The sequence below is a fragment of the Artemia sp. Qi Xiang Cuo genome, chromosome 16, assembly GCF_049724085.1.
Source record: "Artemia sp. Qi Xiang Cuo chromosome 16, ASM4972408v1, whole genome shotgun sequence".
Classification (NCBI taxonomy): domain Eukaryota; kingdom Metazoa; phylum Arthropoda; class Branchiopoda; order Anostraca; family Artemiidae; genus Artemia; species Artemia sp. Qi Xiang Cuo.
The window spans coordinates 13,876,405-13,948,493 of NC_142809.1; the positions used below are offsets into that span (position 1 = coordinate 13,876,405).

The window sequence follows — 72,089 nt, forward strand, 5'->3', positions numbered from 1 at the left end:
AGTTTCCTCCTCAAATACATAATTCCTATCTGGAAATCCACTAAGCTGAACAAAATAACTATCTCAAAATTTCGAATTGATGTCTTTGGGGAAATGGTGAGCGTGGAAGGGGTGTTAGTTGCCTTCCAAGCGCTTTCGACTATTAAAAAGGGCATTAGCCTTTTCTATTTTCAATCGAATGAGCCCTTTTAGAAGTTCCTAAGACAATTCTTTCGATACGAAGTGCCCTGGTCTAAACAAACAAACAAACAAAAAATTATACATTGTACCCATATCAATCTTTACTATAAAAATATCAAGCCTTCCAATCACTTTCGACTATTAAAAAGGGCACTAGCCCTTTTAATTTCCAGCCGAATGAGCCCTTTTTGAGTTTCTACCATAAGGCTTTCTATAAACACCTTATATGCCCCCAGGGCATAAATTAAAACCCTTGCCCCGCGGGCTGTGAGGGGGGTTGTCATCATAAAATACCTAATTTCCAAAAATTTCAACTACGTTAAAAAAATGGCTATCTCAAAATTTTGATTGGATGTGTTTGGGGAAACAGTGGGTGTGGGGGGAGTGTCATCCCCTTAAATATAATTTTTGTATTGAATAAAATGGCTATCTCAAAATTTTTATTGGATGTTTTTGGATAAATGACGGGCGCAGAAGGGGTGTTGTCTTTCAATCGCTTTCGCCTATTAAAAAGGGCACAAGCCATTTCAATGTCTAATCAAATGAGCCCTTTTTGAGGTTTCTACGACAACGCTTTCTACAAAAAACCTTATATGCCTCCAGGGTATAACTTACAACCTTTACCTTGAGGGTTGTGGGGGGGGGGTTGTCATTCTCAAAGACCTAATTTCCACAACTTTCGACTAGGTTGAACAAAATGGCTATCTCAAAATTTTGATTGTATGTGTTTGGAGAAAAGATGGGTGTGGCACGGGAGTTAGTTGCCCTCCAATCATTTTTGACTATTAAAAAGGGCACTAGCCCTTTGAATTTCCAATCGAACGAGCTTTCTTGAAGTTTCTACGACAACGCTTTCTATAATAAACTTATATGCCCCCAGGGCATAACTTACAACCCTTGCCCTGAGGGCTGTGGGGGAGTGTCCTCCTCAAAAACATAATTTCTATCTGTAAATCAACTAAGCTGAACAAAATGACTATCTCAAAATTTTGATTGGATGTGTTTCGGGAAATGGCGGGCGTGGAAGGGGTGTTAGTTTCCTTCCAATCACTTTCGACTATTAAAAAGTTTATTAGCCCTTTCTATTTTCAATCGAATGAGCCCTTTTCGAAGTTCCTAAGACAACTCCTTTGATACGAAGTGCCCCTGTCTAAACAAAAAAAAATAAAAAAATAATAATACATTTTACCCACATCAATCTTTACTATAAAAATGGCAAGCCTTCCACTAACTTTCGACTATTAAAAAGGGCACTAGCCCTTTCAATTTAAACTCGAATGGGCCCTTTTTAAGTTTCTACGATAACGCTTTCTATAAACACCTTATATGCCCCCAGGGCATAAATTACAACCCTTGCCCGAAGGGCTGTGAGGGGGTTGTCATCCTCACAGACATAATTTCCAGAACTTTCAACTATGTTAAAAAAAAATGGCTATCTCAAAATTTTGATTGGATGTGTTTGGGGAAACGGTGGGATTGAGAGGGGCGTTAGTTGCTCTCCAATCACTCTCAACCATTAAAAAGGCACTAGCCTTTTCAATTTCCAACCGAATGAGCCCTTTTGAAGTTCCTACGAAAACGCTTTCAAAAAAAGCCTTATATACCCTCAGGGCATAACTTAAAACCCTTGCCCTCAACGCTGGGGGGGGGGGGTGTAATCCTCAAAGACCTAATTTCCAGAACTCTCAATTATGTTGAAGAAAATTGCTATCTCAAAATTTTGATTGGATGTGTTTAGGGAAATGGTGGGTGTGAGAGGGGGGTTAGTTGCCCTCCAATCACTTCCGACTATTTATAATAGAATAAGCCCTTTTTGAAGTTTCTACGACAATGTTTTCTATAAAACCTTATATCCCTCAGGGCATAAATACATTCTTTGACCACACTGGCTATACATGACAAATGAAACTCAGAGAGGAAAGAAACTAACAAAACAAAATATAAAATCAAAAAGGATGAAAAAACGAGGATTTTATCAGCCAGTGGCGAACCATGAAGAAGACAAAATATAAGCAAATATTTCGACAAGGACCTCCCCAAGTCGTCCTCAGTGCTAAAACAAAAAAAAAAGGAAGACAAAGAAAAAAAACCGAAAATCTAACCTTTTGAAGTTTACCCTACAAAGATAGAGCAGACACTGAATAAAAACCAGGCACGAATCAATGAAAAAGAATTTACCAAGATGATTGGGCAAGAATCTTTTGCTTTGCAATAGTTTTAGCTAGTCTACATTTTTGTTTTTCACTAGATATGCAAATAGGTTCTTTTAAGTTATATCGGGTGAAAATATTGACTGAGTCCTTCAAAATTAAACTGTCGTAAATTGGGCTAATGAAATATCTCCAGTATCTCTATTTATTGCTAAATAATGGTCCATATATTTTTTTTTTCTCAATTACCTCTTTAAAAGTTTGTGGTACGCCATTTACAGTTGATATTAAGGTTGCCTCGTCAAAAAGAACTAGATGGGTCAGCTTGACGAAAATGTGTTAAGCCAATGTCAAATCAAAGTTGTCATTGTTATTTTTTAATCTCAGGGACTTATCTATTGAAGTTTTGTGCTCATGCAAACGTTCACCTAATTATTGATGGGTCCTACCAATTTAGAATTTCCCACAAGAACATGGGATTCTGTAGACACCACTACCCAGGACAGGGTAAGTTTTATACTTTCCTGAGTTGAAAAAGTGTTCAACTTTTTGTTCGGTTTTGAAAGAAACAGAGAGATTATATTTTTTTTAAATTTTTCCAAGTTTATCGCCAAGTTTCAGGATGTATGGTAAAGCGATGAAAGTTTTTTTCGCAATTGCCGAGGTAACTGAATCAAGGAGGACAAGCTCCCTATTTTGTTCTTTTATCTTTTTTAATCTTCTATGTATAATATTTTCAATAAGTTTGATTGGGTAGCCATTGCATAAAAGAATATCCTTGACATAATTTAATTCAGAATTTATATGATTACGGGAACAAATTTTTAAAACTCTGTCGACTAAAGAGATTATTACCCTGTTTTCACAGAAGGAGGGTGATGGGAAGAGAAATGTAGATATCGATCATTATGAGTCAGCTTTCTATATATAGAAAATTCAAGGCTAGGAGTAGTTTTTATTTTCAAAACATACAATAAAGGCAGCTTACCTGAATCTTAGAGTTACATTGTGAACTGGAGATTAGAATAAAAAGAGTTCAAATGTCCCAACAAATCTGTTAGAGATTCCTTTCCATGTTCCCAAACAGATAGGATACCATAAACGAAGCGAAACAAGAGAGAGTGTTTCAAGTGAAAACTATTCAAAGCAGACTGTTCTATGAAATCCATGTAAAAATTTGCCAAATAAGGAGACAAGACAGTGCTCATGGATAAGCCCATTATTTGAAGGAAATATTTGTTTTGATCAATGTTCTGTTTTTTTAGAATTTTGGTTACTATTTAGCCGTGTCGCTCCTTACTTACAGTTCGTTACCGCGAACTGTTTGAAAACCTCATATGCCCCCAGGGAATAACCTACAACCCTTGCCCCGAGGGCTCTGAGAAGGTTATCATCCTCAAAGACCTAATTTCTAAAACTTTTAGCTACGTTGAACAAAATGGCTATCTAAAAATTTTTACTGGATATGTTTGGGGAAAAGGTGGGCGTGAGAGGGGGGTTAGTTACCCTCAAATCACTTTCGACTGTTAAAAAGGGCACTAGCCCTTTGAATTTCCAATCGAACGAGCTTTTTTGAAGTTTCTACGACAACGCTTTCTATAAAAATTTAAAATGCCCCCAGGGCATAACTTATAAACCTAGCCCTGAGGGCTGTGGGGGAAGGGTCATCTTCTTAGATATAATTTCCGTACGTTTGAACTACTTTGAATAAAATGGCTATCTTGAAATTTTGATTGGATGTTTTTGGATAAATGGAGGGCGCAGAAGGGGTGTTAGGTGCCTTCCAATCACTTTCGACTATTAAAAAGGGCACGAGCCATTTCGATGTCTAATCAATGAGCTCTTTTTGAAGTTTCTACGACAACACTTTCTACAAAAAACCTTATATGCCTCCAGGGCATAACTTACAACCCTTGCCTTGAGGGCTGTTGTCATCTTCAAAGACCTTATATCCAGAACTTTCAACTAGGTTGAACAAAATGGCTATCTCAAAATTTTTAGCCCTTTGAATTTCCAATCGAAAGAGCTTTTTTGAAGTTTTTACGACAAAATTTTCTATAAGAACCTTATATGCCCCAGGACATAACTTACAACCCTTGCCCTGAGGGCTGTGGGGGAGTGTCCTCCTCATAAGCAAAATTTTTATCTAGAAATCCACTAAGTTGAACAAAATGGCTATCTCAAAAATTTGATTGGATGTGTTTGGGGAAAAGGAGGGCGTGGAAGGGGTGTTAGTTGCCTTCCAATCACTTTTGACTATTAAAGAGGGCACAAGCCACTCCAATTTCCAATCGAATGAGCACTTTTCGAAGTTTCTACGACAGATCCTTTGATACGAAATGCCTTGGTCTAAGACCAAGAAAAAAAAATTGTGCCCACATCGTTCCTTACTATAAAAATATCAAGCCTTGCAATCAGTTTCGACTCTTTACATTGTTTTTTACTTAGGTAGCGCTATTGGGCTGCCTGTGATAATGTCTTAGCTCAGGGTGCCCAACGCGTCCTTTTGGTGTGAAGACTATCATTATTGACAACCGATTTTTGGTGTTTTTGATGATTTTGGGGAAACATCGGTGAATTCTGGTGATTTACTTGGTGAAAACTGGTATTTTAGGTGACTTTCTTGGTGAAAACTGGTGATTTTTATTTCGCTGTGGAGGCAAGCCTGACAGTGAGCAAGAATTTTGAAAAAAGGAATCGTTTCTTGCTACGCTAAAGAATGGGTAGCTTGCCTTTAATCATTTGAGATTCATTTGAAATGTTAAAAAACTTTTTTTTGTGTGAATGCTAGGAGATTTATATTGGTAAAGGTGCAGGTTGAATGATAAGTGATACATAGCAACAAGGTGATCATACTAGGCCACTCAATTCCTTTTTGTAGGCTATTCTCTATTCTAATAGCTTATAATAATCAATTTGATCACGAATGCACCCACCTAATGGTCTTACAGATAGCACTAATAATGTATTTCTTTATTACATTTATCATGTTGTAGCCAACCTTTTAGCTCATATAGGTCCATAGCCTATTAAACTGGCTATCTCCTCACTCTAATTTTTATGTGTGTAAGTGTATGATTTAGTAAGATATGTAAAGTAATGGAAAAAATATGTTAGCCTAATCTGATTAGTAGAAACATCCTGGATGTTATAAAGTATGACTTTCAGTGAGTTTTTCTTTTAGTCTAGCCTACTTTTTAAATCTTCTTTGGGTTCTATAGAAACTAGGGGAGGGCATTTTTAAGTGAACCAATTATCAAATTTGGACAGAGCATAGGCTATAAAAAGGAAGAAAGTGGCATGTTCACCTATTACCTAGGCATATGTCAGTCATGAAACCTTGTAGATATAGGCTTGGGTAAAAGACCTCTTTTGGAAAAGACCACTTTTCTTTTGCATTCTGGAAAAATAGAGGTGGGTTTTCATACCACCCCTATTTTACTACAACATGATGCAATGTGAGGGTAGGCTAGTAACAAGAGCCCCACCTTCTTGGTGAAATTTTCACACATAATTTGTCAGCATAAGCTAAATGTGGTCTCTGTTTTGACAAGAAAAAAAAAATATAGTTAATATTTGTGATTTATAGAAGAAATATCAAGCAACAAAAGTTACATTTTTAGAACCAGAAGAAAATCAGCTTTCTTTTAATATATGAATAAAGCAGAAACACTGAAATGATACATAAATCAAAATAGAATATATAGTATTTCCAAAAAGAAGTCTTTTGGTAAATTTTTACCAAATCACAGTATTGACTTACAAATAAAGGGAATTTATCACTTGATGCCTTTTTGGTATTATGCTCTTTACAATTATAATAATCATTTTTGTTAGAAATGAATTTTACACCCACCCCAATATATACCAATTCAGGGTATATATTTGTACATTAGGGGGGGGAGTAGGAAGTTCAATCTTACCTCTCATTTACATCAGAAATAAAATTTACCCCCAACCCCTGAATGTGCAAATATATACCCTGAATTGGTATAAATAGGGGTGGGGGTAAAATTCATTTCCAACCAAAATGATTATTATATTTGTAAAGAGCATAAAAAAAGGCATCAAGTGGTGTATTCCCTTTATTTGTAAGTCACTAATATGATTTGGTAAAAATTTACCAGTCTTTGTAGGTAAGTCAATAAATTAATAATTTCAAGTGTTTGATCTTAAATAATGTTAATAATTAACCATATTGATGCATAGCTTAGATTTTTAGTCATTATTTATATATACTATTCTTCTCCATTCCTTTTTGGTAACAGGGTGTGAGAGTTTCAGTTTTACATATTTTGCTCAATTGGATACTGGTTTTTTACCCTATGCCTAGGCTGTACTGACCATTAAATCTGTTGCTGACCAGACAATTTAGCTAGGATGAAAGTGAATACACCACTTAAAGCCCTTTTTATGCTCTTTTATAATTTAATAATCACTTTTTGGGGAAAATTACATTCTGATTCCTTGAAGGACTCAAAATAGCCCATATTAACAAAAACTTTAAAAATGTGTTTCCAAAAAATAAATGTCACTTATTGCTGATTCTTTAATGGTAATAATTAGTCTAAACAGTAAAATGTTATTAGGCTACTGTATGCAAACAGATTTGTATTGGTTTTGAAAAAGAGCCAGAAACCCTCTAAAAAATGACATCAGTTTTACTATGATGTTGTTTTCAATGGGTTCAGGCTCTTATTTAAAACTCAAGTTAATGTATATTCAAAATAGCATTTGACTATTAAGAGCACAGTTTATATAATTATCCAGTATGATCATTCCCTATCTCACCCATTATAAAAACCCAGACCAGGGTGCAAGTGCTCCAGAGAACGTTTTTGCAGATAGAAACATAAGCAGCATCAGATCTTTTCACGGGTGGACAAGTCAGATGCAAAACAATCTGAAACAAGTGGAAACCTGCTATTATGAATAATGCACTTTGTAACCATTTCTGATTGATAGACACAAACACACTGATCCATAAGTGAAGAAAGAAGTGGGAGGAGCTTTTTGTTCACACCAAGAATGAAGACCAGAAATGATCTGCAATAAGCTTACTGGATAATTATATAAACTGTGATTAAGAGTAAGAGAAATAAAAAATTACCATTCCTATGTTGACTATAAATAGCAATTTTTTCTCACATGACAGTTTTTCTTTAGAATCTTGTTTTTCAACTTAGGGTTATATTTTAGTTATATTTTTCCTCAGAAACAATTATTGAATTATGAAAGGGAATATTAAAAGGCATCAAATGACGTATTCACTTTTATCCTAGCTAAATTATGTTGTCAGCTATGTAATCTGGAGGAAAACCAGAACGGTTTGTTATTACAAAAGAGCTGTTGAATCTTGCATGTTCCACACGGTCTTGGTATCAACAATATCTGGATAAAAATAAAAAAGAAGAGCTATCTAAGAAGGAGAAAGCAGCTTTCGAAGAGGACAGCAAGCGGAAGTTGCAGGAGGTCCACGACAAAAAGAAAGAAATAGAAGACCTGGGAAGCAAAAGGAAAAAACTTAGAGCACCAGAGCAAGAAAAGAGAACAGTAGCAGATTCTCTACTTCAGGAAGCGACCGACAGAATGAAGAAGACTGCCGAGTCCAAGAGTTCCATAGACATTGCCATAACTGTTTCTTTGCTCGAAGGAGCTGTGAAGTCCAGAACAAGTGAAAGAGAGCAGATGGTGGAATCTGTGAGAATGGAGCAGTCTCTTGCTAAAGAAAACTGACCTGTTTTTTACTATTTGTACAGTTTGTATTTGAAATAAAAAAAAATAACATAAATAAATACATAATTGCAAAAACTCGGGAAATGACGAATTTATGTGACCAGGCATCCCACGCCACCTACCACAGATCTGATCCCGAGGACTTCCGAATCCTATATTTTTCCTATATTTGGGCCCGGGAAATCCTATAAAAATAGGACAGAGCCTATAATTTGAAACGAACCAACCTGTCCAAACCCTGTCTATGTGTTGGTCTCTGCAAGTGATGCTCAGAGGTGAGTCTGTGGTAGCCATGCATTTTGTTTTCTCATCATTTATTTCCAGGCCAACCTGGCCACCTCTCTCCCTCACTTTGTCAAGGAGTTCTTGGAGTCTTTGCTTGCATGATTCCAGGATGGCAATGTTGTCAGCAAAGTCTACATTGCTGAGGTGTATTTCTGGATTCAGCTGGATTCCGTCTGTGCTTGTACTTTGCAGTATGTAATTGATGACAATTACAAAAAGTAGCAGTGACAAGATGTAACCTTGCTTGACTCCTGACAGAACGTGGAAGAAACAAGTTTGGCCATCTGGTGTCTTAACACAGCACTTGCTATCTTCATAGAGCACAACAATCAGTGAAACAATCTTTTCAGGGATTCCATAATGCAGTAGGATCTTCCACAGACTTTGGTGGTTTACTGAGTCAAATGCCTTCTCAAAATTGATGATACAGATTTTGGAGCTCTACTCCCTGCTTTCTTATGTCAGTAGCTGTAGAGTAAATATCAGGTCTGCACATGAACAGTTTAGTCTGAATACATGTTGCTTGTTGCAAAGGTGTCTGTCAAGCTGCAAGCTGATTCTCTGCAGTAAAATGTGCATCACTAATTTCCTGGGTATGGAAAGCATGGAGATCCCTTGCCATTTGCCGTGGAGGGATGCATTGCCTTTCTTAAAGATCCTCACAAGGGTGCTGCAGTTATGATATGAACATATTTTGGCAGTTGTCCAGATTACTGCAAAAATCACTGTCCAGAACTTGAGGCAGGTCAGAACAGTTCCTTTTATTATTTCTGTGGATATCCTGTCTTTGCCAGACGACTTCCCATTTTTCAGCTTCTTTGCTGCTGCTATAATTTTGGTGGATGACAGCAGATCGATGCTGATGTTTAAGGAAAACAGTGTTGTTGCTGGGATCATCTGATGGAGGTCTGTTTAACAGCTTCTCAAAGGGGCTGCTCCAGACTTTGTTTAGGTCAGACTGCTTGGTTATCAGGATGCCCAAGGGGTCTTTTACTGATCCATGTTGAATAGAGGATTCCTTTCCAATAATCTCATTGAGGATTTTATAGATGGCTCTTGAGTCACCTCTCTTCACTGCCTCTTCTGCATGTGCTGCTTTCCGCTCCTGCATGTTTCTCTGGTCTTTTCTTGCACTCTTCTTTGCCAATTTATCTGCAGCTCTGTATTCATTGTTTCTGAGGATCTGTTGGTCAGGGATTTGTCTTTGGATAAGTGATGCTTTTACTTTTTTCCTTGTCTGTTTGGTCAGATAGCCACTTGTCCTTTGGGCTCTTGCTGTACCCAATGGTGGCTTTTGCACCATTGTGAAAGTAAAACTTTATGCTTTTCCAGCATTGATTGCTATCAGCATCATCTAGTAAACACAAGGCTTCAAATCTATTCCACATCTCTAGTTTAAAGGCTTGCTTGTATTCTCAGATATAGCCTTAATATACTAAATTTTGCAATATTTGGGGAAGATTAGGTCGAAGGCAGGTCCCTATTTTTGTCTGACTTATGGGGACAAAAATGATGATGTAATTTATGTTTATGTAAGGGGTTAAAAAGTTGAGAGGAAATTTTTCCAGGGTTGTTCAAAAGGGAGGAAAGGGTGGGTAATATATTAAGAGATTGAAATTTTTTGGGGATAAAGAATTTGGGAAGTTTTATTGGAATGGGCCTGGAGCATAGAGATCATTTTCTTTAAGTTTATTTTTTGTTTCTGTTTATAATAAGGGTGTTTTCATTTATTATTTTTGAAGTGTATTGTGTATTAACCATGGCCCATTAGTGCGTTTAGTGCTAATAAATCAAATCATATCATAGGCCTAGGGACAAGAAGAACTTGCCACCTGATTTCTTTTTGTATGCTCTATTCAAATGTAATTCTCTATTTACTTGAAAATGAACTCCCCCTCCCCCTATGGGCCTTATACAGCTAAAGGGGTAAATTTGTTGCTGACAACATGATTCAGCTAGGATAAAAGTGAATACATCACTTGATGCCTTTTAATATTCCCTTTCATAATTCAATAATTGTTTATGAGGGAAAATATATCTTATTATGTTACCCTACTCTTAATTACTCAGTTTCTCTTTGACCAGCCAGCAGGAATAATTTAGGGGCAAGTGATGACCTACTTAAGGACAATTGAATAGTTGGAAGGATTGTGTTCAGCTTCCTGCTGCTTTCAAGTTTTTTATCTCTAAAGATTTAGGAATCCTTTTATAAAGCTACACAAGCTCTTTTGAAGCTTTTTAAAATAACTAAGGGTAACAGCCTTACTTGTGAGAGAAAGAAAAGAAATCAGATTAATTTTTTTATCAAACAGTTTGTGGTAATAAACTGTAAGTAAGGAGCAACCCAGCTCAATAATAACCCAAACTTTAAAAAACTGAAATTTGATACCACTAGATACATCAAAAGAATTAGATTTTAATGCTGATTTCAAATATATAAGTTTCATCAAGTTTAGTCCTACCTGTCAAAAGTTACGCGCCTGAGAATATTTGCCTGATTTTCGAAAAATGGAAAACACCCCCTAAAATTTATAGAACCTTAGTGAAAATCACACCATCAGATTCAGTGTATCAGAGAACTTTACTGTAGAGGTTTCAAGCTCCTGTCGTCAAAAATGTGGAATTTTGCATTTTTTGCCAGAAGAAAGATCACAAATGTGTGTTTATGTATTTTTTTTGTTCTTTTTTTTCCATGTTGTCAGCATGGGCGCCCATATGGGGGGGGGGCTACCGCCCCCCCTGGGTGAAGGATGCTGTAGTATTTTTATATTTTTTTTCTGAGGTTTATATTATATAGCCTTAAAAGTGCCAATTAGACCAGGTTTGCCCCCCCCCCCCTGGAATTCAGCTTATGGGCAACCATGGTTGTCAGCTACAAATTTACCCCTTTGGCTGTATAAGGACCATAGGGGGAAATGCATTTTCAAATAAATAGAGTATTAAATTTGAAAAGAGTATACAAAAAAGAATCAGGTGGCCTATGGTCTGTCAGCTATGTAATCTTGTAGGCTAAGCCTAGGCTGTATTGACCAGGATTTAGAACAGGAGGCCATTTGAAAGAAACCCTGAAAAAAAAATCTGAAAAATACTTTCAAACAAATCATAACCATGCTATTTCTGCTTTAACTTTTGTTTCAATAGGTCAACTTCAGGAGCTATAAAATTGAAAACCATTGTTTTTGTCAGGATTAAAAATTGTTGAAAAGTTTCTCCAACATATAAATAGCAACCCAAATTATGAATTCTTATGGAAAAATAAAATGAAAAGATATAAAATATTATTCTTTTCCATGAAAAAACAAATATAAATTAATTAAAAAAAAAATTTCCAGAAAAGATTTTTTTCAAAGAAAAGTAAAGAGCTCCATTAAGCCAAAAATGAGCAAAAATAAAGTAAAATAATCTTCTAATCGTAAAACTACAACAGATCTCTATCAATAAATAAATGAACTCAAAACGAACAGAAATTACAATTATTAGCCAAGTCAAACTAGAAACAAGCAAACATTTCTCAAGACCCGAACATAATTTGCACTTTAATGAAAACAAAATATGTTTTAAATGTTTTCACTTTTTTACTTTCATAAATAAAAAAATTTCAAAATTTTAAGGAATAAATATCAATATGTCAATTAAACTGACAATCCAAGATTGTTAGTTGTTTTTTTTTTTTTTTCAGTAAAGTGCAAATTATTTTCTGGTCTTGAGAAGGCATGGGGGTTATCAGCCCTACTCACATTAATTTTTGCTTGTTTTGAGTTTGACTTGGCTATTTATTGCAATTTCTGTGTGTTTTTGGGTTTCATTTATTTATTGATAGTGACTTGTGGAAGTGTTGTGCTTGGAAGATTATTTGCTTTATTTTGCTCATTTTTGGCCTAACAGAGCTCTTTACATTTCTTTGAAAAACTTCTTTTGTGGAAAAAGTTTTTTAAATTAACCTTCATCAATGATGTTTCTTCTACTATCAGCAGTAAGCTAACACTCAATACAAACAAATCAACAGTTCTTGATCCAGCCTTGTCATGTGAAAAACTCACCTGTTTATAGAATAATCTTGAACTACTTGGTCACTTGGCTGAGGCTTAGCTTCAAGAATTTAATGTTGCCAAGTGCCCAATCAACAAATTTGGCCAAAGAAAATCCTTGTTGCTCTCATTTTCTTTCTGGCCATCTAATCTCTTCAGCAAATGATGAGCATGGTCTTGGTATCATTACTGACAATGAATCAAAATTTAGTACCCATGCTGACAAAGTCTGCTGTTGGTGCTAATTCAACTCTGGGGCTGATCAAGCACCCTTTCCACTTGTTCCTCCAAAGTTGTTAATCTCTGTATTAAGGACTAATCTGAACCAAGCTCAAAATTAAAATTCTCTAGCCTCCCTGCATTAAAAAATGTATTTAAGTTCAGGAAGTTGTGCCATTAAAATGGTATCCAGCATGCAGGAAGTTTTTTATCCGGCAAGACTAGCTAAGCTTAAACTCTCAACACTAGTATATAGGAGAAGAAGAGGTGATACCATTCTAACCTACAAGCTAATGAAGGCCAACCTTCTCTCAGCATTATTTCCTGTTGTTGGTCCTGATTCAAGAACTAGAGGTCATTGGCTGAAACTTATAAAGCCATCTATCCTAACCAGGGTCTGCACTCAATTCTTTTCATTGTGGTTGTCACCAACTAGAAAAAACTCTATTAAGATACTGTTACTGCTGACCCTATTGATATTTTAAAAGGAAGGTTTGATGCTGACTGGTTCTCTAGGGAGTGAAAACTTGATTGGGAAGCTGCTGATCATTCAACTGCATCTGATCCTTGAGCAACACTGTAAAGAACTTATCAATCATCAACTTGGGAGCTTCACAAGAAAAATTGTTAGATTGCTCCAAGCTGCAAATTGAGGTAATATCAACATTCAATTCTGTTTTGAATTTCGATCCTAAATATGAGGTTTGGTACTTATAAGTTGTATCCACCCTCCCAAACCGGGGCCAGATTACCTTAGACCTTAGATCTGCCTGTGCCTCCAGGGCATCAAGAAGTAGCCGCCAATCTTCCTGTAGGTTTTTTGCTGCCAGTGTGTCTCCCACTGAGGTTAGATTGATGTGTGCAGGTTATGGAGATCTGTCTGGTACTTTTGATGCAGGGTGTTTCTGGGTCTGCCATTGCAGCATGGACCTGATGGCTGCCAATGGAGCACTGAATTTGGTAGTTGGAGATTGTCCACACACAGTATGTGGCCAAGGTATATCCAATGGTGAACTCTTATTATATATGTCACAAGAGGCTAGCTGTCTTGTTGTGGATGGATTGGTTTGTTATTCTCTGCTGCCAATGGATGTTGAGAATTCTCCTAAAACATGTGTTTTTGAAAGTAAGTATTCTTCTCTCTTGTTCCTGGTTCAGGTCCCAGGTTTTGACTGCATAAAGCAGCACTGGAATAACATTGCTATTGAAGAGTCTTAGCTTTAGCTGTATTCTTGTGAGCACTTCTTTTGTGGTCAATTTGGTGCTTTCTATTATGCTTCCAATGTATTTAAAATGGACAACTTGCTCTATGCAGGGTTCGGACTCGCATATAAATTCCAATAAATTCCTATATTTTAATGCACTCCTATAAAATGCCTATATTTCGGCTAAAATCCTATTATTCCGATATTTTTGGCTGAAGAGCACCAAGAACATTGCTCATGATTTGCAATTTTCACTGCTCGTTAAGTAAGCCAAGATGTGCTTTCCTTTGCTTTTGACTCTGCTTGTAGACTGTGCTGTCTTTTGGTGTAGATCAATAACTAATTACAACTGTTGAGTAGTTTGAACTTAACTAATGCTTTGTGTTGTGATTAGTAAGCTGCTTCTGCCTGGGCTATGCTGTTGTGTTGACTTAGTAACATATGTTTTGGTTCTCGTCATGTTGGGCCTGTCCAAAATGAGCGAAGATCAGTATATAGGCTAGCAGTCTCTGCTTAATGAGACTGTGAGTTCTTGCAACTTATGCGTTTCCTGGCTGAACGCTATGAAAGGCTGATGTGAATACAGCCCAGTTTTGGACATATCCACTTTTTTTCTTTTTATGGCCTTATAATCACAGGATGCTATTTTGCAGGTGATGCTTGGTAATTAAGTATTGGGCCTACCAAGTTCAATAGTTCATGGCTTGCTAAGACGGATTGCAGAGGTAGAAAGATTGGCAAATGGTGTAAGACTGGGAACGACCATTACTTGTTCTTTTGCAAAATCTGCTTGAAAAATCTTGGTTGCACAGCTGGGGTTGCTCAGCTAAACCAACATGTGCGATCTGCAGAACAAAAAGCCACAGTTACTGCTCAACCACATCCACTACAACTTCACCTGACCGGACAATCTTGAGTTGATGAAACAACCAAGGATAAACCATTAATTGGTACAAACATGTTTTGTGAGCGTGATGCCTCTTATAAAGCTGAGTTAATATGGGCACTTCAGACGGTACAGAGTTCCATGTCTGCTAAGTCTTCAGACCATATTGTTGCAACCTTCCATATGATGTTTCCCGGTAAGATCCCCGACGGAATGTCTCTATGTGCAAAGAAACTCACATATCTGATCACCAATGCGCTGCATCCTTACTGTAAGCAAGTGCTTGTGAAGGACATTCAGTCATATTTTGTATTAAAATATGACAAGACAACCAACAACGCTGGTATGAAAGAGTTACAGATACGTGTTCGATATTGGTCCTCATACGGAAACGAAATCCAGAGCAGATATTTATGCACAAGTTTTATGGGCCACGCGACAAGTGATGACCTGTATAGGAAGATTATATCAGCCATTGAGTAGAATCAGCTGCCACTTTGAAAAACTGATCATGCTTGGAAGTGATGGACCAAATGTCAACAAAAGTGTTTGGAACAAGTTCAATGCCAAAAAAAAGAAAGTGACAGGAAAGGGAATGTTGAACATTGGTACTTGCAACATCCATATAATTCATAACGCTTTCTTGACAGGTCTTCAGGTGTTGGGAGAAGAAAGTTCCGACTTTGTTATTCATGTGCATTCATTTTTTTACAACTGGCCTGCACGTTGTGAAGACTATCAAAAGTGCCAAAAGAAAGTGGGAGTGCCAGAGAATGCTTTCATGAAGCATGTCCCAAGCCGCTGTCTGACGATCGGACGTGCCCTCGCTAGAATCATGCAGCAGTGGCTGGCAATCTTAGAGTACATCCTGAACTTCGTGCAGAGAGAGAAAAAACTGAAAAATCTTCTGTCCACTCCCAAATTTCTGAAGATTTTAGCTTATATCAAAAGTGCGATGATGAAGGCCCAACTCGAGTTTGTTCTAGCCTCATCAGAACTGTTCATGAGTTTCAACCAACTGTTCCAGAAAGAAGAGCCTCTCATTCATGTTCTGCACTCAGAGAGCAAAAGACTAGTTGTGACGCTTTGCAGAGGGGTCTTTACTTTAGATTTCATGACCGAGACTGAAAATTTCTCACCAGAAATGTTGAACCTTGCTTAAAAACTTGCAGAAAAGCCCATAGTTTCAGAAAATGTGGAACAAGATTTCGGTGAGAAAGCATCACTGAAAGACAAGGCCATTTTCTATGTCAATGTGCGAAAACATTTTATTGCGGGTATTCGCCATATTTTGAACAAATGTTCTCTGGAAAAGGATGGTTTTCTAGAGGCTTACTCTGTTTGAGTCCAATCAACATGAAGGATTCAAGAAGCATTGCAGACATAGCAGCTGTGGCATGCGAGATTGCGATTGGAGTAAGCTCAGACATCGCCCAGGCTGAGTGACTGCTTTTGCGAAAGGAAACTGGACCCTGTGAGGACATTACTCGGATCAATCATTTTTGGAGCCATTATTTTGGACTGTTGAATGAGTGCGGGGACAGCAAGTACCCGGAACTTACCAAGCTTATCAAAGCGGTGCTGATGTTGTCGCATGGTAGCGCAGATGTTGAGCGTGGGTTCTCGCGTTCTGATAGGATTCTCGGTGAAGACGAGGCCTTGATGTCCGAACGCGTTTTGGATGCGAGACTCTTGGTATATGACATGTTGAGGCTTTATGGAGGAAAACCAGAACGGTTTGTTATTACAAAAGAGCTGTTGAATCTTGCACGTTCCGCACGGTCTTGGTATCAACAATATCTGGATAAAAATAAAAAAGAAGAGCTATCTAAGAAGGAGAAAGCAGCTTTCGAAGAGGACAGCAAGCGGAAGTTGCAGGAGGTCCACGACAAAAAGAAAGAAATAGAAGACCTGGGAAGCAAAAGGAAAAAAACTTAGAGCACCAGAGCAAGAAAAGAGAACAGTAGCAGATACTCTACTTCAGGAAGCGACCAACAGAATGAAGAAGACTGCCGAGTCCAAGAGTTCCATAAACATTGCCATAACTGTTTCTTTGCTCAAAGGAGCTGTGAAGTCCAGAACAAGTGAAAGAGAGCAGATGGTGGAATCTGTGAGAATGGAGCAGTCTCTTGCTAAAGAAAACTGACCTGTTTTTTACTATTTGTACAGTTTGTATTTGAAATAAAAAAATAACATAAATAAATACATAATTGCAAAAACTCGGGAAATGACGAATTTATGTGACCAGGCATCCCACGCCACCTACCACAGATCTGATCCCGAGGACTTCCGAATCCTATATTTTTCCTATATTTGGGCCCGGGAAATCCTATAAAAATAGGACAGAGCCTATAATTTGAAACGAACCGACCTGTCCGAACCCTGTCTATGTGTTGGTCTCTGCAAGTGATGCTCAGAGGTGAGTCTGTGGTAGCCATGCATTTTGTTTTCTCATCATTTATTTCCAGGCCAACCTGGCCACCTCTCTCCCTCACTTTGTCAAGGAGTTCTTGGAGTCTTTGCTTGCATGATTCCAGGATGGCAATGTTGTCAGCAAAGTCTACATTGCTGAGGTGTATTTCTGGATTCAGCTGGATTCCGTCTGTGCTTGTACTTTGCAGTATGTAATTGATGACAATTACAAAAAGTAGCAGTGACAAGATGTAACCTTGCTTGACTCCTGACAGAACGTGGAAGAAACAAGTTTGGCCATCTGGTGTCTTAACACAGCACTTGCTATCTTCATAGAGCACAACAATCAGTGAAACAATCTTTTCAGGGATTCCATAATGCAGTAGGATCTTCCACAGACTTTGGTGGTTTACTGAGTCAAATGCCTTCTCAAAATTGATGATACAGATTTTGGAGCTCTACTCCCTGCTTTCTTATGTCAGTAGCTGTAGAGTAAATATCAGGTCTGCACATGAACAGTTTAGTCTGAATACATGTTGCTTGTTGCAAAGGTGTCTGGCAAGCTGCAAGCTGATTCTCTGCAGTAAAATGTGCATCACTAATTTCCTGGGTATGGAAAGCATGGAGATCCCTTGCCATTTGCCGTGGAGGGATGCATTGCCTTTCTTAAAGATCCTCACAAGGGTGCTGCAGTTATGATATGAACATATTTTGGCAGTTGTCCAGATTACTGCAAAAATCACTGTCCAGAACTTGAGGCAGGTCAGAACAGTTCCTTTTATTATTTCTGTGGATATCCTGTCTTTGCCAGACGACTTCCCATTTTTCAGCTTCTTTGCTGCTGCTATAATTTTGGTGGATGACAGCAGATCGATGCTGATGTTTAAGGAAAACAGTGTTGTTGCTGGGATCATCTGATGGAGGTCTGTTTAACAGCTTCTCAAAGGGGCTGCTCCAGACTTTGTTTAGGTCAGACTGCTTGGTTATCAGGATGCCCAAGGGGTCTTTTACTGATCCATGTTGAATAGAGGATTCCTTTCCAATAATCTCATTGAGGATTTTATAGATGGCTCTTGAGTCACCTCTCTTCACTGCCTCTTCTGCATGTGCTGCTTTCCGCTCCTGCATGTTTCTCTGGTCTTTTCTTGCACTCTTCTTTGCCAATTTATCTGCAGCTCTGTATTCATTGTTTCTGAGGATCTGTTGGTCAGGGATTTGTCTTTGGATAAGTGATGCTTTTACTTTTTTCCTTGTCTGTTTGGTCAGATAGCCACTTGTCCTTTGGGCTCTTGCTGTACCCAATGGTGGCTTTTGCACCATTGTGAAAGTAAAACTTTATGCTTTTCCAGCATTGATTGCTATCAGCATCATCTAGTAAACACAAGGCTTCAAATCTATTCCACATCTCTAGTTTAAAGGCTTGCTTGTATTCTCAGATATAGCCTTAATATACTAAATTTTGCAATATTTGGGGAAGATTAGGTCGAAGGCAGGTCCCTATTTTTGTCTGACTTATGGGGACAAAAATGATGATGTAATTTATGTTTATGTAAGGGGTTAAAAAGTTGAGAGGAAATTTTTCCAGGGTTGTTCAAAAGGGAGGAAAGGGTGGGTAATATATTAAGAGATTGAAATTTTTTGGGGATAAAGAATTTGGGAAGTTTTATTGGAATGGGCCTGGAGCATAGAGATCATTTTCTTTAAGTTTATTTTTTGTTTCTGTTTATAATAAGGGTGTTTTCATTTATTATTTTTGAAGTGTATTGTGTATTAACCATGGCCCATTAGTGCGTTTAGTGATAATAAATCAAATCATATCATAGGCCTAGGGACAAGAAGAACTTGCCACCTGATTTCTTTTTGTATGCTCTATTCAAATGTAATTCTCTATTTACTTGAAAATGAATTCCCCCTCCCCTATGGGCCTTATACAGCTAAAGGGGTAAATTTGTTGCTGACAACATGATTCAGCTAGGATAAAAGTGAATACATCACTTGATGCCTTTTAATATTCCCTTTCATAATTCAATAATTGTTTATGAGGGAAAATATATCTTATTATGTTACCCTACTCTTAATTACTCAGTTTCTCTTTGACCAGCCAGCAGGAATAATTTAGGGGCAAGTGATGACCTACTTAAGGACAATTGAATAGTTGGAAGGATTGTGTTCAGCTTCCTGCTGCTTTCAAGTTTTTTATCTCTAAAGATTTAGGAATCCTTTTATAAAGCTACACAAGCTCTTTTGAAGCTTTTTAAAATAACTAAGGGTAACAGCCTTACTTGTGAGAGAAAGAAAAGAAATCAGATTTATTTTTTTATCAAACAGTTTGTGGTAATAAACTGTAAGTAAGGAGCAACCCAGCTCAATAATAACCCAAACTTTAAAAAACTGAAATTTGATACCACTAGATACATCAAAAGAATTAGATTTTAATGCTGATTTCAAATATATAAGTTTCATCAAGTTTAGTCCTACCTGTCAAAAGTTACGCGCCTGAGAATATTTGCCTGATTTTCGAAAAATGGAAAACACCCCCTAAAATTTATAGAACCTTAGTGAAAATCACACCATCAGATTCAGTGTATCAGAGAACTTTACTGTAGAGGTTTCAAGCTCCTGTCGTCAAAAATGTGGAATTTTGCATTTTTTGCCAGAAGAAAGATCACAAATGTGTGTTTATGTATTTTTTTGTTCTTTTTTTTTCCATGTTGTCAGCATGGGCGCCCATATGGGGGGGGGCTACCGCCCCCCTGGCTGAATGATGCTGCCTTATTTTTATATTTTTGTTCCGAGATTTATATTATATAGCATTAAAAGTGCCAATTAGACGAGGTTTGCCCCCCCCCTGGAATTCAGCTTATGGGCAACCATGGTTGTCAGCTACAAATTTACCCCTTTGGCTGTATAAGGACCATAGGGGGAAATGCATTTTCAAATAAATAGAGTATTAAATTTGAAAAGAGTATACAAAAAAGAATCAGGTGGCCTATGGTCTGTCAGCTATGTAATCTTGTAGGCTAAGCCTAGGCTGTATTGACCAGGATTTAGAACAGGAGGCCATTTGAAAGAAACCCTGAAAAAAAAATCTGAAAAATACTTTCAAACAAATCATAACCATGCTATTTCTGCTTTAACTTTTGTTTCAATAGGTCAACTTCAGGAGCTATAAAATTGAAAACCATTGTTTTTGTCAGGATTAAAAATTGTTGAAAAGTTTCTCCAACATATAAATAGCAACCCAAATTATGAATTATTATGGAAAAATAAAATGAAAAGATATAAAATATTATTCTTTTCCATGAAAAAGGCTATGTCAATAAAAAACAAATATAAATTAATTAAAAAAAAAATTTCCAGAAAAGATTTTTTTCAAAGAAAAGTAAAGAGCTCCATTAAGCCAAAAATGAGCAAAAATAAAGTAAAATAATCTTCTAATCGTAAAACTACAACAGATCTCTATCAATAAATAAATGAACTCAAAACGAACAGAAATTACAATTATTAGCCAAGTCAAACTAGAAACAAGCAAACATTTCTCAAGACCAGAATATAATTTGCACTTTACTGAAAACAAAATATGTTTTAAATGTTTTCACTTTTATTACTTTCATAAATAAAAATTTTTCAGAATTTTAAGTAATAAATATCAATATTTCAATTAAACTGAAAATCCAAGATTGTTAGTTGTTTTTTTTTTTTTTCATTAAAGCGCAAATTATTTTCTGGTCTTTAGAAGGCATGGGGGTTCTCAGCCCTACTCACATTAATTTTTGCTTGTTTTGAGTTTGACTTGGCTATTTATTGCAATTTCTGTGTGTTTTTGGGTTTCATTTATTTATTGATAGTGACTTGTGGAAGTGTTGTGCTTGGAAGATTATTTGCTTTATTTTGCTCATTTTTGGCCTAACAGAGCTCTTTACATTTCTTTGAAAAACTTCTTTTGTGGAAAAAGTTTTTTAAATTAACCTTCATCAATGATGTTTCTTCTACTATCAGCAGTAAGCTAACACTCAATACAAACAAATCAACAGTTCTTGATCCAGCCTTGTCATGTGAAAAACTCACCTGTTTATAGAATAATCTTGAACTACTTGGTCACTTGGCTGAGGCTTAGCTTCAAGAATTTAATGTTGCCAAGTGCCCAATCAACAAATTTGGCCAAAGAAAATCCTTGTTGCTCTCATTTTCTTTCTGGCCATCTAATCTCTTCAGCAAATGATGAGCATGGTCTTGGTATCATTACTGACAATGAATCAAAATTTAGTACCCATGCTGACAAAGTCTGCTGTTGGTGCTAATTCAACTCTGGGGCTGATCAAGCACCCTTTCCACTTGTTCCCCCAAAGTTGTTAATCTCTGTATTAAGGACTAATCTGAACCAAGCTCAAAATTAAAATTCTCTAGCCTCCCTGCATTAAAAAATGTATTTAAGTTCAGGAAGTTGTGCCATTAAAATGGTATCCAGCATGCAGGAAGTTTTTTATCCTGCAAGACTAGCTAAGCTTAAACTCTCAACACTAGTATATAGGAGAAGAAGAGGTGATACCATTCTAACCTACAAGCTAATGAAGGCCAACCTTCTCTCAGCATTATTTCCTGTTGTTGGTCCTGATTCAAGAACTAGAGGTCATTGGCTGAAACTTATAAAGCCATCTATCCTAACCAGGGTCTGCACTCAATTCTTTTCATTGTGGTTGTCACCAACTAGAAAAAACTCTATTAAGATACTGTTACTGCTGACCCTATTGATATTTTAAAAGGAAGGTTTGATGCTGACTGGTTCTCTAGGGAGTGAAAACTTGATTGGGAAGCTGCTGATCATTCAACTGCATCTGATCCTTGAGCAACACTGTAAAGAACTTATCAATCATCAACTTGGGAGCTTCACAAGAAAAATTGTTAGATTGCTCCAAGCTGCAAATTGAGGTAATATCAACATTCAATTCTGTTTTGAATTTCGATCCTAAATATGAGGTTTGGTACTTATAAGTTGTATCCACCCTCCCAAACCGGGGCCAGATTACCTTAGACCTTAGATCTGCCTGTGCCTCCAGGGCATCAAGAAGTAGCCGCCAATCTTCCTGTAGGTTTTTTGCTGCCAGTGTGTCTCCCACTGAGGTTAGATTGATGTGTGCAGGTTATGGAGATCTGTCTGGTACTTTTGATGCAGGGTGTTTCTGGGTCTGCCATTGCAGCATGGACCTGATGGCTGCCAATGGAGCACTGAATTTGGTAGTTGGAGATTGTCCACACACAGTATGTGGCCAAGGTATATCCAATGGTGAACTCTTATTATATATGTCACAAGAGGCTAGCTGTCTTGTTGTGGATGGATTGGTTTGTTATTCTCTGCTGCCAATGGATGTTGAGAATTCTCCTAAAACATGTGTTTTTGAAAGTAAGTATTCTTCTCTCTTGTTCCTGGTTCAGGTCCCAGGTTTTGACTGCATAAAGCAGCACTGGAATAACATTGCTATTGAAGAGTCTTAGCTTTAGCTGTATTCTTGTGAGCACTTCTTTTGTGGTCAATTTGGTGCTTTCTATTATGCTTCCAATGTATTTAAAATGGACAACTTGCTCTATGCAGGGTTCGGACTCGCATATAAATTCCAATAAATTCCTATATTTTAATGCACTCCTATAAAATGCCTATATTTCGGCTAAAATCCTATTATTCCGATATTTTTGGCTGAAGAGCACAAAGAACATTGCTCATGATTTGCAATTTTCACTGCTCGTTAAGTAAGCCAAGATGTGCTTTCCTTTGCTTTTGACTCTGCTTGTAGACTGTGCTGTCTTTTGGTGTAGATCAATAACTAATTACAACTGTTGAGTAGTTTGAACTTAACTAATGCTTTGTGTTGTGATTAGTAAGCTGCTTCTGCCTGGGCTATGCTGTTGTGTTGACTTAGTAACATATGTTTTGGTTCTCGTCATGTTGGGCCTGTCCAAAATGAGCGAAGATCAGTATATAGGCTAGCAGTCTCTGCTTAATGAGACTGTGAGTTCTTGCAACTTATGCGTTTCCTGGCTGAACGCTATGAAAGGCTGATGTGAATACAGCCCAGTTTTGGACATATCCACTTTTTTTCTTTTTATGGCCTTATAATCACAGGATGCTATTTTGCAGGTGATGCTTGGTAATTAAGTATTGGGCCTACCAAGTTCAATAGTTCATGGCTTGCTAAGACGGATTGCAGTGGTAGAAAGATTGGCAAATGGTGTAAGACTGGGAACAACCAGTACTTGTTCTTTTGCAAAATCTGCTTGAAAAATCTTGGTTGCACAGCTGGGGTTGCTCAGCTAAACCAACATGTGCGATCTGCAGAACAAAAAGCCACAGTTACTGCTCAACCACATCCACTACAACTTCACCTGACCGGACAATCGTGAGTTGATGAAACAACCAAGGATAAACCATTAATTGGTACAAACATGTTTTGTGAGCGTGATGCCTCTTATAAAGCTGAGTTAATATGGGCACTTCAGACGGTACAGAGTTCCATGTCTGCTAAGTCTTCAGACCATATTGTTGCAACCTTCCATATGATGTTTCCCGGTAAGATCCCCGACGGAATGTCTCTATGTGCAAAGAAACTCACATATCTGATCACCAATGCGCTGCATCCTTACTGTAAGCAAGTGCTTGTGAAGGACATTCAGTCATATTTTGTATTAAAATATGACAAGACAACCAACAACGCTGGTATGAAAGAGTTACAGATACGTATTCGATATTGGTCCTCATACGGAAACGAAATCCAGAGCAGAGATTTATGCACAAGTTTTATGGGCCACGCGACAAGTGATGACCTGTATAGGAAGATTATGTCAGCCATTGAGCAGATTCAGCTGCCACTTGAAAAACTGATCACGCTTGGAAGTGATGGACCAAATGTCAACAAAAGTGTTTGGAATAAGTTCAATGCCAAAAAAAAGAAAGTGACAGGAAAGGGAATGTTGAACATTGGTACTTGCAACATCCACATAATTCATAACGCTTTCTTGACAGGTCTTCAGGTGTTTGGAGAAGAAAGTTCCGACTTTGTTATTCATGTGCATTCATTTTTTTACAACTGGCCTGCACGTTGTGAAGACTATCAAAGGTGCCAAAAGAAATGGGAGTGCCAGAAAATGCTTTCATGAAGCATGTCCCAAGCCGCTGGCTGACAATCGGAAGTGCCCTCGCTAGAATCATGCAGCAGTGGCTGGCAATCTTAGAGTACATCCTGAACTTCGTGCAGAGAGAGAAAAAACTGAAAAATCTTCTGTCCACTCCCAAATTTCTGAAGATTTTAGCTTATATCAAAAGTGCGATGATGAAGGCCCAACTCGAGTTTGTTCTAGCCTCATCAGAACTGTTCATGAGTTTCAACCAACTGTTCCAGAAAGAAGAGCCTCTCATTCATGTTCTGCACTCAGAGAGCAAAAGACTAGTTGTGACGCTTTGCAGAGGGGTCTTTACTTTAGATTTCGTGACCGAGACTGAAAATTTCTCACCAGAAATGTTGAACCTTGCTTAAAAACTTGCAGAAAAGCCCATAGTTTCAGAAAATGTGGAACAAGATTTCGGTGAGAAAGCATCACTGAAAGACAAGGCCATTTTCTATGTCAATGTGCGAAAACATTTTATTGCGGGTATTCGCCATATTTTGAACAAATGTTCTCTGGAAAAGGATGGTTTTCTAGAGGCTTACGCTGTTTGAGTCCAATCAACATGAAGGATTCAAGAAGCATTGCAGACATAGCAGCTGTGGCATGCGAGATTGCGATTGAAGTAAGCTCAGACGTCACCCAGGCTGAGTGACTGCTTTTGCGAAAGGAAACTGGACCCCGTGAGGACATTACTCGAATCGATTATTTTTGGAACCATTATTTTGGACTGGTGAATGAGCGCGGGGATAGCAAGTACCCGGAACTTACCAAGCTTATCAAAGCGGTGCTGATGTTGTCGCATGGTAGCGCAGATGTTGAGCGTGGGTTCTCGCGTTCTGATAGGATTCTCGGTGAAGACGAGGCCTTGATGTCCGAACGCGTTTTGGATGCGAGACTCTTGGTATATGACATGTTGAGGCTTTATGGAGGAAAACCAGAACGGTTTGTTATTACAAAAGAGCTGTTGAATCTTGCACGTTCCGCACGGTCTTGGTATCAACAATATCTGGATAAAAATAAAAAAGAAGAGCTATCTAAGAAGGAGAAAGCAGCTTTCGAAGAGGACAGCAAGCGGAAGTTGCAGGAGGTCCACGACAAAAAGAAAGAAATAGAAGACCTGGGAAGCAAAAGGAAAAAAACTTAGAGCACCAGAGCAAGAAAAGAGAACAGTAGCAGATACTCTACTTCAGGAAGCGACCAACAGAATGAAGAAGACTGCCGAGTCCAAGAGTTCCATAAACATTGCCATAACTGTTTCTTTGCTCAAAGGAGCTGTGAAGTCCAGAACAAGTGAAAGAGAGCAGATGGTGGAATCTGTGAGAATGGAGCAGTCTCTTGCTAAAGAAAACTGACCTGTTTTTTACTATTTGTACAGTTTGTATTTGAAATAAAAAAAATAACATAAATAAATACATAATTGCAAAAACTCGGGAAATGACGAATTTATGTGACCAGGCATCCCACGCCACCTACCACAGATCTGATCCCGAGGACTTCCGAATCCTATATTTTTCCTATATTTGGGCCCGGGAAATCCTATAAAAATAGGACAGAGCCTATAATTTGAAACGAACCGACCTGTCCGAACCCTGTCTATGTGTTGGTCTCTGCAAGTGATGCTCAGAGGTGAGTCTGTGGTAGCCATGCATTTTGTTTTCTCATCATTTATTTCCAGGCCAACCTGGCCACCTCTCTCCCTCACTTTGTCAAGGAGTTCTTGGAGTCTTTGCTTGCATGATTCCAGGATGGCAATGTTGTCAGCAAAGTCTACATTGCTGAGGTGTATTTCTGGATTCAGCTGGATTCCGTCTGTGCTTGTACTTTGCAGTATGTAATTGATGACAATTACAAAAAGTAGCAGTGACAAGATGTAACCTTGCTTGACTCCTGACAGAACGTGGAAGAAACAAGTTTGGCCATCTGGTGTCTTAACACAGCACTTGCTATCTTCATAGAGCACAACAATCAGTGAAACAATCTTTTCAGGGATTCCATAATGCAGTAGGATCTTCCACAGACTTTGGTGGTTTACTGAGTCAAATGCCTTCTCAAAATTGATGATACAGATTTTGGAGCTCTACTCCCTGCTTTCTTATGTCAGTAGCTGTAGAGTAAATATCAGGTCTGCACATGAACAGTTTAGTCTGAATACATGTTGCTTGTTGCAAAGGTGTCTGGCAAGCTGCAAGCTGATTCTCTGCAGTAAAATGTGCATCACTAATTTCCTGGGTATGGAAAGCATGGAGATCCCTTGCCATTTGCCGTGGAGGGATGCATTGCCTTTCTTAAAGATCCTCACAAGGGTGCTGCAGTTATGATATGAACATATTTTGGCAGTTGTCCAGATTACTGCAAAAATCACTGTCCAGAACTTGAGGCAGGTCAGAACAGTTCCTTTTATTATTTCTGTGGATATCCTGTCTTTGCCAGACGACTTCCCATTTTTCAGCTTCTTTGCTGCTGCTATAATTTTGGTGGATGACAGCAGATCGATGCTGATGTTTAAGGAAAACAGTGTTGTTGCTGGGATCATCTGATGGAGGTCTGTTTAACAGCTTCTCAAAGGGGCTGCTCCAGACTTTGTTTAGGTCAGACTGCTTGGTTATCAGGATGCCCAAGGGGTCTTTTACTGATCCATGTTGAATAGAGGATTCCTTTCCAATAATCTCATTGAGGATTTTATAGATGGCTCTTGAGTCACCTCTCTTCACTGCCTCTTCTGCATGTGCTGCTTTCCGCTCCTGCATGTTTCTCTGGTCTTTTCTTGCACTCTTCTTTGCCAATTTATCTGCAGCTCTGTATTCATTGTTTCTGAGGATCTGTTGGTCAGGGATTTGTCTTTGGATAAGTGATGCTTTTACTTTTTTCCTTGTCTGTTTGGTCAGATAGCCACTTGTCCTTTGGGCTCTTGCTGTACCCAATGGTGGCTTTTGCACCATTGTGAAAGTAAAACTTTATGCTTTTCCAGCATTGATTGCTATCAGCATCATCTAGTAAACACAAGGCTTCAAATCTATTCCACATCTCTAGTTTAAAGGCTTGCTTGTATTCTCAGATATAGCCTTAATATACTAAATTTTGCAATATTTGGGGAAGATTAGGTCGAAGGCAGGTCCCTATTTTTGTCTGACTTATGGGGACAAAAATGATGATATAATTTATGTTTATGTAAGGGGTTAAAAAGTTGAGAGGAATTTTTTCCAGGGTTGTTCAAAAGGGAGGAAAGGGTGGGTAATATATTAAGAGATTGAAATTTTTTGGGGATAAAGAATTTGGGAAGTTTTATTGGAATGGGCCTGGAGCATAGAGATCATTTTCTTTAAGTTTATTTTTTGTTTCTGTTTATAATAAGGGTGTTTTCATTTATTATTTTTGAAGTGTATTGTGTATTAACCATGGCCCATTAGTGCGTTTAGTGCTAATAAATCAAATCATATCATAGGCCTAGGGACAAGAAGAACTTGCCACCTGATTTCTTTTTGTATGCTCTATTCAAATGTAATTCTCTATTTACTTGAAAATGAACTCCCCTCCCCCTATGGGCCTTATACAGCTAAAGGGGTAAATTTGTTGCTGACAACATGATTCAGCTAGGATAAAAGTGAATACATCACTTGATGCCTTTTAATATTCCCTTTCATAATTCAATAATTGTTTATGAGGGAAAATATATCTTATTATGTTACCCTACTCTTAATTACTCAGTTTCTCTTTGACCAGCCAGCAGGAATAATTTAGGGGCAAGTGATGACCTACTTAAGGACAATTGAATAGTTGGAAGGATTGTGTTCAGCTTCCTGCTGCTTTCAAGTTTTTTATCTCTAAAGATTTAGGAATCCTTTTATAAAGCTACACAAGCTCTTTTGAAGCTTTTTAAAATAACTAAGGGTAACAGCCTTACTTGTGAGAGAAAGAAAAGAAATCAGATTTATTTTTTTATCAAACAGTTTGTGGTAACAAACTGTAAGTAAGGAGCAACCCAGCTCAATAATAACCCAAACTTTAAAAAACTGAAATTTGATACCACTAGATACATCAAAAGAATTAGATTTTAATGCTGATTTCAAATATATAAGTTTCATCAAGTTTAGTCCTACCTGTCAAAAGTTACGCGCCTGAGAATATTTGCCTGATTTTCGAAAAATGGAAAACACCCCTAAAATTTATAGAACCTTAGTGAAAATCACACCATCAGATTCAGTGTATCAGAGAACTTTACTGTAGAGGTTTCAAGCTCCTGTCGTCAAAAATGTGGAATTTTGCATTTTTTGCCAGAAGAAAGATCACAAATGTGTGTTTATGTATTTTTTTGTTCTTTTTTTTCCAGGGGTTATCGTACCGACCCAAGGTCCGAAAATATCTTGGGAGGGCTCATTGGAACGGAAATTAAAAGTTCTAGTGCCCTTTTTAAGTGACCAAAAATGGAGGGCGACTAGGTCCCCTCCCACGCTCTTTTTTCCCTTTAAGTCACCTGATTAAAATTTTGAGATAGCCATTTTGTTCAAGATGGTCGAAAATATGATAACTATGTCTTTTAGGATAACTTAATACCCCAAAGTCCCTGGGGGGAGGGCTGAAAGCTATGAACTTTACCCAATGTTTACATATAGCATTGGTTAATGGAAAGTATACAGACGTTTTCAAGGGGGATTTTTTCTGGTAGTGGGGGGGGGGGGTGAATTGGGTGTTATGTGGGAGGATCTTTCCATGGGGGAAGGGACATTGCTATGAAGGGGGCACTGGATTTCCCGGCATTATTTAAAAAACGATCAGAAATTAAAAAACAAAATCTACTAAAAGTAAGGAGCAACATGAAAACTTAAAACGAACAGAAATTATTACGTGTATGATTGGGTTCATCCCCAAGTCAATACCTCGCTCTTTAAGCCAACGATTTTTTTTAGTACTTTCATAAGAGCTATTTATTCTAATTAACGGCCTTTGTGATTAAGAGGTCATTTTTAAAGAATTGTAACAAAATTCGAACTTTAGTGTAAAGAACGAAGTATTGACTAGGGGGTGAACTCCCCAAATATACGTATTAAAAAATATGAACATAGAAGTTCGTTACGTATGTTAGTTCATAAGTTATGTATATTCTAATAAAAATGCCTGTCAATAAAATTAAACAACTTTTGAGAAAGCCATTTAACCAAATAAACTACTACTACTACTACTAACAACTTACCGCAGCACCAAGCCGCCTGAGGCCGACACAGCTACGCACGATCCTCCTCCACCCCAATCTATTCAAAGCCTTTCTTTTTACACCTGCCCACGAAGTTCCCATTTCCTTTAAATCTTTCTTTATGACGTCCTCCCATCCCAGACGGGGACGACCTGCTTTCCGTTTAGCCCTAGATGGTTGGCCGAAAAGAACAATCTGTCATTCTTCATCCGCACAACGTGCCCTAACAACCTCAACCTTTCTTTCATTATAGCCCTAGAGAGCGGTATTGAACCACATTTTTCGTATAGCCTATTGTTTGAAATACGGTCAGTCAGCTGGGTACCCAGAACAATCCTTAAGCAATGTCTCTGGAAAACATCTAGCAAATCTTCATCCGCTTTTCGGAGCTGCCATCACTGCCATCACTGTAGCTTCTAATATTCTAATCTTGGTTTGCAGACTTATCTTCCTATTCTTCCAGACTTTTTTTAACTGTGAAAAAACACCCTGAGCCTTGGCTATTCTATTTTTAACATCTTCACTGCTCCCACCATCTTTACTAATAATACTACCAAGGTAAGTGAATCTGCCCACCTGATCAATCTTTTCATTACCCAACGTCACGTTTTCATCTTCACTTATTCCTATCCTTAGTGACTTAGTCTTCCTAGCATTAATTTTCAAACCAATTCTCAAAAATTTCAAACGGCCATCTCAAAATTTCTATCAGATGCATTTTGAGAAAATGCGATGTGTGGGGGGAGGGGTATCCACCCTCCGATCACTCTGAATCTCAAAAAGAGCACTAGAATTACTGATTACCAATCCAATGAGCCCCCTTGGAAGTTTATATGATCACCCTTTCTATATATACCTTATTAGCCCCCATGGCATAACTTACAACTCTTGCCCTGAGAGCTGTGGGAGGGTGGCGGCGGGGGTTTCATCCTCAAAGACATCATTTTTGGACCTTTCAGTTACGTTGGACGGAATTGTTATCTCAAAATTTTGATTGGATGTGTTTGGGGAAATGGTGGACATGGGAGGGGGTTTAGTTACCCTCCAATCACTTTTGACTATTAAAAAGGGCACTATCCCTTTCAATTTCCAATCAAATGAGCCCTTTTTGAAGTTTTTGCTACAACACATTTGATACAAAGTATACAAATGCTGGTAAAAAAAAAAAAAAAAAAAAAAAGACCCAGACCCAGAGCACGGATTTTCTGTTCAAGCTTAACAGCATGCAGCTCAATTACAAGTTGCCTATGACAAACTTTGTCAAAAGTAATGCAGAATAATGTCAGCAGGCACCTCTGCATCAAGTAACTTCATGACATAGTCTTACAATTCTAGTAGAATTGTATCAACAAACCATGCCACGAGCTGTGCAAAACATTATTTGCTTCAAGATGCTGAATAACTGAAAAATTGACTATTCTTTCAAGAATCTTAACAACCACTGATGTCATGCATATTGGTTGGTAGCTTTCAGCAAGGTTCTACCCTTCTTAAATAGAAGAATGATATTGGCAGTTATCCAGTACAGTATTAGTCCGGAAAGATTCAATGATAAGTTGAATAGCAAGGAAAGTGGTTGAGACAAGACTGCTTGCCATTTATGCACGATACAAGAATGAAAGCAGTCTGGACCAGAATATTTTTTAGTTTTAAGAGACACCAGTTCCTTTGAAACTATTGTAATAGTAGTTAAAATTTTATCAAGCAATACATCATATACAGGAGGAAAGGGGAAAATAACACTGAAATCAGAGGGAACAAAATAGATTAGAATTTTTGACTTTCTGCTCATGATCAATGACAAGTTGACTATTTTGCACGATGTCATGGATTGAACGTCTACTGCAACATTTTGAGAACCATTATGCCACAAATACTTTGGATTATCTTTACATCCTCTGCCACATTTTCTCAACTATCTAATGGTGGGTCTTCTAGCATTTTAGTGCTCTTCTGGTAAGGTTTATTATAGGTATAAAAAGAAATATATATGATTTCTTTTCTTACTGTCACAAGTAAGGCTGTTACCCTTAGTTTTTTTTTTTTTTTCAAAAGCTTCAAAAGAACTTGTGTAGCTTGATAAAAGGATTTATAAATCTTTAGAGATCCAAAAAGAAATTGGAAAAGCAGCAGGGAGCAGAACACAATCCTTCCAAAGGTTCAATTCTCCTTAAGTATATCATCACTTGCCCCTAAATTATTCCTGCTGGCTGGTCAAAGAGAAACTGAGTAATTAAGAGTAGCTAACATAATACATTTTATTGAGTAAACTATTTTCCTTAACATGCAATTAAGATAATGCAGCAACGGAATGAAAAGGAATATGCTAAAAAGGAGATGCACTTACTTATTAATACAATAGCCTGCAATGTTTTCTAAAACAACATTTTTTGTATCACTAACAGTTGACTGTTAAGGATGTAGTTTATCCTTTCTTCTCAACTAAACTTTAAAAATATGTGGGAAGTTTTAAAATTGCATTATTTGTATATAAAATCTATCACTAGTTAATACTTAAAAATTTCAGCAAGGTGTGATATGTGCACTGTTTGTGAATTATTTCCTTAACCTGTTTGGATGTTGTCATGTTGAAATCTTGGTATTCTTGTTACCTTGAATATAATTGCATAGCTTTTCATTGCATAGAAAATTGATAATCCAGCCTATAGGGATATCCAATAAAAATGTGTAAGGGAATGAATATGGTTCTATTTAACCCAAAAATGTAATTGTTGGAGATTGGTAAAAAAAAACTGTCTATAGTTCTTCTGTGCCACAAACCAAAACCACTGGTATGACCTGTCAAATTCAGTTGCATTGCTGAAAAAAACATTGCAGATAAGTTAAGGGGAGGCTAGGGGGGGGGCAGAAGGATCAATTGCAACTCTTGAAATCTTTGGATCATTCCTATGACTTTATATCAGAGTAAAGAATACAAACTCTGTGTAAAAGGACAAACATCATTTTAGTGGGTTTTTGAAAATTGCCATGTGAGAGTACATTCCCATTAGTATTCCCTATATTTAGGTAGGCCTGCCTTTGTATTAATTGTCTATTGTTTTGCCATTTTCCTTCAGAAATTGACTGATTTTATTTTCTCAGGTGTTGGATACAATGTTTCGTGTCTTCTTTCTACAGCTTTATCCATTGGAATCATTGGACTGATGCATTTTTTCAAGCCAGTTATTGTTGATTCACCATCTTTAACAATCTTTGGAGGGTTTTCATCTTCAGTTTTGTTTGTTTTTGTCCTGACTGTATCCTTTTAATTCACTTTTTTGTCTTTCTTCCAATATTTTTTTTCATTATTATTTTAAAAATTTACTTATGTAAATATTTACCCTTAACTACTGACCTCTCTTTATTTGATTTGTTTTCTATAAGATAGCTGATTTTAAATTTCTATAAGATAGCTAGATGTTCATCGGCTATAAATATTGCTAAAAATGAATTTACCATTGAACTGATTCATTTCAGGCCCTATCCATTTTTGACTATGGCAGTTATTGTTTTATCCACCATGCATGGAGAAATTTTGGGAGACTTTGATTAAGGGGGTTTCTCTATGGAGTGTTGTAAGGTGTATCAAATGATACAATCAAAAATGAGAGAAAAACTGTTTTTTTGTTAAATATATTGATAGACATCAGTTTTAAATGCTACCAGCATTTAAAACTTTATGAACTTTAAATGAAGATAGTCTGACTTATAGTTTGCTAGAATTTAAGAAGTATATACTATTGTAAAGTGCAAGGAGTGGGATTTTTGAAAATTAAACACCTTTGTAAAAAAAAATATTACCATCTAATTTTTAATTTTCTCACTAGTATACCCATTGAATGACTATTATACCCATTGAATGATCATATTCGCTAGGAAAATTTGAACCCTAACCACTATTCGGAGTACTAATAGTACTTAAACAAATTTTACTTCTGCTACTACTTAATACTGATAAAGCCAATCCATAAAGCACTTAATCAATAGCAACCTTTAATGCTTTTAGGTCTAATTGTAATTGTGGTCAAGGTTGTATTCCCCAGGGAAACGTGGAACCCTACCCATAACTTAGAGTATAACTTTTACTTAAAACACTACTTCTGCTACTACTTACTACTAATAAAGAAACTTTAGAATTTAAAATTTTGGGGGAAAAGTTAAGGCAGAAAATATGAAACTTTCGAGAGACAATCCAACCCACAAAACACTTCATCAATAGCAAGCTATAATACTTTTAGGTCTAATTGTCAAGGTGGTCAAGATCACATTGCCCAGGGATATTTAGAGCCCCAGCCACATCTTGGAGTACAAATATTACTTAGAAATCTTTAACTTATGCTGCTGTTTACTACTAAAAAGGAAAATTTAAGAGTCTGAGCTTTTTGGAAAAAAAGTTAACTCAAAAAATGGAAATTTGTCAGCAACCCACCAACCCACAAAACACTTAATCAATAGCAATTTATAATACTTTAGGTCTTATTGTGAATGTAGTCAAGATCACATTCCTGCGGGAAACTCAGAACCCTACCCACTATTTGGAGCACAACTATTTCTTAAAAACGCTTATTTTTGCTACTACTTACTACTGATAAAGAAACTTTAGAAGTACAAACTCTTCAGAAACTATCCATACAGGAAACACTTAATAAACTGCAAGCTATAGCACTTTTATGTCTAATTGTTACGTTGCAGAATTTTTTTGGCAACATTGATAGGTATTTTATTGCAATACCATTTGTCAGAAAGAATTTACCCCTCTCCAATTAAGCATTACAAACTAGTTTATTTTTGGGTCTTAATTATACTACCATATGTTAGATAGAACAGATTTTTATGAAAATTTCAGACATCGGTTTTATTTTTATGATGGCATCAGACATTGGTTTTATTGTGACAGCTTTGCAGAAAACATTCACCTTCCCTATATTCCTCTTAAAACAACTATGCTAGAACATTCTCATGGCGAACTTTTCTACAACGAACGATTAAAACGGCATTGTTTGTTGAAACAAAGTGTTTCGGGGGAAATTGTTAATGCTAGATGTGGAGCTGGAGCAGACAGAAATAAAGTTGGTAAAGATGATGGAAATACTATTAAATTAGAATCATGTTGATACTAGAATTACTGCTGCTGTTCCAGGTGCTGTAACAGACATAACTACTATTAATACATAATTGAACGTTGTCAATTGAACAACCAACAGAAACTATAATTTTAAATTGTAAGTTAAAAATTTGGTTTTCAACAAGGAACAAATAAGTACTTATTAGGTGGCTTATAGGGGCTTGTACCACTCTTAATTGTGTTAATATTTGTTTGTTTTAGGTTTTATTTTGCAGATCGTAATTATATCTGTTCATTGACTGTCGGTGTTCCAAGTACTGTAACAGACATAACTACTAGTAATACTTAATAGAACTTTATCAATTGAAAAATCAACAGAAACTATAATTTTAAGTTATAAGTTAAAAATTTGGTTTTCAGTAAGGTGCAAATAACATTTCCTTCTAGGTGGTTTATAGGGGCTGGCAGCAAACTTTTAAATTGTGTTAATGCCTGTTTGTTTTAGTCTTAATTTCTGCAGTCACAACTGTATCTGTTCATTGACTGTTGCTGTTCAAGTAGTGTAACAGACGTAACCAATAGTAATACTTGATAGAACTTTATGAACAGAAACTATAATTTTAAATTATAAGTTAAAAATTTGGTTTTTAGTAAGGTGCAAATAATATTACCTTTTAGGTAGCTTATAGGGACTGACACTCCACTTTTATATTGTGTTCGTTTATGTTTGTTTTAGGTTTGATTTCGGCAGTCATAATTATTTCTGTTCGTTGATTCTTTTATCAGCTAATTTTTTGACTGTTTCTGATTTCAGTATCTTAGCTATTTAACTAAATCATATATTTTGTATTAGGCTGCATTAGTATCAACTAGAATTGTATGTAGAGGATGAGACCCACTTCGTAGAGGATTGGGATTAAAAAAGAATATGTGTTTGGTGTTTAAAGATCTCTCTCTTTTTCTTTAATCACGAAATATATTTGTAAACTTTATACTTTGCTGTCTGTACAATTTTTACTTATTTTTGCTATCCGAATTTGAATGTAACGATAGAGGGTGGAAAGGAGGGGATGCTGGAGTATAGCTAAGATGTAGTTGTTTCGGTCTTAGTCCTCACCATTCCTCCTAGAGTTGGTTTTTGAGCTCAAACGTGATTTAGAGCATAATTTAGTTTAAGGTCTGGGGTGGGAGGCCGTCATAAAGAAAGATTTAAGGTAAATGGGAACTTCGTGGGCGGGTGTAAAAAGGGAGGCTTTGAATGGATTGGGATGGAGGAGGAGCGTGCGTAGCTGTGTTTGCCTCAGGCGGCTTGATGCTGCGGTGAGTTGTTAGTAGTAGTAGTAGTAGTAGTTTAGTTTAAATGTAATTTATGATACTTATGCTTTCCTTAACAGATAACTCTAGGCAATAAATAATCTTGAGAATGTTTTGTTTGGAGATTGTTTTCAAGCGAACTTCATTCCTGAAGGTGAGTGACATTCTCTCTTTCTTATTTTAATATGAGGTTACCACTGACCTGAATATATTTAAAGCTTCTTGTACCTTACTGGCAAAAACTGATAATCAATTAATTGCCAAAAGTTATTGGCAGAAGCTAGATATTGGTATGAGAGTTCTCCAGGCCAATAATGAGTATTCAAGGATGCTAATTCATGAAAACGCATGGGAAAGGACGCGTTTTTTTTCAATGAAGATGCCGAAAAAAGAATGTATTTCTCACAAACTAAAGGATGGGGGGAGGACAAGTTTACTGTTTTTTATCGTTTCAATGAAAACATTAAAGAAGAGGATTTTCAAGATCAAGGGAGGAGGAATGAAAAAGCAACTGATTTGGTTTTCTCTGTTACTTAAATAAAAGGGCATTTTCGGGTTCATTTTTAAGGTTTGTCTTTTTACATTGTCCTGTGGTCTCATATTTACATTTTTTCCCATGCCTGCACAGAGAACGCCGAGAAGAGGTCTTGTTTGAAATATTTGCATTTTTTCTCGTTTTTGCTGGCTGTGATTCACCTGTCTTTTTTGTTTTGTTTTTTTACTATGTTTTCTTTTTTTATTATAGAAATTCTCTACTTCAAGCAGTGAAATCCATTCCTTAAGAAAAAAAACTTAATAGATAATACTAAATTTAATGTAACATAATTAACTCTAAATTCAATGTAGAAAAAGATGTTTCCCATAGCCAAAGACTCTAGACAGGCATGCCTTTTCAAAAACTAATCTAAAATATATACGTTAAGTAAGAGAGTTTTGCACACTTTCCTCAGTGGTACAGACTCATGCTCGTTAAAATTTTGACTATTTATTACTTGGACTATCTGTCTTGGCTTTTCTATATCTTTAATTACCCAGTGTTCTGAACCAGCAACTAAAACTACCTGCAAAATAATTGATAACTTCAATTCAAAATCAACGGACTCGGTCGAGGCCTTCGGCCGAGATTTTGAATTGATTTCCGTTGATTTTGAATTGAAGTTATCATGTATTTTGCAATAGGTTAGGTTAGGTTGCATCAAGGCACTGGGTAATTGTAGACAGAGAAAAGCCAAGACAGATAGTCCAAGTAATTGAATTGAAGTTATCAAGTATTTTGCAATAGATTAGGTTAGGTTGCATCAAGACGCTCGGTAATTGTAGACAGTGAAAAGCCAAGACAGATAGTCCAAGTAATTGAATTGAAGTTATCAAGTATTTTGCAATAGGTTGCATCAAGACGCTGGGTATTTGTAGACAGAGAAAAGCCAAGACAGATAGCCCAAGTAATTGAATTGAAGTTATCAAGTATTTGCAATAGGTTGCATCAAGACGCTGGGTAATTGTAGACAGAGAAAAGCCAAGACAGATAGTCCAAGTAATTGAGAGGCAAATGTTAAAATAGCTGGGGCACGGGTAAATGGCAGGAGTATGCATGACTCTCTTATTGGACACATACTTGTCAGGTTAGTTTTTGGAAAGGAATGCCTTTGGAAACAATCTTTCTTTGTAGCCAGAAAATATGCCAGCTTTTCTAGCAGAGCTAAATACTAGACTAAAAAAAACAGGCTAAGGGATTTTGAAAATCCGGAAGCAAATTTCTATCTAAAAATGATACATTTTGCTGAGGGATTATGCTCAAAATGGAAGTATCCTAGGAAAGAAATTTATTTTCTCTTTGAATAAACTTTAGTATTGCCGTGGAGATAGTTGATTACATTTTTACTTGTTGATTTTAAGATGGGGGAAAGTATATTGGTCAAAGTCCAAAAATTGTTAGTCAATGGCTTAGTTTTTAATAACCTGTGTTATTTGAATTCATACCAAATGTTTGCGGAAAAATCTTGGCAAAAGCCAAAATGAATAAAAAAATTTTCAGCACAGCCAAATAATCCCCATGCCTACCTGGGCAACTGTACTCCCCTAGTCTCAAGCGGGTAAACCAGATGATGGTTAGATGCATAGACAAATTCATTTCTCATTCCATACTTTCAAAGTAGCAAGGGCAGCGGAAATGCTCATTTAATTGATTAAATGAGTATTTATAGAACCACATCTATCTTAAAAAATTAGGAAAATCGCGAGTTAAACTTTTGATGAAAAGGGCCTCTATTTGCTGTTTTGGGTCGTATCAGATGCCAAATTTAAAAAAGGAGCGTAGGTGAAAAATCAGCCCCAAAAAGGTTAAGAGCATCCAGCACCAAATAGCTTAAGAAGGTGTACCTTCAAAAGCTAGGTGGCTCTCGAAGTCAAGCGTTAATGTTAAAATTTTTATGGATGAAAAGTTTTGTGAAATTCAACGAATTAGTTTTGTTTGTTTATTTTCATGGTTAAAAGTGGCAACCCTGACCAAACGTGGTACAGTCTGAAAATTTTTATGATTTTGAAATGACAAGAAGAAAAACCTTACCAAATCATTGTTTTCAGGAATGTTAAGACATAAACTGGGTTTATTGAATAAACATTGTTTTTATTTTTATGTCCGTGGTATTTTAACTACACGTGTGAGGTAACAACACTCAAAGGCTCACTGAAGACATTTTGGGTCTTATCATAATAAGATAGTATTCGATATTGCCTGTCTTGAAGTTTTGGCAAATAAAACATGATGTAGCTATGAAGTTTTTTTTGGTGAAAATTTTCTCTCCATGGTCAGCGCCAGTGAGAACACTCACCGATATAATACGATGGGCGTGTGCCGACCCTGACCTATGATAGTTTACTAATGTCAAATTAACCGTAGTTCTGATAATGTCGAAACGTCAGAAGTTTTTATCTTGTTAAGTAAAGTAATTTTGAGGAGAAATTTTCTGAGGAATTTAAATGGAGTCCTTATTAAGTATCCTAAAAGCATATTTGTCGGAAATTTTAAAATCTATTAAGGAGTTCTCAACATCGTGACGTGACTACGCACTGACTCTACCCAGTGACAAGAGTTAATTAGAAAAAAAAAACTAAATTGAGTTCTATGGTAAAATGCTCGGAATATCTATAACAACGGAGGGTAAAACGTCTGAAGTTGACATAGTTCAACTGTAGTCTATATATAAAAGGCATATAATAAATAGATATAAACTTTTATTCTAATTTATTAATATGATTTTACTGCTCAAAACTTCACATCAATAGTTCCAGGACGTTTATATACATACCCATAGTTCTTAGTATACGTTAACGAGTCGCTATTGTCCCTGGGGGAATTTTTAAGTACTCATTGAGCAAAAAGTTCATCCTTGTCGGAAAATACCTTTAACTACTTCAAAAGATCCATAATTGGCTCTGCGCGACAAAGGAGTATGGAAAACTTATAACAGTGGAAACTGGGGCTGCGTCGAAAAGAATAGTCACCAACGCAATCCAAAACTTGGTGGCTTTGTTTGACCCGAAACTGCAGGATACTTGTCCTTTCAATTAATTTCAACTACTTTTCAGTTACTTTCAGCTTCAACAGGAATTTGTCACCAGTAGGCCTATCAGCTTAAAGACAACTAGCCTATATAATTTCGGAGACCACACTGCCTTTCCATGACGATAAAATAAAAGTTCAAAATAGGGATAAAATCCTTTTTAATAGACAGTTTATAGAAAATTTACAAAAATACCAGATATTTCGGTCACATATACAGTGACCGTCATCAGTAGTAAAACCGTCATCAGTAGTTTTACTACTGATGACGGTCACTGGTATTTTTTTGTGCATTTTCTATACACTGTCTATTAAAAAGGATTTTATCCCTATTTTGAACTTTTATTTTATCAACTAGCCTACTTAATCTGACAAGATTTTCCCAAGCTAATCTGGGAATCTTTTGTGCCGACTAGACTTTGGCTTAAAATAATTTTGAAAAAAAAATACTAATTAATTGTTAGTCACAGAGAAATTTCAGCTTCAATCCTACAATATTATATATTAGTTATATTAACTATCCGTTTTCTTTGAATGTTTTGCTTTTTAATGAAGTCGCCAGACGCTATTCTGTCAGTGGGGCTAGTAGTTTTAATCATTATATTTCATTGTTAAATTGCCAAAGATCCAACTCTTGTAAGTTTTCTATTCTGTTTGAGCGTTTAATGAAATGAGGTCAAATTCAAATGTGCAGCCGTTTACTAGTCATTCTCTCTAGTTTTACTACCTGCTTTGGCAAATCCTAGGTTTAAACAATCTTAAAACGTGTAGTGTAACATATACACGCTTCTTTCTTTTGTTTTTGAACTTTAGAATTATTGTTCTCTTTAGAAAATATAAACAGCACAATAAGTTTCTAACGCCACAGCGCATATTCTGATTTCATTTTTTTTTGTGGGGGGGGGAGAGGATTCGGAATTTTCTTCGGATGGGAGGCTCTAAGTGTTTTGTGCAAAATTGAAGATTTCATTAGTTTCAAAAGTTTTTTGGGGGGATCAATAGGGAACTCTATATTCCCCTCTATTTCCGTAAATGACGATGAGCACTTCATTAGAAAATAATGTTCAGCTTTTAAAAACAGAAATCGGTTATGTATAAGAGGAAAAAAAATAATTGTGGAAAAAATTAGCACAAGGAAAAATCAATAAAAAAAATAATCACTTTCTCTTTTTAGTTGTGCTTGCCCTTGGAGCTGCACTTAGTGTGGCTGGAAGTATTCATGGAGTGTGTGTAACAACAGGGTAAGTTTGAAATTTTCTTTTAACTAAACAATAAGAAAACTACTAGTGAATTTTAGATTAAACATTTCTTTGTTTAAAAAAAAAGAAAACTTGGAGAGTAAATTCGGTACTTGTCTGTTATAGCGACCCCACTGAAGAAGTGAAGTTAGGTTAATCCTATTGACATATATCAAAATACGATGAAAATATAATACTTTAGAAACAAGTTAGGGCTATATATTTGCACATTAGGGGGCTGGGGGTAAAGTGTAGCGGGTCTGCATGAAAAATGTGTTAGCTACAATTATTCTGCATATTATGAAGTAATAATAGCCCGAATTATGTAAGTCTAATGTATTCTGTCACCCGCCACTTGTTTTCCACTTCTAACTTCACGCTGTCAAAATACATTGCCCTCACCTCCCCCCCCCAAATGTGTAAGTATATAGCCCGAATTGTGTAAGTCTAATGTATTCTGTCACCCGCCACTTGTTTTCCACTAAGCGTAAGCCTAGTGAAACCGGTTTGTTCTCGAGTTTTACACAGTGTAATTCTTGAGTGGGGTTGCTATAACAGATAAGTATCGTAAATTCAAATGTCAAAAAAGTTTTATGATGACAAGAGAAATACAGAACCTAGATTAACCGGACACTTCACATTTTTACCACTTTATTTATATTAGTTATGTAGGTAATACAAACCTTGATATCTTGACTTGATCGATAACTCATGCTACCCATGCTTCTGTAGCTTACTTTGCACCGCTTATCATTTGTCATCTTAAGTACACGAGCGGCAATTTGTGAGGGCTGGTTGACGGAGAAAATTTTCGCGTTTAAGGGCTGGACACACGTAGCTTTTTTGGCACCGATTTGCAAAGAAATCTGCGTCGATTTCAGCTTGAAAAAGTTCCTAGTTTTTGGTTCGGATTTACAAAAACAGCACCGAATTTCCCCATGCTCATAAAAAAAGCAATCCACATTCGTTTCCTTCTCTTCAGTAGGATAATCAAAAGAACTGTATAATAATAATTAAATATTCAATAATAAAAGAAATTCATAATTTAATAATGAAAGGATTTAATATTTAATTAAACTTTTTTAATGAAATAAAAATTTAAAAAGAAAAATAATAATAATAAAAGAACTTAAAATTGAAATAAAAGAACTATATAATAAGTTGAGATCGATCGTGGAACTATTGATTACCTGCAATTGACTATTAGTCTCCATACTGGTTGATTTGGAAACCTCACATGAAAGGCATTGCTTTTGTACCGTAATCGTTCGCCTACTGAGCTGCTGAAATCGGTGCCCGAAAAAAGTTACGTGTATCGGGTCCTTTACCAATTAAAATCTTTCTATAACTGCTAGCATAAAACAGTGTTCCCCCTACTTCCTTAAAAAAATAGAGACAAATTCAATGGTTTGGATGCCCACTTAAAATCCATCTCTAGACTGCACTTACCTTTACTTGCAGAAGGACAAAGCTTTTCCGCCTCACCCGGCATCCGAACAAAGCTCCTGAATGAGGATCTCCGTTGACGGCTAGTCATGTGCCAATTCTTCGGTGAATTTTAGGCAGCGCTTGCTTCATTTGTGGCCGAATATGCTGAAACCTCCAGTCGGCTCCAGGTCTTGCCTAGCGAGCAACCACCAAGTTTTCAATAGCTCCCTTTTCTTCTACGCCATGGTCACAAGGGTTCAGCGAGAAGCATCTGTCTAATGAAGCGTTCGTTGAGGGGGACGCAAAACGTGTCCAAGCCAGCAGAGTTGGCGGAGCTTGATAGCGTTTGAGATTTGTCGGTGTTGAAACAATTTTGTTACATGGCCTCTGAAGAACCCGTTGCTTCATTATAAACGTCTATCACTAGTCCACTTGCAAGTCCAATTTGGTAGACCAAGGAACTGTTCCGCTTGTATACTGCACAGCTTGATCCCTTTACTGTTGAGGGAGTCTGGCTCTGTTCAGAAGCTCAGCTGTGTACTTCCTGAGTTGACTAAGGGGTTTGGATGCTTCCAACCATTGTTTTGTTTCGCATAAAAACCAATGCTTTATGATCAGGTTTCTGTTATTATTCAGCATGCCAGATTTCTGAAGCATAGTGGAAACCATTTCGATATGCAAAGTTCAGTTTTCCTATATTTCAGCAATAGAAGAAGAGAGACGATGTACTTTGAAAAAACCAAAAATCTTATGTTATAATTACAGTTTTTGCTGGAAGGGCAGAGACTCCTAAAAAAAAATTGTTTTCTTCTGAATGATCAATAAAGGTCTAATGGTGTTCGCAGAACACGCTTCTATTATGTTCTTCGAATTAACGGTTATAAGTGGCTGAATAAGGAAACATAATAAACAAAGTATATGCACGGGTTGTTTCTTCTATTGGAAGGGGGGCGGTCAGAGTCATTTCGTAAGAGTTTTATGTCCAAAGATAGTATTTTTAGCCTGTTAAAAGATCTAGAATACCAAAAGATTCTTTTATTTTAGGATGTTTCCAGGGGTGCAACCTGGATGGTGTTTAGGAGCAATAAAACACTTCTCTTGTCCCCCCAAGAGTGCTTTGATACACTTTTTAAGAAGGTTAATTGTGTTTAAGATAACTTACTAATCTATAGCAACTGCTTCTTAATAGTATAAACTAATCCTAGCCTGATACAGGTTTCCCATGGCGTCATTAAAGTTTATCCCGCTCAAACACGAATTTTAGCTTTTTTACTTTTCTACAATTTTTGTAGAAAATAACTTGAATTAATCAGACACGGAGCTGAAAAAACAATCTGCCTAGGCATTTTTTTCACCTTTAATAAGTTAGTTTTTATGAAGTGTTTTTTTTAGTATAACCTTTACTTTTTTGCCAAACAAAAGATTTGAACAAGTAGACAATATTGTGTAAGTAGACACCATTAGCCTATTGTGTTAAATATATATGATTTTGTTTCAGATTAGGGAAATGGGTAATTGTTCAGTTTCAAAATTATCTGCCTTTTAGTGTCTAGTAGTCCTTTTTAAATATCCCAGCAACGCTCTGCTATTGGCTAAACTTTTCTGACTTTCTTTAAAAGTTCAACTTTTTCCGACTGCAATAAAGTGAAAAAAGGTATGTGACGAAAACAGTTATTAACTTATGGACAAGCTTTATTAACCATATTAATGCCGTGGGAGCCGTCCGTAAGCCAAATCTATTAGTTTAAAAAGAATAAAGCATGGAAGAAATGATTATGGCGGTTTGTATTTTTCATTTGAGGCCGTGATATTAAAAAAAGAGACAGTCTTTTGTAACAAAAATAGTTAATTTTACTAAAGATAACTTACTGTTCACCGAGTGTTATCAACCGGTTTTTAGCATTTAAGTTTTTTGTTGCTTGACTAATTTAGAATGATTAAAATATAAAACGCCCAGTAATTATGGTGTTTTTTTTTTATCGTTTAGTGCCACATTTTCTATAAAAAAAGGTACATATTTTTTCTAATCAAATGTTTTATTGCATAAATCAGCCAATTTCTACTTTCATTTTGTCGTTTCAGAGGAGTGTTTTTTTCCCACTCTTAAATCGGTAGCTCATCGGGTGCCTAATTTGTATTGTTATTCGGATATTTTTGCTCTAAGTTGAGAGTAAACATCTTATGCTTTTGGTAGTTAATAAGTACTTTTATGTTGATATTTCTATAGGGTGGCCTGAAATTTTGCTGACCCTTTTATCCACAACAGATTCGTAGGCCAAACTTTGGAAGAGCTTTTGTTCTTTTTCTTGGTTAACAGATTCGTATAAATGTAAGGAGGGAGTAAAGTATATCAGAGCCAAGAACCCAATAGCTTTGACAATTACATAAAGGGCCTTTTCTCCTTTTGAATAAAGTAAAACAGTTTTACTCTAGACAATAGATTGTATAAAATTGACATTTTCAATGCTCCTTACAAGGCCAAATATCCTGTGACATATGGGATAAATACATTCATGTTCTTATTACACCATCCCCTTACACAACAAAAACAGGAAGAAGAGGAAAAAAAGAGAGGGAGATAGAAAAAACGAGGTTATGTCTTTATCGAAGATAAAAAAAAATTATGATTATAAGCGAAAACCAGAGTACCGTATAACCCTGGAAAAGGATTGTTACTGACAACCCTGAACACTGATATTGACAGGACCTTCCAATCTTTTGAATAGTAGTAGTATATTTAAGACCAATATCTCTTTATAGATTTTTAATTCATAAGTTTTGCTCATTAAAAATATATTTATTTATTTTTAAAAGGTACTTCTTTCTTAGATTCGCGTTTTCTGCAATTGCTCTCTACTACCTTCATTCCTTGTCCCAGAAACGATATGGTGGCGCACCTCCCGTTTACGCATCAATGAAGAAGAAAAAGTAATAACACTGAAAACTGTTTTTTTTTCATCTCTTTTTGAATTGGGTTTGATGTTTCATAAGTACTTTATTAAAATGTTTTAACTATGTAATAGAAAAAACTTGTAGAGAAAAGGCCGGAAAGCCATGTTGGTCTTCGAAACGAACTCGTGCCTCCAAATGAAGTTATTTGGTCCTGGCAGGCCTGTCATATAATTTTTTTTTATTTGGAATACAAACTTATCTGATTGGTGGAATATTTATAGCTGACCAATCATGCACCATTTTATAATGTTATGTTAATTAGCCTGTATTACGGAATGGCAATGCCAAAGTACTTAATTTTTGGGACTAAAGCTAACTACATAACATAAGTTCCTTTTTATTGCAGAGGGTTGGTATTGCACTCAAATGGGTGGTTTGCCACGGTTTAAGTGGCACCATTACGCGAGGGGGCTATCAGAGTTAGACTTTCTCAATTAAAAACATGAAATGAAAAACATGGGGAAATTAGGTTTATAGTACAAATCCTAACCTACTGAAGTTCGAGAATTGTTTTTACTCTAGGTTCTCACAGATACATTTTTCGCATGTAACGACGATTAATTGGCCAGCAATGAAGTAATTGTACGATTTTGTAATAAAACATCAATTTTCCTAATTACCATCCAGGTTTAAAAGTATCGCCTTCTCCAGTAATTTGGACGTATTGATGGCATCTGAAGTTATTGAAGAAAGGGTAAGCAAATGGAAATTGAAAAATTGATTAGGATTATAAGAAATCATACAAATTGCATAAAAGTCAAGTCGGTACTTGTTTGATATACTCACTACCACTCAAGAAGTGAAGTTAGGTTAATCCTAATAAGATATTAGATAATATTAATAAAAATAAGATATGATAAACAATATATGGTAATACTTTAGAAACAAAATTTGGGCTATATATTTGCACATTAGGGGGTGGCGGTAAAGTACAGTGGGTCTGCATGCAAAATGTGTTAGCTACAATTACTCTGCATATTATGAAATAAGAATTGTTTTCTGACTTCACACTGTCCAAATACTTTAGCCAGTCGGTAAAATCCATTGACCCCCCCCCCCCCTCGTCTAATGCAAAGAAAGTGAAAGATGGCAATAATTGAACTAAATTTCACCCTTGGTAAAAATAATTCCTTTACAGACCTTTGAAGTCCCACCCTAAAAAATATGGAAGCTTGTCCACTCCTTGAAAAATGTATACGGTTAACCGAGAAAAAAATTGACTCACTTAACTTTCAGACGATAAACATAGTTTAGACCTCTTTGTTCATTCGAAAATGTGAATTTTTCAGAAAAAAAAATCTTGAGAGCAAATCGTAAACGCAAGTGTATTTGGCTCAAACTTACTATAAAAGATAATAATATTATTTTAAGAGCTGTTCGATGGGTAACTGTAGACATCGTTTCAAGGAAGAGTGGGCCAGGCCGAAAAATTTTATCTCGTGAGGAGAGGGGGCGAAGCTTTGAATCAAATATTTTTGCAAAAAAAAATTATCTAAGAACACGAACACACTATAGCAATATTTTTTAGTGAAAATAACAAAAAATACTAAGATAATGTCTTAAAAATCTCAAAACATTGGTCCCCTAAGCCCCTAAATATGGTAAATAATTGTTTAAAATCGACATGTGGTAGGATAACCTTAGTCAAGATTACCCCCCTCCTAGATGTGTGTAAAAACCGTGTCGCAGTGCTAATACGCTCTCGAGTTTGAATCTTATAAGCCTTGGATCAATTAAAACCGGTGAAAGTAACGAAAAATGTGTAAATTATGTCTTAAAACTCTCAAAGCATTGGTCCCCTAATCCCTAGACAATATTAAAAATATGAAACGAGTGCTAAAATATGGTAAATAATTGTTTAAAATCGACAAGTGCTGTTTAAAATCGACAAGCTCTTTGTTCATTCGAAAATGTGAATTTTTCAGAAAAAAAAAATCTTGAGAGCAAATCGTAAACGCAAGTGTATTTGGCTCAAACTTACTATAAAAGATAATAATATTATTTTAAGAGCTGTTCGATGGGTAACTGTAGACATCGTTTCAAGGAAGAGTGGGCCAGGCCGAAAAATTTTATCCCGTGAGGAGAGGGGGCGAAGCTTTGAATCAAATATTTTTGCAAAAAAAAATTATCTAAGAACACGAACACACTATAGCAATATCAGATCATAGGCTAGGCAGGATATTGAAAAACTGATTTTGTCAACTAGAAATTATAGAAAAGTGTACTCTAAAGTTGATAAAGACCACAAGAGTAGGTTACTTGGCAATGGAATAAAGTCTCAGAAGAAGATGGAGTTTAAGGTAAGATTAATGTTCCAATTTAGATGGCTAGGCCTAATTTGAGAAATATAGGCCAGTTTTGTTTCATTTTGTGAAGTATAGCCTTGGTTCTGTACAAAAAAGCCCTCATTGAGTATAGCAGCTAAATATCTAGACTAGCACGGGGTAGGTTGGTGCTAGCAGCGCTACTTTTGAGTAGTCAATTTGTTTCTAAGCTAGGACAAGTAAAAAAGAAAAAAAAATACACAATTTGATTTCTTACTTAAAGCTATTTTTAATTGTTCTCATTATTGACATTTTTTATGTATCCCGATGCCTTACCCTAACATAACAACCTTGACCATATGCAGGATGATATGTGTCAACATTAGATTCAAAGCAAGGTTAATTGAAATTTACACCTTGTACCCCCCCCCCCCCACATAGTTTTAATTATATTTACCAGTTACCCTGAATCAGACACATATGGAGCGTGGGTCTACTTCTCCTATAAAACCACATGATTTTTACAATTTCTTACCATTTTGGTACAGTTTTCATATAATTACACAGTGGGTTTTGCCATTCTGACCTCACCAAAACAAGCCCACTTCAAAAAAATTCCAATATACGGACCTGCGGAAGTCTATCAGGAATAAATTCGGATGAACTTGAGATATTAAATATTCTTTTCCAGTCCAAAATACCCTTTATAAACATGTAACAGAGGTAGTGACATTGAATAGAAGCACAATAATTGAAAACTAGGAATAAATGTTAAGCTAAGCTACTAAGCTGTAAGATTAAAATATTCAGCTGTTTTTAGAACCACTTTAGCACTGAGGCAATCTATTTTTGGTAATCTGGTTATTTTTGATTGGTTGTCTGGTCACTTTTGTTACAGCTGCCCTCCGACCCCCCTAAACTTTTGATTATGAACACCATTAGCCACGAAAATATACGGAAAACCATTAACGCTAAATACTTTTATTTATTGATTCAGAAACATATAATAAAATAACATTGACAAACAAATGTGTAACAGTTGTAGCTTTAAATTTTCTAAATACGCAATATTGTTTCTTTGTCATTGACAATCTTGTCTGAGTTAAATTAAATATAAAAATTGCCGTTTAAACCAAAAAAAAGATGCAAAATTCTTATCCCCAGTTTCGTGATTCCCAACGTGAGGCGTAGGCCCAACTGGTGGGCCATGGCAATATATTGGTTGGTCATAGGCAGGACCATCACCCTTTGACCGACTGTGCTTCCGAGCCTCAATTTTGAATAAAAAGCCTTTTTCATGTGAATGATGTCAACTTCGAATGCATTTAAAGACCAAAAAAGATACATGGTAGTATTGCAGTGCCGTCACACGTTGCGTAAAAGATGTTGTACTCAGACAATATTTTTCATTAGTACTAAATATGCCTAGAAGAGGAGTAAAAAAAAAATACATAGTTAATGGCCTCTTAAGCTTCCTTCAGATGAAAACACGTAAAATTTGAAATAACAAAATTTAAATATCACAAGGGGGACATCAGGATTTTAGAAATGTCAAGGTGGGCCATGGCCCAAAATCGGTTGGAAACCACTGCTTTAGATTATTAACGCCATTGGAATGGCAACTATTTGTTTAATCATAAACATAGAATACAATAACAGTGACAAACCAAGGGGCAACAACATTAGTTTGAAATTAAAAAGAAATGTAGAATAGTAAAAACAAGAAGAAAAAGAAACTAACTACTTTTAGTACCAGTTTGGTAACAAGATTTAATGGTGTTTTCTATTTCGTTAAGAACCTGCTCACAATCATCGGTATTGATTATACCATAATGAAGGAGCTCATTAGCAATAGATTTAGGCGTGTCTGAGACTCCCAAAAGAGCTTTTGCCTTGCGAGTCAGTTTTTCTGTCATAATGAACTGTAAAAGTATCTCAGATTGTCCCCCGTCAGAGTTTTTAATTTCCACAATCACTTTTTCAATTCGCCTCTTTTCTAGAGGATATACATCAGTGACGCCTGGTTTCGTTTTATCAAATGAACTAGCGCGACGACGAAATTCAATACCAATAGCGGGAATTGGGTAGCAACCCATTCTGACATCTTCAAGAAACTGCACCATCTCCTTAATACTGTCTGATTCACCATAATTTGCTAATTGGAAATAGTCACCAATTTGTAGATCTGGAACGTTGGCAAATTTATCAATAAAAGCATGTGCTGATATCAGCTTGAGTGTTGGGACATTAAAAACAGCTGGATGAAAAATCAGTTCAAACGCTGGTGGTCTCATGGCCAAACTAGGATCAAGACACGTCTCAATGAAATGCCTTTCTAGTACATTGTCAAGAGAGTCTAAAATCTTTTTAATTTGGTCCACAGGTAAGGACGTCGCAGTATCACTAGTTTCCAAAGTTGCCATCTCAAATGCGACTAATCCTAAAGAATAGATGTCAGCACCAGTAGTCAGCCTTCCAGAACTTGGTGCTAATAAAAAACAGGGTGAACTTTTATAATTAGAATAAGCCATAATAGCTTCAGCAGAGACCGAACCAATTTTCAGGAGTCCGTTTGGACGTATATAGATTGCATCTGAACATAAATTGCCATGAACAATGCAAGGTGTGCGAGAGTGCAAATAGCGAAGAGCGTGTAACAGCTGTAAACAAAATCGTTTCCATGTTGCGGGGTTAATTTTTTTGCCATTCTTTTTAGTCATTTTCAAATAAAGTTTTAACGTGGGGTAGGTAATATGCTCAGTAATGAATATTATTTTCCCATCTACTGTCCAATGTTTATGAAATCGAATGATATTCGGGTGATTCAGTTGTACAAGCTGGTCGAACGTCGACATAATGCGCTCTGCAAATTCTTGCTGGCGATCAGCCAGCATTACCTCGTTCCAGACTACTTCAACCCCCTCTTCTGCGTCAATAGCAAGAAAAGCAGAATCAACCCCAGGCACTAAATCTTTGTGTGATAAAACTTTCTTTCTTTTTGACCACCGGCCACAAGGTGACTCTTCAAGAATGACGGACTCGTCAGCTAAAGATTCGTCGCTTGCATTTGAACCATCTTTTCTTCCGTCCATCGTTTCGTTTTTAATTTAAATATATGTAATCCAACAATAAATCACTTCAGTTTTAATATATCACTTTGTTCAGTAAACGCTTTTTTTAGTTCACTTAGAAGACGGTCGATTCTTGACACATTTTCTTTCATTAAACCATTGACTTTTTCGATAATGTAGCCAAGAAACTGAAAAAAGGACAAAATATATCTTAATAATATAAAGATAACTGACGATAATAACTGTGAGTGCCCTAAGTAGAGTCCAATTTCACCTACTCATAGCATACGCAACTGACCCGCCATATGTCGGCCATATGCCGAGGGTTCAATGTAACGAGGTTTTCCATGGACATTGATCCTGGCGCATTTATAGGGGAGTATAAATCATGTCTAGCACTGCAATGCTCTCTGCGATACTCACAAAGCAAAAATGCTTGCCCCCCCCAAATATCAGTCTTTGGCCAGTCTTGTCTATCTATCCTTGTATTTAGATAGCTAGGTAATCCAATGAATTTAAAATTAATTACCATAAAAAATAGCAATCAAAAGTCAAGCTCAAAGACCGATGGTCCATCACTAAAACATAAAAGATAAGGGAAAACAGAAGAAGATAACAAGAGAAGGGAAGGAAAGGGATAAAAGGTGAACTGATATTGGCTGTGAAAACTAGTTCACACCAGCAAGAAACGCTGTCCTTCACTTACAAAAATATATGACAAAAATTTTACAATTGATGTGTCAGCTGATGTTTAGAAGTTGCACCATTGTCCTCTATAATTAGCTACAGAACTTTGACCAGAATAGCGGTCACGGCTCAAGTTCGTTTATATAATTAAAAATAACTAAAGATGATTATTTCAGCGTTCTTGTTTTTAACAAATGAGGACTGTGTTCTCATTAGGCTATAGAGACATAGCCTACCCTAAGTCTTCTAATATTTTTCGCACTTCTCTTTTTATACCTTCTGGGTCCACCCTTTCATCTGGCCAAAATTAAAGTTTATAATTAATACAAAACCTGTCACTATCGAAGGGGTTGCATCCATCCCCAATGATCAAACAGATGATAACATTGATTGAAAATAAAAGGAACAGCAATTATCGCTCAATCGCACATACTGATAGTCTGTCGTTCAGATCGAAAAAAGTTAAGGAAAGAAATATATCACAGAGAAGAAGAGAAAGATAATCAGGAAATAGAAGGAGAACAATGAAAAATAAAAGAGGTCTAAGTATTATAAACAATTTCCACAAAAAGAAAGAGAAACATTGCCCCTTATTTATAAATAACTATGACTAAAAGTTGAAAATTCATGTGTCGGATCTTCCTTGGACTACCCACCTCGATTCGATTCCCTGTAATAAGAAGCATCATCTTCGATGAAGTTCATTCAGCCCTCTCTTTAAATCCTGCACACGACTTGTTGCCAAAGATTGTAGTTCACTTTATACTGAGGTTCCCAAAGCTCACTTGGCACAACTCCAGAGGGTTCAGAATAGGGCTACCAGTGTAGCTATAGTGTCGTCGGAAGTCCTACCACCACCTTTAAAGACAAGGTTTGAACTAGCGCCAATGATTTTTTTTCTATCCTCTGGTCGGCTCTAGGATAGGGATTGGCTGTACCATGTCGAAGCCGTTACACATGACCGTGCCTCCTGGAAAACTTCTGTTGGTGAAATTATGTTTGCCGAGCAAGATGGAGCAGCGTCTAGTTCTCGACAAAAGTAATTAAAATAATGACTGTTTCAACCAGAACGTCAACTCACTTCCTTCTGAAAGCATTGCTCTTCATGTGCCATCATTTACCAAATTTACATGAAAACCCTTGCTTGCCTAATCAGCTCAAGGACAAAACGCAAACAGAAGAGTGAATGCAACTTGCTTTGCCCTCTTGTCTGGTGCTGTATATGAAATTGAAATCAAATCCCTGAGGGCATTCGCCTGAGGCCAACTTTCAATGAATTTATAGAAAATGCTATGTAATGATTTTAGATAATAAAATTCAGAGCAACACTGCGTTATAGTGGTCGTAATGGACATAATTGAATTTAAAATATATAAAAGGGAATAACCATTTTTCTTCCATGTTGCTGTAATTTTGTTTCTCAATTCCATCTGTGATTTCGGTAAGAAATAGTCCTACAGCAGAACAGATTGCATTGGATGAGGCAGAAGAAGCACCCCCCCCCCTGTTTCTTTTTAGCGTAACGATTCATTTTAAGTAAAACATGCTCCCAGTGCAAATTTTTGGTATGTTTTTAGATCATTCTCTAAAAATTTCTAATTAATATTAGATCTTTTGGATAGTCAAGGGATATACCCAAAGTTTAGGAATACCATTGTCTTGTCCTTTGAGTATAAGCTACAGCTGTTGGCTTGTCGTAAAATTGCAAATTTTACAGACATCAACGACATAAAAAAAATTGTAGCCAAAATGTTTTATATATCGAGAAGGGGGAGGGGGTTCAGACCAAGTGACGACACTATCTCCTCCTTTTTTTTCCCAACTAAAATCGGAAACAACAGCGATGCATAAGGAAAAATATAAGGGAAATGGGAACTTCTTAGGAGGGTGTAAAGAGGGAGTCTTTGAATAGATTGGGATGGAGGAGGACCGTGCGTAGCTGTGTTGGTCTCAGGCGGCTTGGTGTTGCAGTTAGTTGTTAGTAGCAGTAATAGTAACTTGATTACGCTTTTTACAGAACACAACCGCAAAAAAAAAACACTACTGCACAGACACAACTTATTTCCTTTGAATAGAATTCCGAGAGACCACAACCACTTAGTTAATGGCATGTTTCATTTACAAAACGTACCTCTGATGAGACCAAGTCAAAACGGAAAGGTACTTCTATTCCGTGCGTACTTCGAATTGCAACAATGATTTTATTAATTTTACCGCTTTTCTGACGGAATGAAATGCCAGACTCACGGAATCCAGACTGAACGCCACAGGAAAGCTTGAAAAAAGAAAAAGATAGAATGAGAACAGAGAAGAATTGTGCTTTAGAAGAAAAGAATAGAAAGAGAATGAGTGTTTTTTAATGTTAAAAATACAAAAATTAACAGTGTCTGTTTTTGTTGAGCCCAATAGTGAACCCATTGAACGAAATGACAATTTACATACGAATCATGCATAACATTACAATTAAACGTTACACTAATCTAAATTGCCTTCATTAGAATAACAATTTATTTCAAAAGCCGACTGCCATCAAAATAAATAAGAATCCACCTTAAATTGTACGCACAAAAAAAAAAATTTCATTGCGAAAATTTTTATGCGATTGGTTACTTTGGATTGGAAAAATTAAGAATCCATTTTCATAAGAATGAGAGCTGGAAAAAATTCATCTGTCCACGTGAACGTGGGTTGTTGCATTCGATTCATTCAACGATTATGTCTTTCCTTTCTTCTTCCTCTTGTCTATCGCTCGTTAAACGAAGCGCTCTCATTCAACTCTGGTTTGAGACCAGAGTAGAAATCTACTTGTGTAGGAGATTGTATACAAGAGATAAAATTTGAAAAAATAATGTCAGAAATTCGTTCGAAGTTTTCAGGACACTAAAATGGTAATTTTTTTCTCATTAAAAAGGCATTATATCCCATGCACCAACAACCTTAGCCATCCCTATTTTTCTTTTTTGGTTCTACACATTTAGGGGTATTCAATAGATTGAAAATAGGTTATATTCAAAAAGTCTTTTGCAAACCAGGCAAATAGGAGATTATAGCAGGTAAAAGCAGGCAGGAGATTTACATTTAATTTTCTATCTGACTTAAAAGGCTAGTCGAGAATGATTTGTCTTTTCGGTATGCGTTCGGTTGGAAAAAGAAATATACCTTTTTTTTAATGACTGGTTGTTTTAACAAGGATGGAAGGTAAACAGGAGTACTTACTTCCTCGTGGAAAATGCGCCCTTATTAATAGCACCCACAAAAAATAGTGTCAAAGTGAGATTGGCTAACTAAGGCCCAATCCGCTGAAAGAGCAGATTCTTCAAACAAGATTCTGAATTATCAGTAGGACAAGAAAGTTCACAAATTTTTTCATAATCTTTCTTCAAGCAATTTACAATATAGGTTATGGACTGAGGACTCAGTCTGTCAGTGGATCGCCAAAATTTCCAATTAAAATTATGTAAATAAAATTTCAAAACAATTTACCAATGTTTGGATTTTTAAGGGACAAAAAGCTTTATCAAATTTAACCAATTACTATTATATTTTAACCAATTACTTTATACTTTATACTTTATCAAATTTAACCAATTACTATTATATTATTGTCATTTATTGAAAACTCATCTTCGTACATAAGAAAACCGAGCACTACAAAGAGAGAAAAAAAAAAGCAAAAGCAAAATGATTTGCTTATCTATTTTTGATGTTCAACGTGGCAAAACTGACGTAAATATGATACTGGCCCAAAAAATATCGCAGTTTCAAATAAGCAAAACGAAAATCTTGAGAAAGTGTGGTTTTCATATATGAATAGATCTAAGATGGGTCCACGAAAAATATTGGAAAATTGCGGTCTTCAGGTAAGAATGGACCTAAGGTTCAGGAAAAATCTTAGAAATGTGTTTTTCAGGTAAGAATGGACCTACAATGGGTCCGGGAAAATATTAGAAAATTGCAATTTTCAGGTGAGAATAGACCTAAAATGGGTCTGGGCAGCAGAAAATACTCGTATTTTTGTTTGATGTTCTTTGTATTCGAACAGAAAAGGCCCAACCAACATTACTACGTGGACATAGATGAGTGAAAACAACATTCTCTGAAGCTTTCCCTTGAAAATGACTAATTTGAAACTCCCTATTTTGGAAACAGGCTTCTTTGACTACATTATCACTGTCACATCTGAAAACCACATATAATATCTTTACATTTCTAAGACAATTGTCAAAAACCGCATACTAAGCTATTTTCAAAGAGATGATCAAAAGAACCACATAGATTAGGAGGATCAAAATATGAGGAAATATACATTCCCCTTCTGAACCCTTGAGAACAGCTTAGCAAACGTTCTTTGTAACTATGTCAGGCTTACAGAAATGTCAGATATGACCTTTAGGTATAACAGTGACGATATACATAATAGAAGCACACCAATAGTTAGCCAGAAGTACAAATATTTCAGCACTAATCCAAAACAGAAAGGAATCAAATATTTGCTCATTTAAAATTAGTTTTTCTAGTTTGGCAGTATGAAATCCCAATGCCATAGCAAGCTCTGACCGCGTTCATAGCTGAGCTTTCCTTCCAAACATAATAGAATCCTAAGATCTCTCTAGGAGTACCCTTTCGTTTTTTTACTCGCTAGGAGAAAATACCACATCTTTTTGGTCTAAGTACCATACTGTTGTAAACTTTATTTCTAAACAGAAAGGGCTTATTTCATGAGTATGACTTATAAAGCGAGATGTTACTAGAAGAACTTTAAACTTACTGAATCTCAGCTGTAGCTACAAGTTTCATTAATAATTTTCCATGGAAGGGGCAGGCCTGGGGGGTCAAAAATAGACAGGGAATATTTATGCAATAATTCTCAGATGAGAGGATCCTTCAAACTCATCTCAGGAGGAATGCCCTTCTTCCTTGTGTACAATTATGCTTAATGAATTAAAAGACTTAACTTAAATCAGAACAATGAAATACTTCAAACTGGACTGCTAAAAATACTTTAAAGAAATCTGTTTCATTGCTTAATGACTATCTATTAATCTGGCTGTTTTACTAATCTGACGCGACTATTCTAACATATGCTGAACCACGGATAAACAAATCAGCCGGAATTTAACCTTTCGCTCTTTTCAATGGCTCATGGCTTAAAATCAGGTATTTAAAAGCCTGGATTCTTTGTCTCTCTGACGATTGTACTTTCTCAATGAAAAATGTCTTTGGCTTATGGAAATATGTCAGAGGTGCAAACCAATTGAATAAAAGCACACTTTTTAACATAAACTTATAGGAGAGTAATCTTGTTCCCTTTGGTTTATATCCATGGGCCTGATAACAGATGGCACCATAGTAATTAGGAAGGAAACTACGAACAATATACTGATTCACATTTAAAACTAGAACAGTCCGTAAAGCAAACTGACTGACAAAGAACATGTTTTCTTTATCAATACCACAACGACCACATTACAGTAAGATTGAGGCTCTGAGCTCTGAGAGCCCTCCATTCTCAGAGCTTAGTTAAAAAAAAAATTCTAAAACGACTGAAGCTGAAATATAAAGTGACTAAAGACAAATTATAAAAAATGAAAATACCTCCCCTATATATTTTTCAATTAGTAGGCTTACTAACTTACAAGCTTTTGTGCAGCTTCTAAAGTTTTAGATTGGACATGAACAATAAATGGCTCAAATTTAAGAACTAAAGGACTTTCTGTATTTTGATTTATGATATCCTTGATGGAACTGACATCTACTAGATCATGTGACACATGCTTCCAATCACATCCCTCTTTCCTGTTTTTGCGATCACCCAAGACTTCAGAAGATGACGTCTAGAAAAATAAATTATTTGAAGTCACATGCATCCACGTAAAAAAAATATTTTTCTACATGTCTACATCACTATATCATCAGTTGGATATTAAAAGGTTGTATCTCCATAACTGTAAATTTTCAAAAGAGCAAAATAAAAACCTCACCACCTTTTTATTTTCCTTCCAACAACTGTAAAACAAAAACGGATGATATGTATTGATTTTACACATCAATCTGTTTTTGTTTTACTGTTAATGGAAGGGAAATAAAATAAAAAGTTGTGAGACATTTTTGCCGCTTCTGAAAATTTACAATTATGGAGATATGACCTTTTGATACCCAACTGACAATATGTTGCTTAAAATTTCCTAACACCATCTACTTTATTTAAAAGGAAAAAGAAGAAAAAAAAGGGGTAAAGTAAGCAAATTAACCAGCAATACAAAACTCAGAAAAAATCTAAATAAAATTTATATCTTGACTCAACTATCAAAATCCTTTAGGATTCTGTCCCTTTTTGCAAGAATTCAGAAATTTTTCCAAAATGAAGGAATAAATTCACATTAGAAACTGAACATCCTTCGAGTTTTTCATTTTGTATTGCCATGGTCCATACCTATTATAGCCATAACTATTGTATATATTTATCTATTGAAAGATATTCATTTTCCCACTTATGAGATTGATTAAAACATGTTCAGCAAAAACAAATCAATAAGAATAGGATAAAATTTAATATATTTCTTTTTTTAATTTTTGTAAGTTAAGACCAAATTTTGGATAATATATACATTTACTTTTAGATATTCTTTATACCTGATTTCACTTGAAATCCCTCAGACTAGGATTTCTAATTGAAAACACAACTTGTTACTCCACTTTTTGCATGCTGGTTATAATGATCTAGTAGAAACCAATACAGTAATTGGTCATAAAATGGCCCATAAGTTAACATGGTATTTGTATGGTGGTAAAACAGCCAGCCTTATTGATTATGTTATTGGCAGGATTGATTACAGAATACTACAGTACATAGGAGTGCTGTTATTGATGTTAAAAGTAAAGACCATCATCTAGTAGTGTCTAGGATTATGAGATTAAGGAAGGGTAAGCAACTTCTAGGAAGCTATGATGTTGGTAGACTTCAGGATTAGAATTTGAGAGAAACCTTCCAAGAACAGTTGAATACTAAACTGGAAAGTTTAGAATTTGAAATCTAGAAGACGGATGGAATAGACTTACGAGAAATAGATGGAATTGATTTGTGAAGTTGCTTATGGTGTCTTAGCGAAAAAAGTTAGAAGCACTACAAATATTTGTGAAAATGCTTTATGTTTAATAGACAGGAGGAGGAGTTTGTATGAGAATTATGAGTGATAGATCATATAAAAATAAGAGGAGTCTAGTGGAGAAAGCATCAAAATACGAATTAAGGTGATGTGAAGTTGAGGCCATGGATAACATTGCTGAAGATTTGGAAAATGCAGCCATATGGCATAATAGTAAAATATTGTATTGGCAACTTAATAAATTGAGATAGAGCAGTCAATCTGGACTTGTCCCAGCTAAGACAGGAACTGGGACACAAATAGTGATAAGGAAAGAATAAAAGAGAGATGGGCAGGACATTTTGAGAATGTATTTAACCGTGATAGAGTTGCAAGAAAAGACATAGAAAAAAAAAGAAAAAGTTTGTGACGCTTTGGATGTAAGGAAAATCCATTTGTAAAAAAGAATTAGTGACAGTATTAAAAAGAATAAAAAATAATAAGGTTCCAGGTGCTGAGTGTGGTAAATAGTTTTTTTTTAAATATGGTGATTATGAGGTTAGAGTTAAATTACTGAAGATTATGAATATGAATTTTGAAAAAGGGGAAATACCTAGTGATTTAAAAAAAAAACTCTAATTAAACCCCTCTACAAGAAAGGTGATAAGAGTGAGTGTGGTAATTATAGAGGCATTAGCTTGGTTGCTGTAGAAAGCAAATTGTTAAGTATAATGATACTTTTTAGACTTAGAGATGCTGTAGATAAAGTTTTAAGGAAAAAACAGTTTCGTTTAAGGAAGGGGAGAGGATGCATTGACCAAATTTTCATTTGACCAAATTATTAATTGAGAAGTGTGTGAGTCATCAAACCCATTTAGTCCTCAGTTTTATAGATTATAAGCAGACGTTTGATTTAACTGATAGATCTTTAGTAAAGGTCCTATTCTTGTATGGTGAACCAATAAATACTTCAAAGTGATTAATGCTATGTAGAAGAATAACATTGCATTGGTTAAGGTAGGAAATGAGGATGGAATGTGTCCTAAGAAGCACAGCAAAGCGGTTTAGGGAAGGGAAGAGGATGCATTGACCAAATTTTCACTCTTAAATTAATAATTGAGAAGTGCATGAGTCATGCATCTATGAAGCAAAGCAAAGGCAATGGGAGAGCACAAAATCAATTGGGAAGGTATAACTCTCCTAAATGCTTCTGAATTAAGCATCCTAGGTGAAAATGTTAGCTTAGAGATTTTGTAAGTTGAGGATGCAAGAATAGGTTTGGAATTAATGTTAGGAAGATTAAGTTCATAAGACTAAGAATAAGTGAAGGTGACGAGGTGATGTTGGGTAATAAGAAGATCAACCAAATGGACAACTTTAATTACCAAGGTAATATACTTAGTAAAGATGGCAGGTACAGTGAAAATGTTAAAAGTAGAATAGCCAAGGCTCAGGGTGTTTATTCACAATTGAAAAAAGTTTGGAAGAACAGGAAGATAAGTGTATGCAACAAAATTAGAATATTAGAAGCTACAGTGATGACAGTGGTCAGGTATAGTTCTGAAGTGTGGGTGCTGTGAAAAATATAGGAGGATTAGCTAGATGTTTTCCAAGGAAATTACCTACAGATTTTTTTGGTGACCTGACTATATCTCAAACAGTAAGCTGTACAAAAAATATGGGTAAATCCTACTTTCAAGGCATAGGACACTTTCTGCAGATGAATAATAATAAACTATCCAAGATAATCCTTGTCAGGCAACTTTCTAGGGCCAAACAAAAAGTAGGTTGCTTTCAAGTAGGGTGAGAGGATGTTGTAACAATAGATTTAAGGGGAATGGGAACTTCTTGGGAGGGAGTAAAGAGGGAGGTTTTGAATGCATCGTGATGGAGGAGGAGTGTGTATAGCTGTGTTGGCCTCAAGCGGGGGGGGGGGAGAATTAGATGTTTGAGCCCTCAGTATAACATTTTACTATTAAGACTAAGGAAAATAATAATAGCCATTACTAAATCAGCTAAAAATGGCAATTTTTTCTCACTAGTCAGTTTTTTGTTTAGATCCATTTTTGAACTTCATGGGCCACATATAACATATGTGGACCATATAACATAGCAATATGGACTGTTCGATCTCTAAGAGGGGGGCCATAAAGCATGGGAGGCGAGGGGGGGTGGCAAAACCAAATCTTCGATTTTTGGCCATCTTATATTCAGTTTTTATGCATAAAACCATGAAGCACATAGGCATGATGATCTAAGGGTATGATTCTTGTTTCAGGTGCAAGAGATTCTGTGTTCATATCCTGGTCAGGCCTATCTTTCAGTCCTGTGGTGGTGCAGTGGGTTTTTAATTCTACATGTTGTTTTTTTATCTGTTACTACAAAAGTTTAGCACTTGATACTAAGATGTTTATATGCATATTATGTGACCCATGTAGCACCAAGTAGCATAAGTTTCTAGTCAATTTGAAAAGCCAGATAACTTACTTACTTAACTTTTAAGAACATGCATGATAGTCCAGGGGTATGATTCTTGCCTCAGACTATTGGACGTGTGAATTTATAGTCCTTTGAAACAAGCTGTCAGATTCTTACAATTTTTGGCTTAAAAAAAACCTGGCCAAAGAATATCTGTGTAGGAAGTCACAACTTTTAAAAGCATCATTTATTCGAAAGATGAGTCCTAAGAACATAACCATGGGATTTGTTAAGACAGCCATGTGACCATTTAATCTGGATGTATTTTTTCCGGTCCAATTTCCTCCCACCATCTGTGATTGACAGAACTGAATCACAAGAGGAACTACAGGCTATAAGACCAGCATACAAGAAAGTGGCTATAATTCAGTCACCTGAAATGGTGAGACCATACCCAAAATTTACTGTTATACATAAGTTAGGGGAAGCTAGAAAATATGGCAGTGCCAGAATCCATACAGATACTCCCGTTGCAAGGACAAAGCGGAATTTCTTGGGAGGGGGGGGTGAAGAATCGAATGAGTTTTTTACATTGATTGTGAGCCAAAAGATGAACTAATTGAATACAATTCTGGAGATTTTGTTTTGCTGAAATTCTCTGTAAAAAAAAAGGAAATTTTGCCATTTTTATGTGGAAGCAATTAAATAAACTAAAAATGAATGTGTATGCAAGATAAGTGTATGCAACAAAATTAGAATATTAGAAGCTACAGTGATGACAGTGGTCAGGTATAGTTCTGAAGTGTGGGTGCTGTGAAAAATATAGGAGGATTAGCTAGATGTTTACCAAGGAAATTACCTACAGATTGTTTTGGTGACCTGACTATATCTCAAACAGTAAGCTGTACAAAAAATATGGGTAAATCTTACTTTCAAGGCATAGGACACTTTCTGCAGATGAATAATAATAAACTATCCAAGATAATCCTTGTCAGGCAACTTTCTAGGGCCAAACAAAAAGTAGGTTGCTTTCAAGTAGGGTGAGAGGATGTTGTAACAATAGATTTAAGGGAAATGGGAACTTCTTGGGAGGGAGTAAAGAGAGAGGCTTTGAATGCATTGTGATGGAGGAGGAGTGTGTATAGCTGTGATCGGTTACTACAAAAGTTTAGCACTTGATACTAAGATGTTTATATGCATATTATGTGACCCATGTAGCACCAAGTAGCATAAGTTTCTAGTCAATTTGAAAAGCCAGATAACTTACTTACTTAACTTTTAAGAACATGCATGATAGTCCAGGGGTATGATTCTTGCCTCAGACTATTGGACGTGTGAATTTATAGTCCTTTGAAACAAGCTGTCAGAGTCTTACAATTTTTGGCTTAAAAAAAACCTGGCCAAAGAATATCTGTGTAGGAAGTCACACAAATTTTAAAAGCATCATTTATTCCAAAGATGAGTCCTAAGAACATAACCATGGGATTTGTTAAGACAGCCATGTGACCATTTAATCTGGATGTATTTTTTCCGGTCCAATTTCCTCCCACCATCTGTGATTGACAGAACTGAATCACAAGAGGAACTACAGGCTATAAGACCAGCATACAAGAAAGTGGTTATAATTCAGTCACCTGAAATGGTGAGACCATACCCAAAATTTACTGTTATACATAAGTTAGGGGAAGCTAGAAAATATGGCAGTGCCAGAATCCATACAGATACTCCCGTTGCAAGGACAAAGCGGAATTTCTTGGGAGGGGGGGGGGTGAAGACTATAATGAGTTTTTTACATTGATTGTGAGCCAAAAGATGAACTAATTGAATACAATTCTGGAGATTTTGTTTTGCTGAAATTCTCTGTAAAAAAAAAGGAAATTTTGCCATTTTTATGTGGAAGCAATTAAATAAACTAAAAATGAATGTGTATGCAAGATAAGTGTATGCAACAAAATTAGAATATTAGAAGCTACAGTGATGACAGTGGTCAGGTATAGTTCTGAAGTGTGGGTGCTGTGAAAAATATAGGAGGATTAGCTAGTGTTTCAAGTGTTTGGAGCAGAAAATATTCAAATAGTTCATCTTTCCAATGTTGTCAGTCAGAGCTGAGTGGTATTAACAATGCCTATATAGAGCATAAATATGGACTTTTAGTACTTTACAGTAATGTAGATTGCATTACCACTAAAATAGATAAAATCAAGGCTGTAATGTCAACTAGGCCTGAAGTGAGTGTGTTTGCTTTCACTGAACATAGACCAAAGAACACTTTGATGTTACTTATTGATGCACAAATCCAGATCCCTGGGCTTACAATAGTTTCAAACCTTGTGAATCCTGAAGGAAGAGGAATTGTCTTGTATGTCACGTCAACCCTGAAGGTAGGAACTCTTAAAGTTAATTCTTAAAATGGACCAAAGGTAGAGCAGGTGTGGATAAAGATTGAGCAAAAGGGTCATCCTTTACTTATAGGATGATTTTACGGAAGCCCAAGCTCCTCCTGTCAGAAAAGTTCCCACCTTGCAATAGCAAATGATATAAATTCAGTAATGCCTTATACTCCCCATAATGTGTTAATTGTTGGAGACTTTAACCTGCCCCAAATCTCATGGGTTAATAGATATTCTGCTATAGATCATAATGAGGATCAGACTGACCCACTCTTTGAGTGCCTACAAAAGCATTCATTAGATCAGGCTATTAAATTTCCAACTAGGTACCAAGGGGTCAAGAACCCAACTCTCCTGGATCTCCTGTTTGTTAAAGATGAGGAAGGAATCCAAAGTGTAGACCCAGACCATATAGCCATTACTTGTTGACTAAAGTTGTACCCACAGAGACAATTTTAGAAAGCATGTGTGTACAAATTACAACAAGATCTGACAAGATTGACCCTTTGTTGAAAAGAAAAATTTAGAGGAAGCTTGGCTTGATATGAAAAGGATGGTTGTGCAGACAACTGCAAAATATACAACAACTAGCCTACTTGAGAAACAAAGACCAAAAACACACCCTTACATGACATGAGAAAACAGACGAGCAATCTGAAAGAAAAAGAAACTTTGGAGAAGGTACAAGGACATTCCAACATATGCAAATTATGATAATTTTAAACTGATGTGAAATAAAGTTGGGCACCTTACAAGAGAACTTACAAGCAAGTGTGAGGAGTCATTAGCATCAACATCAAAAACCCATTAAAAGATGTTTTGGAAATATGCCCTAATTCAAGAGCTCAGTAGACATTCAATAACAGGACTGTCAGTTAGTAAGAATATTATAATCAATCCTGGAGATATAGCTGAAGTCCTGAATAAGCAGTTCAAGTCAGTTTTTACACCTTCAAAAAATACTCCCTTGCCAGAAATGCTGGAGTAAAATATTGAGAAATCTAAGCAGATTATTAACTGTTACTGTTCTTAACAAAACTGTTCCAAAAGTCTCTTGATACCAAAGTTTTAAGGTCTGGGTCTTAAAACGCAAATACTACAGTTGTTTGTCACAAGGGTGTAAGGAAGTAGGAATAATGTCACCAATTACCAACCCATTAGCATCACTTCAATAGTCAGTAAAATTCTTGAAGGAATTGTGAATACCATAATTACAAAACACTTATTTGACAACAAACTACTCACAGACAGCCAACATGGCTTCAAATCTAAGCATTCAGTTGAGACAAATCTTATAGATACTTATGACTATATCACTAAGTTGCTAGATCATAATGCTCCAGTTGACATGATTCTTTTAGATTTTGCCAAAGCATTTGTTAAAGTCTGTCATTGCTGGCTGAAGATCAAAATAATAGTTATTGGTATCCATCTGGAGGTTGTACAACGGGTGATACAGTTTCTTTCAGAAAGAAAGCAGAGAGTTAAGGTATTTGGGGACAATAGGCAGGAATTCCTCCCAGAAGTTAACAGTGGCATGTCTCAGGGAACAATCTTAGGTCCAACACTGTTCTATGTTTTGTATTAATGATGTCACAGAAGCTACAAGGAATAAGATGAGCCTTTATGCTGATGATTCAAAGCTTATTGGCTCTGCAGAGTCATCAGTTGCAATAGCTTCCATACAAGAAGACTTGAATTTTACATTCAGAAGTGCAAGTCAATGAACTTTGGGAGAAAGAATGTATGGTAGCAGTACCATATGATAAAAGGGGATGGTTCAAGTCAATTGATTGACTCCTTGGCAGATGAGACAGATTTGAGAATTGTTGTTGATGAGGAACTAAAATTTAACAAACATGCACAAACAGCAGTTGCCAAAGCATCCCAGACCCTGTACATAATCAAGTGTGCTGTATGCAGCAGATCATCCAAAGTTATGGCCACTGTCTTATGTAACCATTGCTAGAATTTGGAATGTGTGTTGCAACAACCCTGAACAAGGGTGATCAACAGAAAATAGAATATGTCCAAAATGGGCAACAAAAGCTATTGAAGGATGCAAGAATCTTGACTATCCATCTTAAGTGAACAAGCTATACCTCCCAACGCTTGTGTACAGGCATCAAAGAGGTGATGTCATAATGACTTACAAGCTTTAAAATGCCAACTCCTCCTGTCAAAAGCAATTTAGGTTTGACGAATCTTCTAGGACAAGGGGGCATAATATAAAGCTGTCATGGAAGAGTGCAGATACCAGAGTCCACAACCACTACCTCTCCAATAGAGTTATTGCCCATTGGAACAATCTTCCTGGTATTGCTGTCATTGCTCCCTTTGTTGACACCTTTAAGATTGCTGTTGACAAGAGTTGGTCCATTAAACCATGGAAGACAGAGTGGGGTGCAATTGAGTTAAGATCTCCCCATCATCACTGACCAGCAACTCTACAGGATGTTTTCCACATTTTGCTGGACAATACCATTTAATGTAATTTCCTAAATTTAGAAAAAGAAACCATTGATATGGCTTAAAATTCTACCCTATACTGATATGACTATCACCAGCCACTCCCATACTGTCTTCCTGAGACTTTACAAGGCTATTGTTAGGCCATTCTTGGACTGTGGAACATGTCTGACCTCCCCCTCCTACAAGCATGACACCAGAATAACTGAATGAGCTCAAAAACATGCCTCCAAATGCATCATGGGTCTGCAAAATATGTTGTATGATAAGAGACTAGAGCACCTAAAACTACCAACACTGGTCTTCAGACCTCACAGATGTGATATGATTCTGACCTACAAATATAATAGCCAACCAAAAAACACCCTCCTGACAAATCATACAGGTCGACACGACACTAGAGGACACTCACAGAAGCTAGCAAAGCAAAGAATGAAGACCAGAATACGCCAAAACGTTTTTACCGAACATATTTCCAACAACTGGAACAACCTCCAAGACAAAACCATGACTGTGCTCACTAGTGCCTCCTTCAAGTCAAGACTTGACAAAGAATGGAACAACAAGCCATTGAAATGTAAGTGATCCCTCTCAGCTGCCAATTAATGCAACATCACTGGGCCCATTTCACAGTAACATTCCAAATTACCATCACTGGTGCAGAGCAGAACAGATCCAGCATGGACATCATTTCACTCCAAAGTGTGAATCAAGGAAACTAATAGGAATTATATTTCTGAAACTAAAATCATAGAAAAAGGGTACTTATATGTTATAGCAACAAAACCTGAGAAGTGAGGTTAGGTTAATCCTAATGAAATATACCAAAATATGATAAAAATATGGTATATTTCTAGGTGGCCATATAATTTAGCTAAGATGAAAGTGAAAATTTCATTTGATGCCTTTTTTAATGCTCTTTTGTAATTCAATACTTGCTTCTGAAGCTAATTGCATGTTGAGCCCTTAACAAGGCCCCAAAGGTATTTCATTCTTGTAACCACACAAAGAAGTTATCAATACTAGTTAAGTTATTGAAAAGTGGTTAAAAACATAGCACTTTTTTATAAATAAGTTGTTCAAGAGTAATATATTCCAAAAATACTTATTTATAACAATTCAAACCTCATTTATTAGGCAACTCAAATATAAACCGTTTTCCTACTGTTTCAAGTTTTTCAAATGCCATTGACAAAAATAGCACTGAGTTTTACAATTCAAAATTTTGCTATCAACAATTCAGGGTATATATTTGCACATTAGCAGGGTGGGGGTGGGTAAATTTTATGGTAACCTTGCAGTGGGCCATATAATTTAGCTAGGATGAAAGTGAAAATATCATTTGATGCTTTTATATGGTCTTTCATAATATATTTAAATTACCTTCAGGGCCCCTTTAAGGGTTCAAGGTGCCATTAGCCCCAGGAGCAATTATTGAATTATGAAAGAGCATGACAAAGGCATCAATGACATTTTCACTTTCATCTTAGCTAAATGATATGACCACCTAGAAATTTACCAAAAATATAATACTTTAGTAACAAAACTATTAAAACTACAACAGAGAATTATGGAAAGCAGGCTGCCCAGAATGTATTATATCTAATACCTAACCTAACCAACTTTATGTTTTACTCAGATCAAGAACAACAGTGTGGTTGCTATGACATATAAGTAACTGAAAACTAAAAATTAAGCTATAATGTTGTTTTGTCAAAATTCCAACAGGTCAAGTAGGCAAATTGGTAAATTTTTGCAGTTCATATACATACAAATAAAGTAAACATACCACTCAATGCCTTTTATTATGATCTTTCCAGATATAATAATCATTTGTGTTGCATATGAATTTTACCCCCACCCTATACAGGGGCATCCCAAGAGGGGGAGGGGGAGGGATGCACTGCCCCCCCCAAAAAAAATTTTTTTTTTGACATTCAGTAAAATTTTGGCCAAAGGTGAAAGTTTTGGCTGAAATTTAGCAAAATTCTTGATTTCTGCTGAAAATTTGGCAAAAATCAGGATTCAGTAAAATTTAAAAAGATTGCCCCCCAAAAAAAACCAGCCTTGGAATACCCCTGCCCCTATACATATAATTCAGGATGTATATTTGCACATTAGGGGAGTGGGGTAGAGTTTATTTCTGGTGCAAATGAGAGGTAAGTTTAAACTTTACCCCCTCTCCCCTAATGTGCAAATATATACCCTGAATTGGTATATATAGGGGTGGGGGTAAAATTCTTGTGCAACAAAAATGATTATTATGGTAAAATTCTACTTTAGCTACTTTTGGCTATCTTGGAAAGGAGTTTGGTTAGGAAAATGAAACTTTCAGGGATAGATCTACAGGCTAAAGTATGTCCCGGGAAGGTATTTTGAAGCACCTACCTCCACTCTTTCTTGCTCAAGAGGGTCCTGACCTTTGATGACCTTTAAAAATCTGTGTGTTATAAAAGTGAAACCTTGTAAAATAGATCTTCAGCTTAAAATGAAGTCCAGCAAAATTGTTTTCAGCCTCACAACTTTGCTCAATCCTGATTTATAGAGTTTTAAAGATATGCAAATACATTTCCTAAATTTTGAAAATTAACCTTGATATGGCTTAAAATACTACTCAAATAACAGGAATTGCATTTTCAGAACTAAAGCCAGAGAAAAAGAATCTTATAACAGAAAATTAAGGTAAAATTTTGTTTTGTCAAAATTAATGAGTTTTGTCAAAACTCAAATACCTGTCATGTAGGCAAATTTCAGGATCCTCTAGAGGGAGAAGGAGAGGAGATAAGTACTTCAAAATACCTTCCCAGGACATATTTTAGCCTGTAGACCCATCCCTGAAAGTTTCAGTTTCCTAACCTCACCCCCTTCCAAGATAGGTAAAAGTGACTAAAGTAGAATTTTACCATTATTATATTTGGAAAGAGCATAAAAAAAGCATCAAGTGGTATGTTTACTTTATTTGTAAGTCAATAATATGAACTGCAAAAACTTTACTGGCAAATTTTGAACATATTAATCAGAAGAGGGTTAATATACTAGCTTGGCAATATCTTCACAGAGTAGTTTATGTTGTTGGCTCTGGATTCATTACTGAAAATTTCATTTCAGTAACCTAGCCTAACCATTTTCATACAAAAATTAGGCTATCTTACAAAAAGATAACAAAAAGTAGCTTGCCTAGAATTCAGCCAACTTGGCTCCACTGTTGCCCCTCCCCATTCTGGAATTTGGATAAAATTACACCACACAGGGGGGTGGGTGGGTAGTCTACTCAACTGTGATGGTAGGCCTAGTGATAATAGGCCTGTATGGTATAGGCCTATTTCTTTTCTCTGATTTATATCCTATAAGTAATTTTAGTTGACTACTGTTTTGGGAAACAAAGGTTGGTCTATTGCTCTTTAGCATATATGTTAGGCCTATTGAAGTTTTTGTTTTGTTATTTCTAGAAAATGAGTTTAGCTCTAAATCATCACTAATAAGACATTTCCATATTTATCCAAAACAAATTACATAATTAGTTTATACCTTGCTCAATATTGGATCACTTTCATTGTAATCACCAAATAAAATAAACCTTCCAGAACAAGAACTAGTAGTAAAAAATAATGGATGGTTGTTAAGAAACTCAACAACTGGAAATGCTAAAGTATCCACTGATCCTTTTCTGCTCAGATCGATTGATGAATTCAAAATTTGGTCTTTACTTGACTGAAAGTTGGAAATATTTACACAGACATTCTCAAACATTTCCAATTCCAATCAAATCATTTTGTTAATATGTAGAATGTAGATACAACCACCATCTAAGAATGAAACTTTTGAGAACGCAGAATACTCTTAAACCGTTTGGCGGAAAAAATTACTTTTCTTAAGTTTTCTTGTGGCGTATATTATGACTTATGTATAGACTCGGTTATAATTCAGAAGTAACTAACATGAGCATTTTCTTGCTTTCAAAACCAACCCTTTAAATGGAAAATTATTTTAATAGCTTATAGGCTCACTGAAAGCAATTATGTTCTGATCAAAGTAAAACGCCATTCGGATACTGATTAATTTACATGTTACATTAATGAACAGTATAGTATAATAATATAAAAGTACCAAAAATACTTATGGTTTTAAACACTTTCAGGTTACAAGTATAGCATTTTATCCTAATAAACCATTTACATTATTACTCCAAGTTAGTTATTTAACTACGGTAATTACTACTCTAAGGAGTTATGCTTTACCTTCTCAATAGCGTACTACACAAATCATTCTCTGGGATTATGTCACTGTTCATTTAATGCACTTCTATCAAGTGTGACCTTTGATGATACGATAATAGAGTGTTTATTTGGAGGTTGGAGTGGTAATTTTTTAAACTCCAATCCGTGGTTTTAACACAACCTCTCTAGTTTTTGATTACTTTCTTGCATTGCCTTACCAGTAATTGAAAGCAAGCCGTTGAACTTTCCTTCCCTAGCTACCTGACCCTTTTTTTAACATATCCTTGCTAGAAACTGTAACAGATGCCAAAAATTCACAGAAAAATGTTGGTGGGAGGGAAAAAATTATATTTCTAAGAATGTGAATAGGGCGCAGTTTTTTTTTCAAATGAAAATTCCTAAAAAGGGTATTTTACAATCAAAATACAAAAAATATATATTTATAGTCAGAGGGGACATGTGTCTACTGCCCCAATTGGTGTCATGGACTCGTTATATATCTCCCGGCCCCGTATATGGAATTTCATAGAGGTATCATATTTTATTTATTGATATTTGGCAGTCCTTGAGCTTCCTCTCTCCTCTTAACAATACTTCACTACCCTCTTCCGTTTTACATAAGATTCACCTGCCATATGGATCGCATATGCTATAATCACTTCCAATGAATTGAAATATTTTACTAATAAGGCAGTGCAAAGCAGAAACTCAATTCCAGCTTTAATTTTGTAATCCTGTACACTACCAGCAGTTGAGTTAAAAATTAATTTAATCAGCTTATTAACCAAACTACAAAATTGAAGTTTTTGTATAAATCAATTTAAAAAACTTTTTCCACAAAATGAGTTTTTCAAACAAAAGTAAAGAACTCCATTAAACAAAAAATTAGCAAAAATAAAATAAAATAATCTACCAAGCGTGAAACTACCACAAATCAGCTTCGATAAATAAATGAAACCCAAAACGAACAGAAATTACAATAATTAACCAAGTCAAACTCAAAATGAGCAGAAATTAACGTAAGTTGGGCGCAAAACAAATATGCCTTCCCAAGGCCAGAACAAAATTTACACTTTACTGAAGAAATATAAATATTTTTACTTTTATAACTTTAACAAATCAAATAATATTAACATTTTGATTACTAAATATCAGTGTATGTATATTAAACTGACAATACACATTCATTTATATCTTTTCAGTAAAGTGCAAATTATGTTCTGGCCTTGGGAAGGCATAGGGGTTTTGCGCCCAACTTATGTTAATTTCTGCTCGTTTTGAGTTTGACTCGGTTATTCATTGAAATTTCTGTTCGTTTTGGGTTTCATTTATTTATCGATGCTGATCTGTGGTAGTTTCACGATTGGTAAACTATTTGATGTTATTTTTGCTCATTTTTGTTTCATGGAGCTCTTTACTTTTCTTTGAAAAACTTATTTTGTGGAAAAAGTTTTTTAAATTAATGTCTGTTCGTTTTATATTGACATAGTCTTTTCAGGGAAAAAGAAAATAATACTTTAAATCTTTCAGTTTTTAAGACTTTACAGTTTGGCCTGCTATTTGTATGCTGGAGAAGAATTTTCAGCAATTTTTAACAACATACACCCTTTTAAAAATCTGGACACAAATAGTACTGTTTAATTTAGTTTCATACCTCCTCTGGTTGACCTGAAATGGAAAACTTGATACCATTCGCAAAAAAATCTGTTTGCTTTCTTTGATAGCTTGGATATACTTACACTATTTTGATTTGGTTGAATTTTAAGAACATAATTAGGTGGTTGGGCGTGGGTGGTGAGGAGTAGAAGGGGAATTATTTGCCATCCATTCAGTTTCGACTGTTAAAAAGGATATAATCCCGTTCTATTTTCAATAGACTGGGCTTTTTTGGAATTTTTCTCGACAACACCTTTAATACGAAGTGCCCTGGTCTAAACAACAAAAACGACAAAAAATAACATATTATACCCACATCAATATTTCCTATAGAAATGGCAAGCCGTACAATCACTTTAGACTATTGAAAAGGACACTAGGCCTTTCGATTTCCAATCGAATGAGCCCTTTTTGAAACGACAACGCTTTTTATAAACACCTTATATGCCCCAAGGCCATAAATTACAACCCTTACCCTAAGGTCTGTTAAGGTGGTTGTCATCCTCTAAGACCGAATTTTCAGAACTTTCAACTACGTTAAACAACAGGGCAATCTCAAAATTTTGATTTGATGTGTTTGGGGAAATGGTGGGAGTGAGAGGGGCGGTAGTCGCTCTCCAATCACTTTATACTATTAAAGATGTCCCTAGTCCTTTCGATTTCCAATCAAATGAGCCCTTTTGAAGTTTCTACGACAAAAATTTCAATAAAAATCTGATATGCCCCCAGGGCATAACTTAGAACTCTTGCCTGGAGGGCTGGGGGGATGTTATTCTCAAAGACATAACTTCCAGAACTTTCTCCTGCTTTGAACAAAATGGCTATC

The 72,089-nt window shown here is 36.0% G+C and overlaps 3 protein-coding genes across 4 annotated transcripts; 1 reads left to right on the top strand and 2 right to left on the bottom strand.

Annotated features, from left to right (window-relative positions):
• Positions 1–4,915: 4,915 nt before the first annotated feature.
• On the top strand, positions 4,916–45,081 carry LOC148942592 (protein KRTCAP2 homolog). Its single transcript, XM_089102103.1, has 5 exons — positions 4,916–5,053; positions 32,550–32,704; positions 35,917–35,980; positions 40,563–40,629; positions 44,884–45,081. Exons 1-5 carry the CDS (start codon positions 5,050–5,052, stop codon positions 44,984–44,986), a joined length of 393 nt encoding a protein of 130 aa, XP_088958229.1. The 5' UTR covers positions 4,916–5,049; the 3' UTR covers positions 44,987–45,081.
• A 3,803-nt stretch (positions 45,082–48,884) lies between these two features.
• Madm (MLF1-adaptor molecule) lies at positions 48,885–50,362 on the bottom strand. The gene has a single exon (XM_089102100.1). It carries the CDS (start codon positions 50,360–50,362, stop codon positions 49,007–49,009), a length of 1,356 nt encoding a protein of 451 aa, XP_088958226.1. The 3' UTR covers positions 48,885–49,006.
• Positions 50,363–50,390: 28 nt separating this feature from the next.
• On the bottom strand, positions 50,391–69,177 carry LOC148942594 (tRNA wybutosine-synthesizing protein 3 homolog). Of its 2 annotated transcripts, none has more exons than XM_089102101.1 (4): positions 68,919–69,177; positions 56,665–56,862; positions 53,160–53,303; positions 50,391–50,529 (listed from the first exon to the last, which is right to left on the bottom strand). In XM_089102101.1, exons 1-4 carry the CDS (start codon positions 69,138–69,140, stop codon positions 50,404–50,406), a joined length of 690 nt encoding a protein of 229 aa, XP_088958227.1. In that variant the 5' UTR covers positions 69,141–69,177; the 3' UTR covers positions 50,391–50,403. The 2 variants fall into 2 exon arrangements, with proteins under 2 accessions (XP_088958227.1, XP_088958228.1); XM_089102102.1 differs by having other exon boundaries at positions 69,123–69,176.
• Positions 69,178–72,089: the final 2,912 nt, after the last annotated feature.

Bases quoted from the DNA above. Each gene is read 5' to 3' on its own strand.
- LOC148942592 (XM_089102103.1), top strand. The intron at 32,705-35,916 runs GTATCCTTTTAA...AGATAACTCTAG, and splicing joins TGTTTGTTTTTGTCCTGACT to GCAATAAATAATCTTGAGAA. The intron at 40,630-44,883 runs GTAAGTTTGAAA...CTTCTTTCTTAG, and splicing joins GGAGTGTGTGTAACAACAGG to ATTCGCGTTTTCTGCAATTG.
- Madm (XM_089102100.1), bottom strand. From the start codon at position 50,362: ATGGACGGAAGAAAAGATGGTTCAAATGCAAGCGACGAATCTTTAGCT.
- LOC148942594 (XM_089102101.1), bottom strand. From the start codon at position 69,140: ATGTTTGAGAATGTCTGTGTAAATATTTCCAACTTTCAGTCAAGTAAA. The intron at 56,863-68,918 runs GTATAAACTAAT...TTATTTTTCTAG, and splicing joins GTGATCCAATATTGAGCAAG to ACGTCATCTTCTGAAGTCTT. The intron at 50,530-53,159 runs GTACGTTTTGTA...TCCTTTTTTCAG, and splicing joins TTGACTTGGTCTCATCAGAG to TTTCTTGGCTACATTATCGA.